Here is a 72,089-nt window from a genome sequence, read left to right on the forward strand (position 1 = left end):
CTTTTTAATTAAATTTATTTTGCTTGATTTGTTTCCTATGTGTGATCCCTATGGAAGTAAGTATGGAAGTAAATATGTGGCATCAGAATTTGAATAAAAAATGCATCTAAAACTTCAATGTTGTATATTTGTGCTTAGTTTTTCAATTTCAAAATTAATTCAGAATATAATTTTGGTCTAAAAAAAATTCAGTGTCATTATTTGTACATGTTTACAGTTTTCATTTGTTAAAAAATTCACATTCCAACTTCAAAGTGATGAAATTTTCAATATATATATATATATATATAGAACTTGCTCAAATTCGCTGTCTCAAACTCAGCGTGTAAAAATTCGCTGTACAAAAATGGCAAGGTTACTTCAGGTCACAGACATTAGCAATTGTTGTCAGATTTCAACACCCAGCCAATCACATGACCCAAGTGTTTTGATTGGCTATTTCTTCAGCATGATGCTGAAGAAATACCAGCATCATGCCAGCGACCATGGAGGCGAACGCAAACCCAACCCCAACAGTGAGTCTATGCTTTCATATTTCTATAGTATATTTTATTTTGCGCATTAAGTTTGATACATTATCTTAAAGCTTGATTTAAAACATGGGTTTGGGCCGTTGTTAATCTTACACCGTGTAATGCTGGCATATTAGTTTTCGCTACCTCTTATACCCCCAGCCCCCTCTCCCCCTTCTCTTGGCTGTTCCACACCCAATTTTCCCGTGTTTTATTTCAAAAAGGAATACCACTTGCGCCAAGTCTAGAATCTTTAAAGAGAACTGATGGATGGCAACTTTCCGGGTTGTTTGTATGTTGTCTTAGGTGAGACTGAGACAGGCAGTCTTAGTAAAGTCGTAATTTTCCGGGAGATGCTACCGCTAATGTAGTAAGCTAATATGGCTGCCTTGTATGCTTCAAGGAGGGGGCTGTGAACTCTTCCGACATTAATTATAACCACAACCCCATTCTGCTCAGCTACTGTATTGTTCATGTGACTTCATTTATGAATAAATTAATAAATTTATGGTCATTATAGCGTCATCCAAACCACTGCTTCTCTTATCTGACAAGTGTTGATATACATTACATTCTTTTTACTTTGTTGTACAAAACGTCGTTCTGTTACCTAGCAACATTAGAAACGCCCTCCTTTTTTCATTTGATTTTAACTAAATTTGAAGAACATATATGCTTCATCATTTTTTCACTGACAGAACATAGCTCTCTCAAACAAATACGTTCTTTTCACATCTACAAGTGTCTAATTAATGGACTCCAATAAAATAGTTAGGCTACAAGAAGTCTTACATCCACAACCCAACATAATCTGCCCCTGAAAACCATCTATATTTCCTTCAGATGTATCTATATATTTTTTAGCATGACCTGTGTCAGCATACTCCTTTTTTTCCAAGCGTTTTTGGTAAAATTGTATGAAATTTAGATGTTAAACAGTATTAATGCAGATTTTGGGTCACATAAGAAGAATTTAATTCCAGCTTCATGCAAATGTTTGAAGGTTAGAAATTTGAAGGTTTGAAGTTTTGAAATTTGAAGGTTAAAGAAATTTGAAGGTTAAAGGAGCTTTGAGTCATCAAGACAACTATGCAGAGTAATGTATTTACCATTTAACTGTATCTATATCATCTACAAATGAAGTACTAAGGTTACTTCATGTATTAAATCAGAGGTTCCCAAACTGTGGGGCGCGGCCCCTAGGGGGGGCACCGTGTCATTGCAGGGGGGGCGCGGGAAGCCGTCTGGATGAAAAAACAAAAAACAAAACATGAACACTGTATGCGCTGGGTTTTTACCTTAGAATGGCCAACTCTCTGTTATTCCTATGGCAATTTGATACAGTAGAGGCTTCCACACTTCCCATATTTGCGTCCTCTGTCACTTTTATCAGCAGTTAAAACTATTTAATCCGTTGTTAACATGTTGTAACCTGTTTTTCCGAGCCGCCTTTAAATGCAACATGAGCGCTACGACGCTCGCGCTGGGTTTACACCTGTGAAGGAGACCTGCTGCTGCTGTGTAGAGCTACGTAGGCTTGTGTTAGAATCACGGCAGCAAACCAGCAAAACGCAAAGAACTTTTCACAGTTTTTCCCTCCAAATTAACCAACTGAGTTGAGTACAGCTGTTGGATGCAGGTAATGTTAGCTAAAATAGCTACCGATGTTGGTGTCTATTTTCAGCCACATACATTCATTTTGCCCCCCCCCCTCACATGCATCCATTTGTAATCCATAGGGGGGGAGGGGGGGGGGGCGCAGAAAATGTTTGGAAACCACTGGGGGGGCGCAGAAGAAAAAGTTTGGGAACCACTGTATTAAATCCAGTCGGTGGCACTGTAAACTGAAGAGCAACACAAAAACATGGAAGAAGCATCATGTTCGTGTTACGATGGGAAAGACATTATTATTTGAAAAAATACGCGACTCCCATGTATATTAGTGAGAGATGAAAAAGCATATTGACATTTTTTCACTCAGAGCCATTTTCAAAAGTGATTACTTCTGGTCTTACAAGACGCATAGTCTATGTGAACACACAGCCGAAGCAATGAAAAACCTTTGCAAATACACCTAAATTTGACACAAATGGCCAATGTTTTTTGTCATTGGCCATTTGAGCATAAATTATTGATTTTTTAAAAAATCACTAGAATCATAAGAGGGTTAAGTAAAATCTCAAATGTTCAGGAAAAACACCTGTGAAGAACTGTGAAGCTAAAACATGGGAGATTAAAAGTGAAAAGTATAGAATGCAGAGTTAATCATCTGTACAAAAACCTTTGGCTGAATGAAATGTTAGAAAGCTCCAGCTGTGCTAAGAGCTAGCTGTGTGGATAAAATAACCACATCTAAAAATATATCTGCATGGTTCAGCTTTAGAGGACAACACCAACTTGGCTCCTGTCGGCGTAGTTAGACCACCTTGGTACAAACACACAAATATCCCCTCCAGCGTTAATAGGTTTAAGTGCTGGAGCGTACGGTTTAATTAGAGGCTGCTCTGTTAGTTTTGTTTTTTGTGTTGGGGACATGATGAATTTCTCACTAAACACACCAAGCTGACACTGGGAGTGGGAACTTGTACCAGTGGAGGAGCACTTATACTGATTAAAATTATACAGAGACAAAATAGAGTGAATGACATGATGTGAAATAAACAGCAGGTGTTTGCTGACTTGGTCACATTTCAGCTAATAACACACTAATATTTACTCATTTACTCACATCATTTACTTTGTTTTCTGTGGCAATGGTACAGACAGTAATTTTAGTTTTTGTATAGTTTTGATCCAGAAAGTTCTTTGATCTGAAATGAAGAGAAAACATCATACAGCTTTATAGGGGGGCTTTAACGATCTACGTTTTACTAGTTTGAAAAACATATTTCAGATTTTGAACCAAAGAGCTTCCATAGCATATCTTAAGCTTAGATCAGCTATAGAAAGAGTGAGGGGAAATCCCACCACAGCAGTGGTCCACAAAGTCGGTCCTTGAGGGCCGACATCCTGCATGTTTTAGGTCTCTCCCTGGTTTAGCGCACCTGGATCAAATGATGGCTCATTAGAAGGCCTGAGAGGAACATTGACATGCTGAAAAGGTTGTAACTACTACCAGGGAGAGAAACATGCAGGATGCCGGCCCTTATGGATCAACTTTGGGGACCACTGCACCACAGCATCATATATCTACCTTAAGTTTTAATGCTAAAGATAAGTAGCTCTAAGTAAACAAAGTAGCATCATCTTTCTACTTAATTCTACTCTGAAATGCCAAAGTTAACCTGTCGCAACTACAGAAACACTAGATACGAGCAAAAATTATAGCAGTGACCCGATAACAGAATTACATAATCTCATTCTACTCTGTGTTAGTGGCGCTTTACTCACATCGGCATACCAAATTGTTGATGAGATTCAAAATTATTTGATATATTCCGCTTCCAATATGTCAGGAATGTATTCAATGGAGATCACATTTCTCACATTTTATGTTCTTATTCAACCTTATTCCAAATTGTATTACATGAATCTCTTTCCTCAAAATTTGGTAAATTTATCAAAGATACAAATATAAGAAATCAGATCTATGCAAATATTCTCAGCCTTTACTTAATGCTTTGTTGAGCTACATTTGCCAGCAATTCCAGCCTCAAATGTTTGTCAATATGGTAACATATTGATAGCCCATTTTGGCCCATTCTTCTTAACAAAGTTGTAACTAAGAGCAGAGTGTAAACAGTGTCGGTGAAATCATGAGCAATTATGGTTTCGGGTGAATCTTCAGCCTGGAACTCCTTGAGTCACACTTAGGATCCTGAATGTTTTGTTTTTGTTCATTATGGTCACAGAGAATAGATGTTACAGCTAGGCCAATACTGATCCAATACCGAAAAACAGTGCTGGATTGATTTTACAGAATGTCTTCCTTGTTTTTTTTAAACACAGACAAATGTGCTGAATTACAAATTTATCTGATAACTCTGAACCAATACAGGACACTTAAATACACCAGCAGCTTCAAAAGTTGGTCAAACATGTAAAAACAACTTTAATTTGTTCAGTCAGAGCAATTAGGAAAAGAACAGCCAATGCAAAATAAATAAGAAAGAAATTCAAACTCTGTGATGAACTGGTGACCTGTCCAGGTGACCGTGACTCTCGCCTGTTCACCGCTGGAGATAGACACTAGGGCCCCTCATGACTCCACTAGGGACGAGTGTGTTAAGAATAGATGGATGGATGGATGGATGGATGGATGGATGGATGGATGGATGGATGAAACTGACAAAAACAATTGGTTGACTAACTTGGTCAGACATGGATGGATGGATGAAACTGACAAAAACAATTGGTTGACTAACTTGGTCAGACATGTAAAAATAAACTGCGACAAATCTGTTACTGATATCTGATGTAGAATTTCTCTCAATATCAGGACAGATACAGATGCTAATATCGGTTTGGTGAATCTATAATCACAACACTTCTGACTGAAATTCCGCGAAGTGGGTAGAATATAAATATATATTTATAAAAAAACATATAGGTGCAGCAGAATAGCTGCACCTATATGGTTTTCCTGGTTTTCTTTTTTGTTCTACAGGAAATCCTAAAGTGTTTTGTCGATTTGTAGCCGACAGATGAATCTGAGTAAATTCATTTCCAGGCTTCCTCGTTGTCTTCTCAAACAGATTTTATAAATATTGTACTTTTGCAAATGCAAACTCGTAACAACTTGAAAGAAAGTTAATGATGAAGCAAACCCACGATGGAATGAGAGCTCTCTCTGGCGTCTTTCCCAAACTAATCAAGGTAAGTAAGAAAGACGAGGGCAGAACAGCAAAGGCTGCAAGAGTTGAGAGGATGATGAAGCAAATGCAGTCATCTAAGCATATTGTAAAACCCTGCTGAGCTGTGTGTCAAGCATGGGCCACCGTCTGTTGCTAAGAGGGGCAGAGGTTCTGACCTGAAAGACGGGGAGACCCGGGTGTCCTGCTCCAGTTTGTTTAGGCTTTAAATATGAAGTGTTGCTGAAGCCCAGGCAGCAGCTTTCGCTGACTTCATCTAAAGCTGAAATTGGTTCCTTGGCAGTGCTGAGCAGCACCACTCCGGCAGATCATTCTATCAGAAATTACTGGATGTTTTCCAGAAGAAAGGAAGGCGAGGGGTCCACTAGAGAGTGAAGGTATCATTCAAAGTGCCAGCCAAGGTCTGGAAGTCTTTTTCCTGCTTTCAAATTTCCAAAGGGAAGCTACAGATGAACTGGTTTTATTCATTATTTGCCAGACTGACATTGGATGCCTCATAAAAGTTAACATTACTTTGTATCTGAAGAAATATCTGGGTAAAATTAATTAGTCTACTTTATCTAAATCTGCCATGATTATGAATCATTGTTGGGCTGAACTGTAAAATAATTCTCAGCAACTAAGTAAGATGACAAAATCCAAAGTGACGGAGAATTTGCTGATGGGAAAATAGTAAATGATTTGCTGCTTCGTTTTTTTCCCCCGATGACTTTACATTATTTTTATTAGCTCACTATAAATACAAACGATATGAAGTCAAGTAAAAAGCGATTTTTTTGTCCTTCAGTCCCCGTTTCTATCAATGAACCTTTCTGCGGCAGAAAAAGTTCTGCTTGGTTCCTTCTTAGAAAACAGTCTTAACTGAAAGTTTCTACTCATAAAATAAACTTTAAGATAAGGTCACCTCACACTGCCCTTTTAATCAAGTTTATATAATCTGTTTGGACTGACACAGCTATAAAAAACAAAGAAAAGAGGAAAATCCATAGACGTTTCAGGGGAAAACAAGGTGAGCCTGACCTTTTTATTTCCTCACCTCATTGTACCTTCTTTCCTCCTGATTTTTTTCTTTTAAATCCACATATTTTGTGTTATCTTAGTACAACAGGTGTACAAATCCTTTCCTTGTGCTTCCATGTTAATTTCAAGTCTTTCACGAGACAAGTAATTGGCAATGAGATGTGGAAACTAAAATGGAAGTCTATCTTCTTTCGTTACTTTTGTCTTCACTGGATTCTCTATAGCTACAGATTTGGTAAGTTACAAATTCCAGGAAAACAAAAAAACTATTGGGGAATAAAAAATTACATCTATATTAACGTTTTGTTTTTTTTTTTTGGTTCTTGTTTTATGCTAGTAAAATATTAACAGAAAACCAAATTATTAATAGATTGATATTTATAGTAAATCAGTAGACGTTTCCAGTTTTAGACTTGGTCACCTACCCGTCCATCCATCCATTTTCTGTACAGCCTTGTCCCTAATGGGGTCTGGAGGGATGCTGGTGCCTATCTCCAGAGAGACATTTCGGGTGAAAGGTCACCCGTAGAGCAACACAGAGACAGACAGGACAAACAACCATACACACACTCACAGAGAATTTAGAAAGACCAATTAACCTGACAGTCGTGTTTTTGGACTGTGGGAGGAAGTCAGGGTACCCAGAGAGTACCCACCATGCACAGGAAGAGCCCTGTGACACCGGGCTGGAAATCAAACCCAGGACCTTCTTGCTACAAGGCAACAGTGCTACTTACTGTGCCACTGTGCAGCCCCCTTGCTCAACTAAATTACTTTTATTTGTTAAGAGCATTGATAATGAAATAAAAGATTTGTATATCCTTCTACAAGCTCTTTGTGATTGAAATCAGGGCTTAATTCATATTACTGAAAAATATGGATTTCTTTTTTGTAATCAGTCACTTTGTAAATAATTTAGCTTAACCTGAGGATACACTGTGAGATTTTGGCTCATTTTCAGCTGATTTGTGATACATCGAGTCCCTGCCTGATAGTCATGTATTGACCTCATATCCATCTCCCAACCAGCAATCATGTGGTTGCTGGAATATCTAAACTGTTTGAAATTCTGGTTCCCACAGAAACTGTTTTTTCTGTTTACATCAATTTTTGGACGTTGCTTCCACCCGACTGCCTATTAACTCAAACTGAGACCGTTCTATTATCTGGACTCAATTATGTTTTTAAAATAAGACTATTTGTTAAATGGCTTTCTGTTGCATGCCAGCTTCATGTTTTGCCTGATTATATATTGTAATATTCTTGTGTTATATTGAGTAGCTCTGCCATTTTAAATACGCCACATGTTAGAGATTGTGTTGGTTCAGAACAATTGAATTCAGTGCTGCAAGCATTCATTGGCTCTCTCTTGGCCGATCTCTTCTCCTTTCCTTTCCTCCTTAATGTTTTCCTCTTTTGCCACTTCCCACACCAACCACCCAGGGTGAAGTTGGGGCATCTAGTGCTGAGGTGCGAAAAATGGAGTTGGAGTTTGAGTTGCATCGTTTGGAGATCCGAGAGAAAGAGCTGCAGCATTACGTTGAGATGCGTAAAGTGGAATTGGAGGCAGCTGCAAAACGCGACTCGGCACACATTTCTGCTGATAAAGAAAACGGTTCTGCGGGGGCAGAGTTTGACATAAATTTTCTAAGAGCATTTCGTCGTTATAAAAAAGCCGACAATCAGAGATGCACTGAATTTGGGCGTGTTAAAACTGCCTTATTTGATCAGTGGTGTGCTGCACAAAATGTTGAGAACTTTGATCAGCTCCGCAATCTAATTTTGTTGGAGGAATTTTCTTACCGGAAAATATTGCTACCTACGAGCAGAAAGCTAAGAGCGTGTCTGAAACTGCAAGTGTTGGCAGACGATTATGTGCTGACTCATAAGTATTATTCAGATCATGTTGGTTTCAAACAATTTTTTGGGCGAAATGTGAACTGCATTGATAGGGTTGGTGATGTCTCTTAGCCAAATGAGGCGAGACAGTTTAAAATTGCGGTTGTTCGGGATGATCGAGTTTGTCATTACTGTCACAGACATAGACACATTAAAGCAGACTGTAATCAGCTCAAGATTGAGGTGAAAATGTTTCAGACTGCTCCTAAAGGAGTTGGCTTGGCTACTCCAGTGCGGAGTCCTTTAAAGGACATGAAGGACGCTCGGTCTTTTGAAGCAGGTGTCTCATATTCGCCTTTCATTCAGAGAAAAAACAGGCGCAAATCGTGACACCGCACCTATCGTGGCACTTCCGGTGGCAGGTGTCACGACTGCCACTGTTTTCTGGGCTAGCCGTCAGTGTTGCCACTGACTTCGGCACCTCATACTGGCACTTCCGCTGACACATGCCATTAGGTGTCACAAGTGCCACTGTTTTCGGGGCTAGTTGTCAGTGTTGCCACTGACTTCGGCTGAAGTCGGCACCTTCCAAGGGCTGCCGCAACCTCATACTGGCACCTCTCATGCCTCATGGACCGCTCTCGCCTTTTGTCGCTGACGAGATATAGGGTGGCCATCTTAGAGCGGTTGACCGCTCCACTCAGTGTTATACATTTGGCAGGCACAATGACATATTTGCGCATTTAATCTTTTATAACACGGTGCTGTGGTGGCGCAGGGGCAAAGCACAACCCACATGTTGAGGCCTTTGGTCCTCGTGGCGGTGGTTGCAGGTTTGATTCCCAGCCTAGTGACATTTGCTGCGTGTCTTTCCCCCTCTCTCATTGCCCTCCTTCCTGTTGAACTACTTTCAAAAAAAAGGCCACTAGAGCCAACAAAACCTTAAACAAATTCATAAAAAATATTTTATAACACGCTGTTTTCCTACTGGAAACCTTATACAAACAGCTACATTTATAAAAAAAATTTATTTTTAAAGTATTTTTAATTGTATTATACATAGTTCAGCATATTTAAATATGGTTAGTGGGGAAAACAATAGAATAGGAATAGAATATTATTTGGTGACAGCTTCTGTTTCAGATTTAATATGAATGAATTTATAATTCAAGAAAATACATGTGGATCTGGCACAAAGTATTGCATTTCCTCTTAAGGGTCGTGTTTTCTCAAACAAGCAAATACGCCCTGCCCTATTTTGGATACAGTCTCAAATTTCAGTTTAAAATTTCTAATAAAGAACCTCAGTGAAAACATGTTGACAGCTGCCGTAAGGCCACCGGGTAAGGTGGCACAAGTGGCACCTTACCACCGGGTAAGGTGGCACAAGTGGCCATGGGTGCCACGGGCTGCTGTGACCTCATTCTATCTGTTTTAGATATAATGTAGCATATGAATAACTTTAGTTCAAAACAAATAGAAATAAAATATATCTCAATTAAAACATAATTCTCATACATATTTAAATATACAGCTGGTGTTCCGACTTAGCAGATAAAGACAACAACTGCACTGAATGCATGTCAGATGGGACCTCTTCTGCGGCAGCTGATAATAGTTACCACTAGGTGCCACTACAACTGACACTAGGTGGCCATGGTATGTCAGTGCTGACAAGCTCCTGTCAGTTCTGGATTATAATTATCATACAGTTACCTTAATATTATGCTATTGATTATTAAACAACCGGATAAGATCACTAATATTGACTTATTAGTTAATATTAGTAACAGTGGCAACACAAGATATTGACAATTCCAGAGTGACATTATGTTCAGCATGGTTCCATGACAGTGCACAGGATGTCATAAGTTCCCAAGAAAGTAATAGACCAGGCAGCCACTATAACTTTCAGAGTTATTTTTTAAGATAATGCAAAGTTTTTGGAAAACATGTTATCACAATTTTCCGAAAATGCCTGTTAACCAGTTTTAAAGAGTTATTACTTGTTATTATTTAATAAATTTAATATCTGCTATTTTTCATTAATTGTGAAGTTTATTCCAGATTTGTGCTGCATAAATGAAGTTTGCTTCTCCGTGTTTGTTTTTGGTTCTGGACACTGTCTTTAAAATTTTCTTATTAAAACATAAGAGGCCCTTTAGCTAATTGTATGCATTTACATACAATTAGTCATTGTATGTAAAGATGAGACAATGAATAAAATCTGAACTACAGAATGCATCTCAATAACATTTTCAAGGCAGCAGGAGTACTTTCGCTTTCAAGTTAAACCACCTTCAAATTTTTTACACTGAAGTAAGTCAAAACAGAAAGTATGTACACCTCAAAAACTTTGACAATGTGTGAATCCTAAGCAGCATTAAGAACAAGGGTGTTACATATTTTTGGAATTAAAAATTACTGTGGGTTATACTTAAGATGTAAATGCTTTTTTAAATGAAAATTGTGCTGTTCACATATTTTCTTTGGCATATATGTTTCAACATTTTTTAAAGTTTCTGTCACAAAGTATATTCATAGTAATTGATTTGTCAATATTTATTAGCCATTGTATGTAAATACTTTAAACAGCAATAACATATCATTTAAGTTTTCAATAGCCAAGAACTAAAATCTTTGTGTATTATAAAATCCCTCTCTGAAATAATTTGAAGTCTTCTGTAAAATCTGTGTTTAGTCAACGTGTGAATTTACTACATCAGGGTCAAATAATATATTATTCCTCCATGAGAAATTATAATATTTCATTACGTTTAAATTTTTTTCAAACTTTATTAATTTCTACAATATACGTTTTACACAACTACTACGTAATTTTATGTCTTTTGAGTATCTTGGAATCGAGGTAAAAGGCCACAAGCGAACTTTGACACTAACTTTATACAAATCCCCAACATATGTGGAAGGTTTCTTTACGGACTTGAATGAACTTCTATCTCTCATATGTATTGATTACGATTGTTTGATAATTGTTGGTGATTTCAACATTCATGTTGACAACCTCCAAGACCGAGGGGCAAAAAAGCTCTGTAATTAGAGTTTTGGTTTAACACTACATGTCAAACAAGCAACACACACTCATGGACACACACTGGACCTGGTTATCAGTAAGGGTGTGAATATTTCCAACGTCTCTGTAACTGATGTAGCCCTGTTGGATCACTTTGCTGTTATCTTTGAATGTTCTTTATCCGTTAACCCACATGTACAAAAAGCTACGTACTTTCACAGAAAACACAGCAGAAACATTTAATCAAATGTACTCTTCTTCCTCGTCCTTAAGCTATAATGACGTAGATAAGTTGGTAGATGATTTTCAGTGCAAACTTTCAGATATCATTGAATACATTGCCCCAGTTAAAGTGAAAGTTGTGACTGGTAGAAAGAAATCTCCATGGAGAAATGCACAAACAGTTCAATCTGCAAGACAGCTCTGCTGTAGGGCTGAACGGAAATGGCGTAAAGCTCAACTGCACGTTTATTATGACATCTACAAAGAAAGACTATGTAACTATCACACAACACAAAAAAATTCAAGAGAGGCTTTCTTTGCAGATGTCATAAACAAAAACCTTAACAATGCTCGAGCTCTATTTGCTACTGTTGACAGGCTCACAAATCCTCCTACGATGTTGCCACCTGACCTTCAATCTAATGCCACTTGCAATAAGTTTTCCAGTTTCTTTTCAGAGAAAATTCAAAAGATCAGAGGATTAAACTGCACATCCACTCCAAAGCCAGTACTAATTCTGTGCCCAAACAAAACAAATGCAGGAAAAATTACCAAATTTCAACTACTTCATTATAAAACCCTAGAAGAAATTATAAGTCAATTAAGCTCCAGTTCCTGCTGTCTGGATGTCCTACCCACACATTTCTTTAAGAAAGTCCTGCCTGCTAATGATCTGATCCAAATAGTAAACTCATCGCTCTCTTCAGGTGTTTTCCCCCAGGCTCTGAAAACAGCGGTTATCAAAAACCACTGATAAAAAAGAACAATCTAGACCAGTGGTTCTTAACCTTTTTTGAGGTACCGAACCCACCAGTTTCATATGCACATTCACTGAACCCTTCTGTAGTGACAAATAAAATATGATTTTTTTTCCCCCAAATTCAAGACATTAGTTGGGTCACCCCAAAATCACTAAGTCTTCTTAAAAGGTAGAGTCTCTGAGAACAGTTCTTCAAAATATAGTCAGTGTTTTCAGCAAAGTTGAGCTGTCTGTCCAGGAACGACCAAAGGTATTTAAAATTTGCCACAGTTTCAATAGGTTGGCCATCGAGAGAAACTGGAACCACTTTAAGGTCTTGTTTATGCCATTTAATTAGCTCTACATTCTTAAGAGAATGAAAAATTAATAATAAATAATGAAGACTTTGCGGTATTCTGATTTAGTAATGTAATTATATTAGTTGTGTTACCACCCCCACAGCACTAGAGGCAGTACCAACCCCGAAAAGATGCGACTAAGGAGCAGATTTAGAAGTTCACCGAAAGCTACAGAATTTGGTAAAAACGGTGAGCTTTGCTGAAGTAATTAAAGACACAAGTTCAAATCCATGCTGAGAGTGGAACTCCTTCAATCAGTGCTCCTCCACAGCACTGATTGGCTAAGCAATGTAACGTGATCCTCTGCAGCAAGTGATGGCAAAGCGGGGCGCGTCATCACGACTTTACACAAGTGTGTCTTTACCTCCGCCGAACCCCTGAGACCGACTCATCGAACCCCTGGGGTTCGGTCGAACTCAGGTTAAGAACCACTAATCTAGACAAATCACTACTTCAGAATTACAGGCTGATCTCCAACCTCCCATTCATCAGTAAAGTTATTGAAAAAGCAGTTTTTAAACAATTAAATAACTTCCTAACAATAATGAATCGCTTTGACTCCTTCCAGTCTGGTTTTCGTGCTCACCACAGCACGGAGACGGCCCTTGTAAAAGTGTTCAAAGATATCCCTATAAATACAGACTGTGGGAGAACCACAGTGCTGGTTCTGTTGGACCTCAGTGCAGCTTTCGACACTGTTGACCACGACATTTTACTGAATCGACTGGAGAGTTGGGTCGGACTCTCTGGTCCAGTGCTCAACTGGTTTGAATCTTACATAAAGAACAGGGACTTCTTTGTTTCAATCGGAAACTTCTCATCAGAGAGGTCAAAGGTCATATGTGGGGCACCCCAAGGTTCAATCCTAGGACCCTTTCTTTTCAATATTTATATGCTCCCATTGGCTCAGGTTATAACAGGAAATAAGATTAGCTACCATAACTATGCGGATGATACACAGCTCTACATTATGATGTCACCAGGTGACTCTGAACCCATCCAATCACTGAATAGATGCTTAGAACAGATAAATGAGTGGATGTGCCAAAACTTTCTCCAGTCGAACAGAAACAAAACTGAAGTTATTATCTTTGGACCTAAAGAGGAGCGAACTAGAATCAATGCTCAGCTTCAGTTATTACAACTGAAAACCAGCGATCAGCCCGAAACCTGGGAGTAGTGATGGACTCTGACCTGAACCTTCAGAGCCACATTATGACAGTCACAAAGTCGGCCTTTTACCACCTGAAGAACATCTCCAGGATTAGAGTACTTATGTCTCGTCTCAGCACGATCTAGAGAAACTCATCCTTGCATTTATCTTCAGCCGCATTGATTACTGCAACAGCGTCTTCACAGGTTTGACTAATAAATCAAACAGCTGCAGCTGATCCAGAATGCTGCTGCTCGCGTTCTCACTAAAACCAGGAAGATAGAGCACATAACACCAGTTTTAAAGTCCCTACACTGGCTCTCTATAGTTCAAAGAATAGACTTTAAAATACTGTTGTTAGTTTATAAATCACTAAACGGCTTAGCACCACAATAGAATCACAATACCTTAAAGGTTTATTATTGCTGTACCAACCGTCTAGACCCCTCAGATCTTCTGATTCTGGTCTGCTCTGCATCCCCAGAACCAGAACAAAACAAGGAGAAGCAGCATTCAGTTTCTATGCACCACAAATTTGGAACAAACTTCCAGAAAACTATAAAACAGCTGAAACACTGGGTGCCTTTAAATCTCAACTTAAAACCCACCTGTTCAACTGGTTCCACTCTAATAGTGACACTTAGTGGTAGATTCAATTACTTTGGCCATCTTCCTTCAATTAAATTAAGTCAAAAATATTCAAGGTGTTAAAGGGATAATTAACCAATACAATTACCATTGAAAAAAAAATATGAACAGGCAATACAAGTAACACGTTTTCCAAAAACTGGCATTGCCATGCCCCAAAACATCGGCACCAGTTGTGACAGCTCTGAAACATTCTGGATGCCTAACGGCAGCTCCAGTGGAAGCCAGACTCAGCTGTTGCAAAGGTGTCGAAGCCAATGGCATCCCTGATACCTGTTGTATATTCGACTAATTCAAAGACGTCAGGAGTCGGCTGGATTATTCAGATGAACTCTAGTGAATAAATAGGATGAACGAATCATACATAATGATATACGAAAAAGTGTAGGAACTCAGCTAACGTAGGTCGGTCTGCAAAAAAAAACCCTACAAAATTATTTCTTCTTCGTCTGTCTTCAAATCCTTCTTCTACTAGTTATAAAGCATCATGAGATATGTAGTCCATTTTCCAAAGCCAGTGGCAACACTGACAGCTAGTCCCGAAAACGGTGGCACCTGTGACATCTAATGACACCTAATGACACCTGCCACTGGAAGTGCCACGGTAGTTGCGGTATCACAATTTCAGCTCGGCCCTGCTGTTCATTCGTGATGGGTATGTGTCACTGCCCAACAGCGAGGAAAATGTTCGAGTTAAGATTCTGAGAGACACTGGGGCGTTTGACTCCTTCATTAGAACTGACATGTTGCCGTTCTCGGTTGAGTCTGAGACAGGTGCTTGTGTTCCAATTTGGGGAATGGGATTAAAGGTAATGTTTGTTCTGTTACATAAAGTGTCTCTCGAGTGCGAACTGTTTACTGGTGACGCACTGTTGGCTGTGCGCCCTAATTTGCCAACGGATGGAGTCTCTGTGATTTTGGGTAACTGTTTGGCTGGAGCGCGTTTGTGGGCGGACATTGTGCAAACACAGCTTGTCCGTTACGTACAATAACTGCTAGGTCAGTTGTATGTGCGCTCACTCAGTTCTTTTCGATGTTTGGCATCCCTAAAGTAATACAGTCTGACAAAGGAACGAATTTTTCATCTCATTTGTTCGGTCAGGTTTTGAAACAATTACGGGTGCAACACAGTAAAGCGACAGCATATCATCCAGAGATTCAGGGGGCATTAGAGCGCTTCCACAGGTCCCTGAAGTCTCTCCTGCGCGCTTACTGTACAGAACTGGCGGGCGACTGGAAGGAAGGATTGTCTTGGCTGATGCTGGCAGCCAGGGAGGTAACTCAGGAAAGCACCTGGTTTAGCCCCAATGAACTTGTTTTTGCACACACCGTGAAGGGTTCGTTGGCTGTGGTGGTGGACAGGCTTAAAGAGTCTGTTCCACCGAAAAACTTGGATTATGTAAATGGTTTCAGAAGACGCTTGCATCTGGCGCGGGAACTTGCTAAAGAGAAACTGACTAGCACAGAGGAATATGAAAAGCTTGTTTGATCGGCGTGCTGAGGCGTGCTCATTTCTGCCTGGTGATCAAGTGTTGGCTTTGTGTCCAGTCACGACTTCTCCTTTTCAGGCGAAATTCATTGGCCTATACACAGTTCTGGAGAGGGTTTCCGATCAGAACTACTTAATACCGGTTTTAAAGGGTGAATCTGGAGAAGCATAAGCACTTGGATGCGGAAGTGGATTACATGCTTCATAATGGGATTGCAGAACCGAGTATATCCAGTTGGGCACCTCCATGTATTCTGGTCCCGAGGTCTGATAAGACCCCACGTTTGCAAGCTTAACGCCGTTACAAAACCAGACTGTATTCTGTTGCCTAGAATAGATGATTGCTTTGATCAGGTGGGTTCTGCTAACTTTGTTAGTAAATTTGATCTCTTAAAGCAGAGGTCCCCAACCTTTTTATTACCACGGACCGGTCAAGACTTAGAAAATTTTGCTGCGGCCCAGAGGGTGTGGGGGTGGGATTGTGAACCGTCAGATAAGGCTTCTGCATGTTGGTGTTCCCGCTAAGTCCTGAATATGCCCAATTTGGGTTGTCTTGGCCCTTTTATCGCAGCCTGTGGGGTTTACCCTGACTGGGAACGAGAATACAACCTGTTGAATGTGACAGGTAGCCAGTCAGAAAGCGCGGTGACGTAAGAACAGAGGGGAATCCCAAACAACTGACATATCGTACAACTGTTAGTCCGGTGGATATCAGAGATGATATGTGGAACTTTTTATTATTATATGTAAAGGTCGTTATTGTATATGTTTATGTTTATTCAGTTAAAAATGTTAACTATGAAAAAATATAGTCGCCTCCAAATCATAGTGCAGCAAATAGAGCGGCTGCTCCCGTCGTCTTTTATCCACCGCTTTTTCTTTTTGTTTCTTTTATCTTTTAAAATGACTCCACAAACTATCACTATTGCTTCTACATCGTCATCCGTGTTTGGTCATTCTAAATTCTTGTATGCTATGTTGGGGGTTTTGTGGATTTTCTTCTGGAATCGCAATGTTTGTGACTGGAATCGGTTCGTGTGGTGTGCTGCTCCTGCCTTGGACACACGAACCGATCGAACCTGTTTGTACTTTTATCAGCTCTGTGGTCACAGAGGTTTGGAGAATCGGCCAACAATTCTTAAATCTTGCCGTCTAAACCAGACTTAAGAATCACAAGCTCTACTCATCTCCTCTGACCACTGCACAAACGCTCTCTGACTCTGGTCGCTATGGTAACGTTTACATATCCCTTCAAAATAAGATACAGATGCGCCACAAAAACGAGCATTTTACTTTCGTAAAAATTTTAACTCATGATAATGACTAACGGGAGCCCTGAGCTTGTTTCTCTGCAACGAGACAGTCCCATCTGGGAGTGATGGGAAACAATGACACCCGAAGTGTTGCTTATTTCCACAGCCTCCTGGGTCTCTATGTGGCGAAGCAGTTTGAAGCTTCATTGCCTCATTATCAGCCGGTTGCCGCATGTTACACAGAGCGGCTTGTGATGTGGGAGTCACCTACAGGTCCGGGATAAATCCATTCTCCTGTCTCTTCTCTGGGCCTTTTCCACTTTGCAAAGAAACTTTCCAAAGACACCCGATCTGTTTCTTACTCATTTTGCTGCTTGTGGGCTCAGTATTGGCGCGCAAGTAACTGAGAGAATCCGGTTAAAGAATTTTCAAAATAAAAGATCCTCGAGACTCAAATAATACATAAAACCGAAATATTTAATTATTTCTTGCGCAGCCCGGTACCAATTGGTCCACGGACCGGTACCGGTCCACGGACCGGGAAATGGGGACCACTGTCTTAAAGGATTACTGGCAGGTGCCATTAGCAAAGCGCGCACGTGTTTGTTACTCCTACAGGCTTGTATTCTTACACAGTGATGCCGTTTGGCCTGAGAAATGCACCGGCAACGTTTCAAAGACTAATGAACAGAGTGGTTGGTGACATGGCTGGTTGTGCGGTCTACTTGGATGACGTGGTGGTGTACTCTGATACCTGGGAAGAGCACGTGCGCCATGTGGAGCACGTGCTCCACGTTTGGCGCTTTTCAAACGTTTGGTGGGAGCAAGGTTAACAGTCACCCTGGCCAAATGTGAATTCGGACGAGCAATTGTTACATATTTAGGTCGTGTGGTTGACCAAGGTGAGGTCCGCCCTGTTGCAGCAAAGGTTCAGGCGGTACAGAAATTTCCTGTTCCAGCTACAAAGAAGGAACTAATGCATTTTCTTGGGCTGGGGGGTTACATAGGTTCTCGATTGTGGGAGGCGCTTCTTATCACGTGGCCACCTGCGCCGTTCCACTCTTTTGTCCCCAGGGGGCCGAGCAGGGCCGAGCAGAGACAACTAAAGGGGCAGGTGCTCAAAAAAAAATAAAAATAAAAGGGGCACATCTAACCACATTCTAGGACAGAATATTAACAAAGCCACTCAGCTTTCAGAGTTTAATAAACAATGATAAATTACAAAATTCTGAGATATACAATCAAAGTTAAGGAAAATCTCTACATAGAGCATACAGCTGTGCATATGTAAGATATTTTATTAGTAATTTCTTTCTGCAGGTCTATTTTGTTATAGGAAAGTATTGCAATATTCAAACCCGCAATTTAGCAAAATATGTAAATCAGAGCTAGACCATCAGACATACTTTGTCTTTACAGAATTACACTATTAAAAATATAAACAAGGGCACAATGCAACCTTTTAGTGGACTGTAATCTATAAAAAAAGAGCTGCCTGTTTGTTACACTTGCAGTGGAGATGAAGATGGTCCATTCAGGAAAGCAGAGCTGCATCAAACTTTAACGTGGAACTACAGAAAAAAGAAGAAAAAAACAAAAGCAAAAATTAAATTGTTAATGCATGTCACCATGAGAAAAGCCTACTGAGTTTTGCTCAAAAAAACTTTTTTAAAAATTAAAATCACACATTTTTGTCTCATGAAGTGAAAAAATTATTTGCAAAACACTTATTTGTGCATGTCAGAATCTTTTCTTGCTATTCTAAGTTTTTGTTTGTGACTCAAAGTTTTGCTTGTGATTCTCACCTGACGTTGGGCGCAGGGCCTAAAATCACAAAAAACGATTTCTGATGTGTGCAAATAAAAGTTTATGTTTGGCAAATAACGTTTTAAATTCACGAGACAAAAATTAGTTATTTAATTAAAAAAAAGTTTTTTAAACAAAACGTTTTGGTTTTTTTAAAGGAAATCATCACAATTCCAAACGTTTTGATTACAATTTTATATTACTTAACTGAGATTAGTTTATTTATTTATTTTTTCAATGAATAATTGGGGGGAAAAAATAAACTGCATACTCTGCGAACCAGACCCTAAACTTAAAGTCTGGGTTGAGTTTTTTTCCCCTTCATTAATGACACACTTTTCTTACATACATTATATCTATCATGGTAATTCAGGATGAGTTATTTTTAATTCTAAATTAATATCCTTGTTGGACTTTTATTTAAGTGCTATTCTCCTTCAAGATACATTTACCTAACGCTAGAATAAATGCAATGTACATTATGGAGCAAAGGAAATTAGAAGATTGGACATATATCCATTATGGAGATGATAAGTTTTGGACAGGCGATGTGCCCCTGTTGCTTAAGCGATACTGAAGAATGACTGCTAACATTAACGATACAGGGAAGAAGCTTTTCAGTTATCTTGCTTTGCTAGCAAAGTCGTTAGCTAGCAGCTAGCTAATAGCGCAACAACAACAGCCTGATGTCTGCATGATAAAAATATTGAATCGATAGATAAGAACAGTTTTTCCTCACCTGGCTGTCTCCTCCCACTCAGTAGTTCTTCAGAAAAAGGCAGACCAGAAGCCTGTCAGTGTCTGTTGTATTTCATTACCTCTCTGCTTAAACCGCTACTCTGAGCTGAAGCAGAAACGATACTTCAACGTTTTTCGTCATCTGACAAGTAGCAAGTCTACTCCACTTTATTCACCAAAACATTTTTTTTTTTAATTCACCAAAACTGTTCTGTAATCTGGAACGTTCGCTACGTAGATCTCCGCCGTTAGCCGCCTTATCTCACTGCACGAGAGGCAACTGCGTCATGCGTCACGGGCAAAAGGTCAAAGGTAACGAGGTGACCGGAGGGCTTATTATGTAGTACAAAAAAATTCCTCCAACAAAAACCAAATAATTTTAGTACATGTTATTATGTGTCAGAAGAGGGCTTAGGAAATAACAATACCAAAATAAATAAATAAATAAATAAAAATTGACCAAAAGGGCACTTGGGGGCAAGGAGCAAAAGGGGCAGGTGCACAAGCACCCCCAGTTCCCCCCCTCTGCACATGCCTGGGAGGCAAGAAAGAAGTGCAGACCCAAGATCCAGGCCCAGATGAGATTAGGACCCAGAGGCGGTGCTGGAGCCAGAGCTTGATGCGTTGTGGGAGCCGTTGCTTGTTCTGGACCAGGCTGAGGGAACACGCATGCCCATTATTTCCCCTAGACAAGTTTTTAAATAAATGCCTCTGAAGGGCTAAAAATGTGTCTGGTTGCCGTGTCCTTCCTTTTATTTGTTGCGGCTATCCGAGCCAGGCCGTAACAGCACTCGACATGTGGAGTTTTACGACCCACTGTTGAAAGGTGTTGGGCCAGTATGAGTCTGGATAGTGACCTGACCTCCTCCATTTTATTTTTTTCAAACATGATAGCAGTATAAAACAACACACATGAGCAAGGAATGCAAAAGACATATTTTTTGTATCACAGTAATCTTAACATGTTCAAAATGTACTGTGTTCAACAATACTGTTTTACTACGTTTATGGTTCTGCAAATTTGATTTTTCCCTTGTTTTCTTGCTAAACTAGCAAGTTTTGAAGTTATGTTCCAATATTCCATTTCATTTGGCCATAGTTCATTCAATAAATTGATTTGATTCTTATTTTATCATTATATATATGTTATTCCTTTAGTCTTTTCATCAAGATTGCATGAGAGTAGTTAAAGAAAGGTTATTCATGGAATAATTCAGCTGTAAAGTTAAGCCATTTTGTTGGTAATTTCTTAGACTTAATTAGGAATTAGCATGTCAATGATCATTGATAAGTGATTTTTTTTTCCTGGTTATGTGAAAAGTTTCTTGTGCAGTTTTTCTGAATTCATTCCTTAATGACATTCTCAGTTTGGTTTATTATCCACAGTTGCTGGAGTTTGAGTGCTGATTAAACTAAAGAAGTTTAATTTTATTTTTTTTTAAATCTATCAATAATAAATTGAGCAATAATTTGATAAATAATAAATGAATCAAATTATCAATAATTACATAATCCAAACGTTGGCATGAGTTCTGATTCCTGATCATTTTGATGCCACCATTTGAACATTTTTCATTTCCAGAATTCTGATTCCCAACAAATATTAATATTGTAATATTAATATTGTATTGCCTAAAGGTGAAAACACAAATACAGTGTGAGCAACTAGGTAGCCTCTGAGCATCGGGTTTGAGAGTGTCAGCTATGAATTATGGAGCTCTGGTTTATTGCAAGGACCCAGTTGAAGTCTGGTCAGACTTTAACATAGCCGTCCAGAAACAAACGGTTATAAATTAAAACAAACTCAAACCATCTGGTAAGACAAGAATCTGATTTTCATTGTTTGGTTTATATTTCTGGTTGTACTGGGAATCGGATGATTTTTAGTTAACTTTACAGCTGAAAAAGAGAGTACTTTATTTCTAACCTACATAGACTACAAGAACTAGTGGTTAAAATCATTGCAATAATTTCCAACAACAGGAAGTAAAACAGAACTTCTGTATCAGGTTTATCTCTCAAACTTTTTTTCTTATCTTTGTTCACATCCAAAGATGCCTAGAGCACAGAGCCAGTGCACAGCAAAATGTTTGATATGGTGATTGTGCTGATTTTACACCTATAATACAAACCTTAGCGTGTAAAGAGGTATGTATAAAAGCACCAATATGAAGAGTTCCTCTGGTTTCTTTAGTTTTATCTCATCTAAAACTGTCTTTGAATCCAAATAGATTCCTTCCTCTTCAGTCTGCGATCTAATCAACTTAACTTTGGTTTCTTGTATTCTGAGGGTAATAAAAGAGGAAAATAATGATCATTGGACAGATACGCACCCTCATTGTCATTCTGTTTTAAAACTGTATTTTTATTTAATTTCCTTAGACTGTGAAGCAGAACACAGAGTTTCAGGTACAAGTACAGTACAGTTGTAACCCTCTCACTCATATGCAGCCAAAGACTTAAATATTGCTATTTAATGAACATAAGTTCATACCCAATAACAGATTGACATACGCACCAAACTTCAGTTTTCTTCTATTTGAAATCTCAAGGTACAACATCCTGAGACACTGAAACTCCACAATATTTCTGGAAAAGATGAGTATGTATCGCTAAGCAATACCAGGTTGATGTTAGCATGTTAGTTCATCTGGTCATGTGGAAATGACCAGATGACCCTGGAAATTATGGTCAGTTCTTTTGCCCAGACAACCTATGATACCTACAACTGAGGCTCTTATTTTGAAGCTAAAAGGAAGCAGATCTTGACTTGCACTGATGTTAAGATCAAACCATTCCAAAACCATTGAGGAAGACACCGGCATTTACCAAGTCCTCAATGGTGAGCAAGGAGGCAGTGTTAGCATTAACCAGAAGAGTAGCCAAGAAGCTTCTGGAGGCTCTGGAGGAGCTGCAGAGAGGTAGGAGAGTCTGTTGATACAGACTCTGCCGTGGACAGTACCTGTTCTGTTTGGAAGGGTGGCACAAAAATAGAGATTGTTGAAAGAAAACTGAGTCTGCGGTTTGGCTTGAGGCAGAAGGCGATCTGCATTGATGAACCATCAACTGGATGGTTTTAAACTTAGTATGATATACAGTGTGGGCATTTTTCTTCAACAAGGACAGGGAACCAATGCCCCTTTTCCACCGGCTCTACTTCAACAACCCGGCTCGGCTCTGTTTCGGAGTGACCGCGTTTCCACCGGCCCACTTGGCCCTGTTTGCAGGGTACCGCCTCCTGGTGGCGGGGGGATGGGGGGGGGGTGTAGCGCCCCGCCTCCAGGAGCTACGTGCTGTGCTTCGTTACATGCGACCTAATGCGAGTTGTTGTTTTTCTGATACAAAAGAAGAAGAGAGAGCTGAGCTATTTTTTTATAGCCTGACTGCGATTTTTCTGAGACTAAAAGAAAATGTGACAGTGGGAGGAAAGCTGCAATGTGGTGAGGAGGAGCTGATCTCCGCCTTGCAGCGGCAGGAAAGCAGGTGGCTCAGACGGTTCAGGTAAGCTAACGATGATTTTTGTATTAAACTACGATAAAACTTGTAATAGTGCCGAATATACATGAGCTAATGTCAGTCAGGGTGTTGCAAATAACTTACAAATATCAGAATTAATTCATAATATATTTCAATGTGTTTTCATGTTGGTAAACTGCCGCCGCAGACCATCGTGGTTCTTCGTGCAGCCTTTGGGTTGTAGGATCTCATCAGTGTCTTCATGACTGCTGGTCGGTGTTTACCTTCAGGATGTCCAGAGACCTTCACCTTTCTGGAGCAGGAATCACATGAGCTCAATATGCTGATGAAACATTTCTGATAAAAAAAATGTGTCTGTTGTTTTTAACTTCTCAATACGTTTATTTATGATTCACCTGATGTCCAAAGTATACTGAGAACAAATAAAACCATATTCCTTCCAATCTGACTGGTTCTAGTTCCATGTTTTCACATTTTGGACACTAAGAATTTAAAGTTTATCACTTATCACTAATTAAGGTTACAGGTTTTGGACACATTTTCTCCCTTTCTTACATTGAAGATTCTGCAGGAAGACAGATAAACAGTGAATGAATAGAATGATGATGTATAAACTAGAAACTAACATGATTTGTATTTAGGGTTCTTGTTAATAGAAACTCTGATAATGTCAAAATGTTTGGTTTGCTGAATAACGTATTCCGTTTCGGATGGCTTCATTGGTAATCTACAATGTTAAGTTCAATGAAATATTTATGTAATATAATGTTATTTTCACTCTGGCTAAAGCTCCTCACATTTTGGGAGGATTGTATTAGGAGTTTGATGCCATATAAACTACAGTATATACAATAATGTCTGGAGTGAGCAGAAATAAAGACTTTGTTCACTGAGACACAACAACTTTTATTTTTCTGTTTGTCTCAACTCTCCATGGAGCTCTGCCATATCTGCTGGTAGCTGCTTCCTCCTGAAGGAGATCCTGTTCTGATGGTTCTCCTCATCGTTCTCCATCATGTCAGCCATGTTGCTCTTCTTCTGCTCCCTGGGAAAAGTAATTAGATGTTATAGCTTATAGCACATAAATGTAGATAAATAACAGTTACTAATGTGGAAGTTACATACACATAAGGAATTATTTAAAACAGACATGTTACTTTATACATGCAAACACTTTTTTTTTACCATCCAACCATACAGAATTATAAATAACTGGAACAGTGTAAATTAAAGACAAAATGTAATTACTTGTAAGTTTTAGACCTATGCAGGCATACAGCCATGGATAAAATACCACTCGTTTTCTTCAGGTTTATTGCTCATTCTACAATTACTAATTCATAATTTGATTAGAGAACTGATATCTAGCCATTTTACAATAATAGGATGTCAAATAATATGTTTTATTATCTCGCAACGGGGGAAACTCAGATGCAACAGCAAAATGAGAAACAATCGAAGCACGTAGATTCACGCAAAGATAAGAAACAAGCGAAGGTAAAATGCTGTACAATATTGAGTTATTTATAACTGTAATGTGCAACCGAGTGTCTTCAGAAAATGCGCATATTGTGTTTGAGCAATAAAAATACAGCAGACTTTGTGTTTTAAATGTCTTCCATGACTGTATGTATGCAACCTTAAATGTAGTACAAACCAGACAGATATATCTACAAACTGCTCACCTGGCTGGAGAGCAGCAGCGGCGTCAGCTGCGTCTGAGTCGGTGTTCACCGTGGGGCTCCGTCGCTCCGAAGAGGCTAACGAGGCTGTACATTCGCTCCACTACTGACAAAAACGACTCATTCCTCACGGCTCCATCGAGATGCCGCTGAATATTGAAATCCGAAGCAAAGAAAAAAGCCGGCATCTTTTTTTTAGTTAACGGCGTGTTTGTATCTTCCATCACTTCCGTGTTGCACCTTAATTTTTCTTCTCTCTCCGCTGCTCCGTCTTGTCCACGCTCTCAGCCAATCAGTGAACAGCAGCGAAGCTTGCGTCACCTACCAAACCAGGGCCGGCCCGGCTGGCCCTGCTCTGAAGCAGGACCCTAAAAAGCAGGGCCAGCCCCGTTGAAAAGGGCTGGTGGAAACGCATTTAAAGCGAGCCGGCCGAGTAGAGCCGGTGGAAAAGGGGCACAAGTCTGAGTTGATGATTAGGATGGAACTAAAAACATGGCGATCTAGGAGGGGAATTTGATAGTCTGGTAAACTCGGTTACATTTTGGGGTTCACTTTCACACAGCATTGTTTGGTGAAATAAACTAATTTTAATACGGCTGAAAAACCAACTCATCCTGGAGAAAGAACTTTGTTTTTTTATTGACATATTTCCATTTGTCAATAAAAAAAATGTTTTTGTAATTCCAATTTGTGCAAATTTATGGTCAATGGAAATGCAGCTGGTATTTGTGGTGGCCATGGAATTTTGTCACTTGAACACCAGATGCTCCTTGTCAGAAAAAAAAAAATCTTGTTTTTTATTTGACCTGAGGTTAGGTTAAAGTGGAACCGTTCCACATTTTAATCTGAACAGATCAGAGATGCCACCTGATGGGGAAATTAAGTAGAAGGATAGAAACTAAAACAAATGAAAGCTCAGGTCAAAGGTCAGAATTCCTCCTTTACCCCGTTTGTCCTCCGTTTGTGAGTTTCAGGTCAGACCTGGCTCCAATCCGGACCCGATTCTGTGTCAAACACATCTCATACCCATCTGCACACAGCCTTGTTGTGAGACCCCTGAGGTATGAAGAGCCCCCCCACCCCCTCTTCCACCTCCCCGCTGTGCCCTCCTTAGCTGATTAGGCCGCTCATGCATGTCCATCCCGCTGGGCAGAAAATTGTGGTGTCCAATCCTCTCTGCATCCAAACCCTTTTTTCCCCATTTTCACATCTGTGTCTGCATGTTGTCACTGTTCTCCACAGGGGGTCTGCTGGATTGAGGGGGAGTGGTGCAGATCAGGGAGCCAGACAGACAGTGTTGGTGAAATGAGTGGAACAGATTTTCTTATTGATATGATAGTCACTGTTTTAGCACCAGAACTAGAATTTTTTTTGCCTAATTTTAAAACTAAACTCAGTGTGATATAATGACAGAGTCCCCTCTAAAAGCTTGTAACTGCAGACTCATTACATGTTGATAAAACCAATGGTAGTCATCCTGTGTGTGATATTACATTGCAATGTGTCTATACTTTAAAGATTTACTAAGCTTGATTATTTTTTTCTCCCCTTTATCAATCATGACCTTCTGGTCTAATTTGGACATGGTGTTTTTGTGTCCAAATTAGACAATTGTCTTTGTCTTAGAGATATTTTTTCATATGGTTAGATTTTTTATGACGACTATTTTAGTCGTCTCCCTCTCCCTACCTCTTTGCGTCAATTACTTTCTGCCGTCACCTCCAGCAGGTCACATAGTGGTTTCCACACCCACCAATATTAATTGCATTGGACAGACTTGTGCGCTTCTGGATGAGCACATAATGGGTTTTTATATGTCCAAGTGAGATGGGCGATTCATTGAATTTCCATTTTAATCAGCACGTCAGTAAGCAAGCAATCCTATTATGGAACAGGAGAACACAAGGGCCACTTCACAACCTCCCCCTCCATCCCTTCATCTTTCTTTCTTAGACGGCAAATTAATCATCTCTCTAATGCCGCGAGAGGCTAAACTTTTTTTTTTTGTGACTGTTCCTAATTTAGGAGAAGATATGTTTCATTCACCTAGTCACTCTATGCCCAGTGTCTGGCTGAAGGACTAATCTGATTCTGTCTTAACAGAGGCGGTTTTCACACAGATATTTTAGAAGCTGACATACAATCCCATTAGTTGTGTACAAATGTGCTCACATGTACACTGAGAATCAAATCGAAGCTCCAGCAGCCATCATCATTCCTGAAAATGTCTCTTCTTCCTCCAAATTCAGTATTGATGGACTGTAGGAGGAGGAGGGGTGGAAATATCAATCAGGAAGGAAAGAGAAGAGAAGAGCGGAGAAACACAATCATTATTAACGGGGCAGGGAAGAAGAGTGTTTGCTGAGAAAATGGCCAAATGAGAAAGAATATGGCTGCCAAACCTCTGAACCTCTGCCAGAGAGCTGGAGCTGTCTCTCACAAACACAAAGGTCTGCTTTTTATTTCCACGTCCTCCATGGAGCTAATGTGAGTACAGCAAAGTTTTACACCTGGATAAATCTGCTTTGTTTTTGTGGGTATTTTTTGTACAAAAATATAATGAAGTTTAAGAACCATGGAAGCCCATTCTGGCCATGAAAGAGAAAATAAACACCCAACAGGAAGTCACAATTACAAACTTTTATGTTACAATTATGAGTTTTGAAGTCAAAATTTTGAGTCTTAAGGTCAATTAGAAGTCAAAGTCATAACTGCTTAAAACTTTTAAAACTTATTACAACTTTCATCCTCATTATTATGACTTTTCTTGGAATTTACTTTAAAACTACAAAATATGACTTTTATTCTAGGAATTATAACTTTATAGATCAAAAGTCCAATTTTTCTTCTTGTAATTGACTTTTAAACTCTAACTTAGGATATTTATTCCTATAATTATGACTTTTATTCTTGGAATTATGACTTTAAAACTAGAAGTTGCAACTTTTCTTTTCATAATTACAACATTCAAACTCAAAATTATGACTATTTTCCTATAGGAATTGATGGGTTTCTGTAGTTGTGTAAGTTTTGCCAGTCTGGAGCATTCAGGTGTCTGTGTACACGACGTCAGGGCGATGAGACATCAGCATTTAACTGTACATTTTAAGCAGATGAGAACTAAGTGGAGGGATCTGGCCAGAAGACACAGCAGCATATTTACAAAAAATACTAAGAAACACATGAGCACAAACATCTCATAGGAAGAATGGTAGCAGAAGAATCAGGAAATCTAGAACAAACAAAACAATCTGTGTTTGGATGTAAAACACTGACAACAACACTGTGAAGGCTCTCTGTACTTTAAATATCCAATCATGTTTCCTAACATGATTACCAACCAGTTTACATCCTGGTTCTGTTTTCACTCCACAAGTTTTACTGAGATCTCAGAAACTGGAGCTACTGCTGGCAGAGTCACACCCACACTATAATAACAAAAAAAAAACTTGCATTCACTGGGTGAGTTCAGGACTTAATGGCCATTGCTGCTTAGTCAGCTGAACCTGAAACTGACACTAAGCTACATGATGGAGTGAGACAGAGGGGAAAGCGATAAGGCAGACAGAAAGGAAGATTGATTAATAAGAAGAGGGATAAAACATCCATCCATTTTCTGTACACCCTTGTCCCAAGTGAGGTCAGGAGGGTTGCTGGTGCCAATCTCCAGCTAATGTTCCGGGTGAGAGGCGGGGTCACCCTGGACAGGTCACCAGTCTGTCGCAGGCAACACAAAGACAGACAGGACACACACACACAACCATGCACCCACACACTCACAAATAGGGAGAATTTGGAGAGGCTAATTAACTTGACAGTCATATTTTTGGACTGTGGGAGGAAGCCGGAGTACCCAGAGAGAACCGACGCATGCACAGGGAGAACATGCAAACTCCATGCAGAAAGACCCCGGGCTGGGAATCGAACCCAGCAACAGCTCTACCAACTGCGCCACTGTGCAGCCCGGAGAAAACGTTAAAAGAAAAAGAATGCTGCTGAAAAGAAAGGAGGAACAAATGAACAAACAGCTTCAGTGGCCAAGAGATTACTTCCTGACATTTTAGATTAAAATACTCAGAAGCATTTGTTTTGAACATCTCTCTCTTTCTCTAAGAAATAGCTAAAACATGTAGTAAAAAGAAAAACAAAAAAAACAACAGATGTTCATTTAGAGGAAGGGATTACAAAAATAATCTACTCAAGCACTGTACCTTTATGGAAATTCAAAGTTACTTTTGCAATAGCAGAACAAGCCACATGGGTTTGTTTTGTCTATATACAAAACAGTTTTGCAGTTTTGTGCAAAGGACAAAACTGTATAGAAAATTAAAGGTTATATCAAAGAAAAACTTTTTTAAAAACCAGGATAAACTATAGAATAAAATAAGTTCTGACAAAATATTGAAAACCTTTGGGGAGGATAAATAATTGTTTTGGAGATGAATAAAACATTGTGAAATATTTATTTTTTTAAAAAGTTCAACAAAACATTTTTATGGAAACTGGTTAATTTTTATGGCTTCATTACCTTGTTTAGGCTGCAGTGATATGGCGAAACACAGTTGTGGCAGCATGATTCTGAGGGAATTAAATGACTTTTCCTCAACTGCCTTAAAAGTGCAACTCGATTACAAGAACATGGAACCTAATATTACACCTGCAAAAATTATAATTAAAGGTTCAACTTAAAATTACATCTAATGCAGTTGGAATAAATTAAGTCACTGACTGTGTTTTATACCTGCTAAATGTTAGAACACAGAAATAAAAATTAGAGTGCACTGATTGCAGTTTACCAGCCGATCACTGGTTTTAAAGGGGAAGTATCATGTATTTTTCAGCCACTTAGTGCCATTTTAGAGCACAGTCAAGTAACTATGTTAACATCCCAGATAGCACACCATGTTAAATCAACGTTGAAAAATAGTTAGAATTGTTGATTTTTGGTTGGAATCGACAAATGACGGTGGATCAACCATCAAACAACCATCCAATCAAACCGTTGAAACTGTATCATTGAATCAACGTTGTTTGGTGGTTGAAATCTGATGACTGAAATGCCGAAGTCTGATTAATGGTTGATTTTTGGTTGAAGTCGACAAATGACGGAGGACCAACCATCAAACAACCATCCAGCTCTAGCCAATTAACTAACGTTGAAACTGTGTCATTGAATCTATGTTGTCTTGTGGTTGAAATCTAATGACTGAAATGCCGATGTCTGATCAACATCTGATCAATGTTGAATCAATGTCAGCTGTTTTGCCGCACCTCTTACCCTCCTCTCCTCCTCATCAGAGCTCTGGGTCAGAGCATTTTATTACATTTTAAATTAACCACTGTAGAAGATAGTGGGTGGTGATTCCTTTCTGTACATTTTCTTACTTGTTCATAACAATTCTCACTGACTCTTTGCGTGGGATATATTGACACAGAAACATCTACAACATACTAAAAGGAGTGGAGCGGCCCACCCCAATGAGTGGGATGTCCCAAACACACAGCTGCTTCACTGTTGGCTTGTTGGCAAAAGATGTTAATTCAATGTTGAATTATTATCACAAAGGTTGCATGTTTGGTTGAGGTCGACAACTGACGGTGGATCAACCATCCAACAATCATCCAACTTTAGCCAATTAACTAATGTTGAAACTGTGTCATTGAATCAATGTTGTTTTGTGGTTGACATCAAATAAATGAAACGTCAATGTCGAATCCAGTGTGTTTCAGCACTGGTCCTCCAGGCCCTACAAGTTTTAGGCATTTCCCTAATTTAGCACACATGATATTAATTGACGTCTGATTAACGGGGTTTTGCTGAACTGAAAACACGCAGGTCAGTTTGATTGAGGACAAGGTTTGGGGAAGAACTACCCAGATAGCACACGATGTTAATTCAATGTTGAATTATTATTACAAAGGTTGCATGTATGGTTGAAGTCAAAAACTGACAGTAGATAAACCATAAAACAATCATCCTATTCTAACCGTTGAAACTGTGTCAATGAATCAGTGTTGTTTTGTGGTTGAAATCTAATGAATGAAATGCCAAGGTCTTATCAACGTCTGATCAATGTTGAATCAATGTCAGCAGTTTTGCCACACACCTTGTTCCCCTCCTCTCCTCCTCATCAGAGCTCTGGGTGAGAGCATTTATTACTGAGCGGGGGTTATCAGGTCTTAAATTAACCACTGTAGAGGATAGTGAGAGGTGATTCCTTTCTGTACATTTTTTTAACTTGTTAATACAAATTCTTACTGACTGTTTGTGTGTGATATATTGACACGAAAACATCTACAACTACAAGGAGTGAAGCAGTCCACCCCCACCATTTACATGAGTGGGATGTCCCAAACACACAGCCACTTCGCTGTTGGCTTGTTTGCAAAAAGATGTTAATTCAACAGCCATTCAATTCGAGCCAATTAACATCCATTGATTGAAATGCCAACATCGAATCCAGTGTTTTTCAGCACCGGTCCACCAGGCACACTGCCCTGCAAGTTTTAGGCATTTCCCTAATTCACACACATGATTTTAATTGATATCTGATTAACAGGGTTTTGCTGAACTGAAAACACGCAGGTCAGTTTGCCTTGAGGATAAGGTTTGGAGAAGAACTAGTAATCTAAATGTTCAATCAATGTAAGCTGTTTTTTGCACCCCTCCACCACCTGCCATTCAAACGCCCAACCCCCTTCCCCCACCCACCAAAGACACACACACACCCCTTTCCCCCACCACCCACCACCCACCCCTTACCTGGCCCCATCTACCCCTCAATCGGGTGAAACAACTTTAATATTAAGTGAGGGTTTTTCATTTTAAACATTTTAAAATAGTCAATAGTTAATTGACAGGAAGGTGGGTAATGAGAGAAGGGGGAAGACATGCAGCAAAGGTTGCCAAGGTCGGGAATTGAACCTGTGACAGCTACGTTGAGCACTGAGGCCTCCATTGTGGGTTGTGCTTAACCCCTTCGCCACCATAGCACAACCCCCTTTAGGTGAGGGTGAATCACATTTTAACTTAAGCACTATGTGTTGACAACACTGAGTTGTGATTCCGTTCTGTACCCAGATTGCACATGATGGCAATTCAACATTGAATTAACATCTTTTGTCAAAAAGCCAACAGCAAAGTGGCTGTGTGTTTGGGACATCCCACTCATGTAAATAGCAGGGGTGGACCGCTCCACTCCTTGTAGTAAGTTGTAGATGTTTTTGTGTCAATATATCACACACAAATGACTTTTTATGAAAAAGTAAGAAAATGTACAGAAATGAATCATCACCCACTATCCTTTACAGTGGTTAATTTAAAATGTAATAACCCCCACTCACTAATAAAATGCTCTGACCCAGAGTTCTGATGAAGAGGAGAGGAGGTTGAAGGGGTGCGGCAAAACAGCTGACATTGATTCAACATTGATCAGATGTTGATCAGACATCAGCATTTCATTCATTAGATTTCAACCACAAAACAAAATTGATTCAATGACACAGTTTCAACATTGGTTACTTGGCTAGAGCTGGATGGTTGTTTGATGGTTGATCAACTGTCAGTTGTTGACCTCAACCAAAAATCAACCATTCTGACTGTAATTCAACGTTTATTTACCATTGTGTGCAATCTGGGAAGTTTGTTGCATCCCTCATCACCTCCTCATCTCTCCCTACTCCCTCCCATGTTGAGAACAGTGGGTTGTGATTCCTTTCTGTACATTTTCTTACTTGTCTGTAAATATTATTACTGACTGCATAATGTGTTGACACAAAAACATCTACAAGTCTCTACTAGGAGTTGTACAGTCCACCTCCCCGTTTTTACACTAGTGGTTTGTCACAACCAAACAGCCACTTTGCTGCTGGCTTGTTTGCAACTGGCTTCTGAATTGAATTCTCCTCTGAGCACTTTTATGGTAAGTTTTTCAATATTACTTTGATCTTAAATGTGTTTATTGAAAATTAAGGGCATTGTTTTGTGCCCATAGTAATCCTGGTTATTTTGGGGCAAAACAGATATTTTTAATAATTGAGGTCATGTCTCCTTTTGTATTATTTTCATCCTACCCACCACTCCAAGCCTAAGTATGAAATCCTGCGAGATTTTGTGGGATTTGAATTTTTAAAATAGGGCGGGGCCTTTTGTTTGGTCTGGGAGAACATGTGGTGGACCAGGAAGTGTAAGGCTGGCTGCTCCAGGTGGGCTTTAAATTGTTGTGATAGTAATCACTTGTTTTTAACTTTTTATTATGATGTGCTTAGGGGTGTGCTTAGATTTTCCTCTGTTCCAGAACAGCTGAGTTAGATGACTGAATTACAGTCTACAGCCATCAAGAAGTGCAGAAGGTTGTTAATCATCCACAGATTCAATCCAGGTGAGGCAGAAGGAAAACACTTAAAGTGTAAGGCAGGTGAAACACTGAACTAAACCTGCTAATGACTGATTCAGTCTGTTGATTCTTGGATTGGTAACTGGTTAAACTGAACTGGACTATTGTTACTTATGTGGGATCTTTATCAGCATATAGACACTTTTTAAGGAATTTAATCAACTTATTTGGAAATATTTGGAGTTGATTGAAGATTAAATCAGCTATTTGATGGAAGTTTATTCTGTATAAATTATAGATAATTTTTCCAACTACAGTATAAATCACCTTTTGTTCTATTTATTTGTCTCTGGTGTGTTAAATCTACCCTGAGTTTTATTTTTAGGTTTTCTGATAAACAACCCTTTATTTTAAATATTGATTTAATATCAATATCATAAATCCTACACTATACTGCAGCTTGATGGGTAAATGTAGTTGTATACGTAAAGATTAAGATAAATATTAATTTAACAGTGAGTGTACATGGGGAACTATATTGGGGTTTGTATTTGTTCTCAGACCTCTAACCAGTACACTTTTTAATCTTTCAATGTCTTTCAGAACTTTTCAAATGTTTATCATCTTTCTAACCGGCACCTTCCTCACTTTTATTTTTGTGTTTTTCAGCTGTTACTCTGCAGTTTGATCGAAAGCTGACTCTTGAGGACTGCAGCAAAACTGTCGAGAAGTGGCTTCATTATGCGCCAGAACGAGAGGAAGACATCGAAAGGAATCAAAGTGACGCCAACCAGAGTCAAACTGGGGTTACCACAACTTGTACTGTTTCCCTAGTTCATACAGTACAAAGTTTAACCTCATGGACTCTGTTCTTCTGGAGACAACAGACTGTTGTTTTGACAGTCAAAAAGGAGTCAAATATGTTTAAAGATCTGTCCCTCTTTTCTTAAAAATAAAATGTTATATCAAACCCATGTATTCATTTTTAACCTTTTGTACACAGTTTACCCATCATCTGCCAATAATATAGTGTGTTTAACACCAGTGAAGAAACTTTTAGTGGCATGTTATGATGTAGACCTATCAGACCTAAAAATGTACATAAATCCTTGGCCTTCATTCAATATAAAATCAACCCAAATCTGCATGTAGATCCACATTCAGAAGATGGTTGAATCAATGTTGATTCCTAACCTATTCAATGTAGAATCAACACAAATATGCATGCAGATCCACAGTCAAATGAGTGTTGAATCAACATTGATTCAATGTAAAATCAACACAAATATGTATGCAGATCCACGTTCAGATGAAGGTTGAATCAAAATTGATTCCTAACCTATTCAGTGTAGAATCAACATATATCTGCATGCAGATCCACGTTCAGATGATGGTTGAATCAACGTTGATTCCTAACTGATTCAATGCAATATCCACACAAATATGCATGTAAGTTGACATACAGATGATGGTTGAATCAACATTGATATAATGTCAGTTATGGTTGAAACCCTAACGCTGATTCAACATACCAGTAACCGACCACTTTCAATGTTGTTTCAATGTCAGCGTTCAACGTTGATTCAATGTTTCTGGCTGACATTGACTCAATGTTGTTTCAATCATTCTGTGCTATCTGGGATCAGTTATTAAAATGCTACATATATCAAATATTAAATTCAACTTCACAATTTAACACCTCGGGGCTCTCTGTTTCTTTAAAAGCTCCTGTTCTTTCTGAAACATCAGGAAGTCATCCCAACATGGCTCCTCAATTAACCGACGTTCTTACCAGTGTTACAATGAGAAGTAGCTCCTGTAACCAGCTCAGCTAAGGTCCACCTGGTGTTTGCCAATTGCTGTTTGCTGAAGGAGCAAACAGCAATTTGCTCACATTTGTTCAGTGAAGTGAAAGCTCAGAGACTGAATATTCACCTGCTCGATTTTTTTCTCCAACACTTATACTCCGCAAATGTTCAGTGGGTTAAGCTAAATATGCTAACACGGAGCAATGTGGCGAATGTGACGTCTATCATACAGGTCAGTCTCAACTCAAAATAATAGTTAAATAAACCATTTCAGACAAAAAATACTTACTAAGCACGGTGAACAACTCCAACATCTGGAAAGCAAATTGTTCTGAAATGACTTGGCTTCTGTTGCTTTGCTTTGGTGGGAACCTGTGATTCTGGGGACGGAGTCAGTGAATTAACTCTATTAGCTGTAAGAGTTCAGAGTTAAGAAGTCAAGAGTTACTGTTTCTATTTTAACACCTCTAGATTTGATACGGAAACACTTTGTTTTAACACTTGATTTTAATTACGAATAATACACACCTCAGAGTAACATAATCAGAATGTGACTATTAGAGTAAAATTCTAAAACAAAAATCTAAATTCTGCTTTTGCACATAGTCTACTAACACCAAAACATTTAACACTTTTGAATTTGCAAAAAATAAAACATAAAAAAACATAATAATCAAAAGTAAAAAACAGAGTTCAAAAAGGATTGAGAACCCAAAGTTTATTAAATCCTATGCATATTTACACATCTATTTTTTACCCCATATCACAGTTTCAACTCTTTCCAAATTGTATTCATAAAATTAATGTTCAAGCAGTTTTCAAAAACTAAATATAAGACTAAAATGAGCTGTTAGATATGAGTGACCAAGGACAAAAGTACTCTGTGAAACTAAAGCAAAGACACAATAATAAATCTATATTTCCTATATTTTCTTGTTTTTCTGCCTTGCGTTTTCTCCCCTCCTGCTGCTTCAAGGTAATTCCTTCACTCCAGGGGAGCAGGAGGAAGAACAGAAAACAACAGGTTCACAGGTTGCCAGACTTTGGTTTCTTTTCATTAAGAGAGGTGAAGCAACAAATGTGGCCTTTTGCTGGCTGTCAGGTGACCTGGAAAGGCCCTGAGATTTATCCCACTATAATCCCAGCCAGCACGCTCAGAGAAATAGCTGCTTGTAAATGTCAACACAAGCTTGTTCTAATAGCAGCAGCAGAAGACAAAGACACCAAGGTAAAATGCAGCAGCTAAATGTACCTTCTGTATCCATGTATATATAGCTGAATGTTTCTACAAACTATCTGAGTGAGATTACATTGTAACGGCTTCTTTGATGTCTTAAAGGACTAAAGACGAGGATTAGTGCCATCTGGTGGCACAAACCAATAAATGTCATTGAACTGTAACAATTCAGTAGCCTCGTTACATTTTGGGATTCAAGGTTTTTTCACGGAATTTACCAAGCTTACGCCTGGTAAAAATAGAACAAAACTATGGAGGATGTTAAAAAAAATCTAAATAAAGTGTTTTAAATTTAATCCTAAAATGTATCAGCAGCTAGTGGAGAAAAGCTAAAATAGTTTTTTTACCCTCTAAAGCTGATTTATGGAAAAAAAAAAAAAGACACTAACCTATACATAAAAGGCACATGGTAATAAGGGGATAAATAAAATTAAAGTGCTTCTGAGAAAAAAATGGTTTTATTTTAGTCAATTGCCTCAAATGGTAAAAGCTTGCGTCATGTTGGGTTCCAGTTTCTTTACCCACATACAGAACACCACCAGGAGAACTGATAATCAGATAAATAAAGTTTATTTCAACAATGATGAAACGGTGATAATGTGAGTCTGGTCCTTGGGAGGGGCATTGAAGTGCTGGCAGCCTGCTCCCCATATACTCCAGGATGATTGGGTGATGAATCCCAGGTGTGCAGACAGAGTCAGCAGGCACGCCCTCCAAGGTGTGCAACCTCTAGTTGTCATCTAGTGGATGAAGGGGGAAGCAGCAGGCAAACAGAAAAATATCCCACAAAGAAACCAAAAACCTCAGTTCCCAACAGCTTGATCCAATGACTGAAACTGAAATATCCACTTTAACCCCAAGATTAGTGATGGTTGTTTTAGTGTAACTGGTCCAGGGAGATTTTAGCTGTGCTACCAAAAAATACGACTTCAGTTTTACTTTCATTTAGTTTTAGGAAGTTGAAAGCCATCCAGCTGTTTAAATCATCTAGACGTGATCCAGCACAGAATACATTTTTCTTGTTAGTGGGACATAAATCTGCGTAATAGTGAAAAGACGTGACATGTTTGTGTAGTATGGAGCAAATAAAGTGAGAAGAGAAGAGGGGAGGGGGGGGGCTAAAATTGAGCCTTTTGGGATGTCAAACTATGTTTGGTATCCCAAGTAAGTTCTGAACCAGTTCACTGCTCTGTCCCTTAAGCCTGGATCACATCTCCAAAGTCTGTGCTAGTGACTTTCTGATGCACTAAGACAGTTTCTGATTGGCTACACAACAAATTCCATAGGCATCATTTGTCCTCAGGGAACACTACACAAGCTGCAATATCAGCCCAAGATAAACCAACAAGTTGAATATCCCCGATTTCAGACTGGAGCAGTCTGGAAATCCTACCAAGCAAACTAGATCAATCTTTGCACGCCACACACAGCAGGACTGTTTTTTAAGATTATCTTTAGAGCCATCTCAATAATCAGGGCATTTTAAAGATTGACAAAGGTGAGAAATTGGGACAAAAATCTGGACAAAAATCTTGCTGTATGAACTAGGCAAAAGGCCCACCAAGTGCTCCAATTGAGAAATTTAAATTCTCTAATCCACTATATAAAATACAGCTGTTATATCAACACTATTGCCAGAGTCAGTAGCAAGAAATATGTAATTAAATCTGGTATAAACAGCTGAAGCAGTGCTGTAGAAACCAGATTGGACAATTTCAACAATATTCTGCTGCTCCAGGTACTGAAAATAAAAAAATCTTCTCAAGGATTCTTGAAGGTGAAGGCCATCTATAAATGTAATGTATTGACATCAGCAAACAACAATAAGATGTGACTCATTTAATTAATGTAAATGCTCAATGTTTCTCTTTACAATTCAAACTGAAGCAATCATTTCCAAAGAGGAAAACAAATCAAATAAAAGGAGAGCATACTGAAGAACTAAATATCCATAGATAAAAATAAACAAAAATGCTTTTAGCAGCTTATTACAGCCATAGCCATGTTTCCAGTTTCAAAGTATATGATGGTTTTAATGGTTACTGATTCAAAGTCACAAAAATAATAACCAACTGCTTTGACTCCTTCCAGTCTGGTTTTCGTGCTCACCACAGCACGGAGAAGGCCCTTGTAAAAGTGTTCAATGATATCCACATATATACGGACTGTGGAAGAACCACAGTGCTGGTTCTGTTGGACCTCAGTGCAGCTTTTGACACTGTCGACCATGACATTCAATTGAATCAACTGGAGAGTTGGGTCGGACTCTCCGGTCCAGTGCTCAACTGGTTTGAATCTTACATAAAGAACAGGGACTTCTTTTGGGATTTCAATTGGAAACTTCTCATCAAAGAGGTCAAAGGTCACATGTGAGGTACCCTAAGGTTCAATCCTAGGACCCCTCTTATTCAATATTTATATGATCCCACTAGCTCAGGTTATGACAGGAAATAAGATCAGCTACCATAATTATGCAGATGATACACAGCTCTACATTACAATGTCACCACATGACTCTGAACCCATCCAATCACTGAACAAATGCTTAGAACAGATAAATGTGTGGATGTGCCAAAATTTCTCCAGCTGAACAGAAACAAAAAAGTCGTTATTTTTGGCCCTAAAGAGGAATGAACTAGAGAGCACAGCTTCAGTTATTACAACTAAAACCAGCGATGAGGCCCGAAACCTGGGAGTAATGATGGACTCTGACCTGAACCTTCAGAGTCACATTAAGACAGTCACAAAGTCGGCCTTCTATCACCTGAAGAACATCTCCAGGATTAGAGTACTTATGTCTCAGCAGGATCTAGAGAAACCCATCCATGCGTTTATCTTCAGCCGCATTGATTACTGCAACAGCGTCTTCACAGGTCTGACTAATAAATCAAACAGCTGCAGCTGATCCAGAACGCTGCTGCTCGCGTTCTCACTAAAACCAGGAAGATAGAATATGGAGGCCACGTTAATGTAGAAAGTATCCAGTTACTGTTAAAAATTATTTGTTTAATTAGAAATTTAATAAGTATTTGTTGAGTTTTTAGGTAGAATTATTATATTGCATGTAACTAATTTCATAATGTTTTATTGTGAATAAGTGTTATTAGAAGTATGTTTTATAGCTTAATTGGCCACGTGGCAATTTTATGCAAATGAGGTGGGCTGTGTAAGAACCAGGGAGATAGCAGATACAAGGGAAGGCGCTGCAAAAGGAGCTACCGAGCCACACGGTTTTTCAACCGTAGTTTGTTTGTGGAGGTTAGCGAAGAACCATTGCTCTTGTAAAAGAATTACTCAAAAACTGTGGAATACATTTTTGTTTGATATCTTTACATCGGAGCACTGCAGAAGTTTTTTTTTTTCCCTCTTCAAACACACGAGTAAATCAGCGAACTTAACCTTGTGGCAACACATAGAGCACATAACACCAGTTTTAAAGTCTGGTTCCCTGCAGCTAAGAGAATAGACACTGTTGTGTCTAATCACTTAACGGCTTAGCACCACAATACATTAAAGATATGCTGTTGTTGTATCAACCGTCTACTCTAGACCCCTCAGGTCTTCTTGTTCTGGTTCTGCTCTGCATCCCCAAAACCAGAACCAAACGAGGAGAAGCAGCATTCAGCTTCTATGCACCACAAATTTGGAATAAACTTCCAGAAAACTGCAAAACAGCTGAAATATTGAGTACCTTTAAATCTTGACTAAATACCCACCTGTTTAGAGTTGTATTTGAAAAGTAATCACGGCACTTGACTTAATGTAGTGTTTTGATTGTTGATTCTATGTTGACTTTTGTTTTTGTTATGATGTAAAGCACTTTGAAATGCCTTGCTGCTGAAATGTGCTATACAAATAAAATTTGATTTGATTTTGAAAAAATATGTTACTCTGTTGTAGTAGCTTGAAGGTTTGATCAGACCAGAGATTTCTGTTTCAGTTTGCTTTGTATAATGGCCAAAGTAAGTGAACGAGTCAAACTTCATTTCAGTTATTAAAGAGAAACAACTACTTGTTTACAAAAACGCCACTGTGTCCCAGACTCAATGAATTGGTCCAGACAGGCATTCTAATCATAGCCTAGTAAATAATTTTCCTCCTATGAGATATTCTCAAATTAAATCCAGACTAAAAACACAATTCACATGTTTCTCATGAACTTTAATTTCTCTAGGTCAGGAGTGCTGTAAATATGTTTTGCTGAAAAGAAATCCTTGCTGCTGAGGTTCGTGTAGCACCTCATATACAGAAACTATTATTAACCTTGTCTTCATGTCGTCCTTCCTTTTCCCTCTACCCATTTCCTGTCTGCAAGTAAAGGCCACAAAAACTGGGGGAAAAAAATCAATAGTCTCTAGAAGTTTCTAAACAACACATTAAGTCTTCTCAACAGTCTGTGCCATTGCTGTTCCTCAGAAAAATTTTGAAATTTAAAATTGTCATGAGTCAACAGAAGAAAAAGTTGTGAATGGTGAAGTTGATTTTCTGCTCTGTTTTAGAATTAAAGTCTGTCTGTAGTTTTAACAACAGCAGCAGAGGAAGAGAATAAAGCCATTCAATCAATCAATCATCAATCAAATTTTATTTGTATAGCACATTTCAGCAGCAAGGCATTTCAAAGTGCTTTACATAATTATAATAAAAACAGCATGTGAGGAAGAGTTTAAAAAAAAACATCATTAAAACGCAAACAGTGAGAAAGAGAAATAAAAAGTTGTCTCCAACCCTTTTGACTTTAGTCAAACGCCGTTTGGCATTCAGTTCATGTTGGCCACATTTCCAAACATCCAATTAACATTAACAGCCAACTCATTCAGTTCAGCACTTCTCTATTTGCATTGGAGGATGGTTTTTACAGTGCAGTTCCATAGCGTCAAATCGGTACATGACATATGGCACAGACCAACACTAGCGACCGGGTCACCACAGGCCACACCTCCAGGAAGTAACCATTTCTCAACAACAGAGGATCCTGAACATCTGTATGAAGAAAAGTGTGGAACGAGGGTCTGGTTTTTACCAGACTTAGAGTCATAGATGGTGGTACATTTCTGATACGCTAAACCGTTCCCATATGGAAAAGATAATTCTTATAAGGTTTTAATCTATTTTGTTTGAAACTTACATTTAATGCATAACATACTGTTATCAAGTATAAGATCCTTAGTAATTTTTACAAAATGAAACGCATAATTTAGGTACTTATCAGAATAATATATGACAGTCGTTTCACGTACTATATCCTTAGTAGAAAAATGTAATCAATCATCCATGAAACTAAACTATTGCAAGTTACTTGTAGCATCATAAATGTGAAGTATACATATAAAATACAACCCAATCTGATTATGTTACATGGACATAATAAGTTGATAAAAAGCAGATTTAGTTATAACTGTATATCCTTTTGCAAACCCACAATGTTACAAAATATGTAAAGAAACATCAACTTTTAGAAGGTTTTTTTAATTTACTATTTAATAATTCTTACATTCATTTAGCCTAAATGCTGCTTCATAGCCTCTTATTTTAGATGGCAGAGTCCTGTCATCTAAAATGAACATTTCACTGTGTGATAATATATTATGACTTTCTTACCAGATAATACTATTTTTTATTTAAATCTTCTCTTTTCATTATAATAAAATATGTTAGTATTTAGTCCAGTGAGAGCTACAATTTGTAAAGTAAAACATTACCATATGCCATTCAAAGGCAACGCAGTCACTAGACTGTCATAGAGACACACAGTCTCTATGACAGTATATCAATGTGAGATCTGCATGGTAGACAAGCAGCAGGGCTAATCATTAATACCGTCTAGTAAAGCATGGCTTTAAAGCATGGTGGGCTAGTAAAGCATGTTTGCTCTAGCATTTATCCTTGTGTTTTTTATGTACTGATTTAAGTCAAGAAACTTAAAAAAATAGTAGACAAATAGAGTGATATAGAAATACTGTAAATATCTTCCTTTTGTTGATTTTTATTTGGTTCTTTTAGATCAACAATTGCATGGATATTCCTTTTCCATGTTTGGTGTTCATGCATAGATGCAACTCTTGAGAGGTGGCCTGGGATACAGACCTCCAGCATTAGCAGCACAATCAACGCTAAGATGATTGTGCAAAGTCATTTTTACTTTTGGCTTTGCGCCAAAAGTAAAAATGTCTCTCTTACACCATCCTCTTAAATTGAATATACATATTCTTTAGTAAATTGGTCAGGGACATTTGTTGCCAGGTTATACCTGCTTAAAAAGGAAAACATTTTATCTCTGCATTTTTGCCTGTTTTGATCACTGTAGAATCAATTCTCTGCGAATAAAGTCCATTCAATTAAGAATGATCCTTGTGAGCATTTTTTCTGTATTTCATTTATAGACTGCAGTTAAAGTTATTGGAATGGTAACAAATAGAGTTTTAGTATTAAGAGATCAAATTAAGTTTTGTCACTTTCAACTGTGATTCATGTCTTTATTATGTACACTTGTAGGAAACTGCATGAAATCATAAAACAATATATTTTAATTTCATATAAATTTTTTTAATAGCCGTTTTAAAAAATATGTGAAACGTATAAAGACAATGTAATTTTCCTTCCTAAAATATGCACTCTGCATACAAAAAACTTTCATGTAAAGGTATTTCTTCATATATGAAAATAAATGTTTTAAAAAAACATAGTAAAAAAATGAAAAAAAAGTATGAAAGATATATGGAGTGTCATGATTTGGTTTGAGGGTGGTGAGGTAGAACGCAGGCAGAAACCAGGATGAAAGTGAAAATGATGGTTTTTAATGACAATCCACGGACACAGAACGACGGCAGAACAGACACAACGGAACAGGGAAACAGGCTGGTTACACACAATGAGTATCCGACAACAGACAAAGACAACAGGTGGGACTAAATACACTGGGAGGGTAATCAAAGAAACGAGACACAGCTGGGAACAATCAACAGGGAAGGCACAGAGAGGGGGAACAGACTAATAAACAAAATAACCTAAAAATAAATACACAGAAAACAGATTACAACATGGAGAGCATATGATTTCCATATCTAACAAACACACAGTTTCCTATGATTCTTGAGAAATTCATTCTATTGTAACTGTATGAAATAAATGCAAAAGTGGTCATTTCAAGAGTAAATCATATATGACTTATACAATATACAAAACATATACTTTAGATAATATAAGGCTTAATTGGGGCCTGCCCATAGCAATGCATAGGGAGAGCAGTGACTGACCTGCGAAGCAGGTCAGTCACTGCCTCCATGCATTGCATGGCAGGCACCTATTGTTCTACACCTAATAGAATCTCTCTTTAATATTTATTATTCTTCCGTCACCATTAATGCGGCTCGTACCGCTGAAAGAAACCCCACAAAAAAGGTATCAAAACGTCCGGCTTGATCCCGGCATCCGGGCTATTATTTTTATTGGGGTTCTGTGTAAAAATGGCGAAATAAAAAGTTAAAAACGAGCGAAATTTCCAACTGCCGAAACGTAGAGTGTAACTGACACCAACTGCCGCTTTTTTAGAGTGAGAAAAAGAGTGGATTTTTGACCCCAAAATAATTTTGAAATCGCTCTCATGGGTGCAAAAATTGGTCTATCGGTATGAAAGTCGGGCATGACATTGATACGCATGCCTGCTCCGGTAAAATGTTTTCGAAATTTCTCTAGGACTGACGGTTTTCTGTCAAGGTGCTTCAGAGCAAAATCAAGTGACAGGGCACCTTCAGGCACTCCACCATTCATTTTCAGACTTTTCTGAAAAATTTCTGAGCTCAGCACACACCATATTTCTCTCATCACTGCAATTACTGTGAATGAGCTACAGATATGAATTGCGGTACTAAATGAGACGACAAATAGCCCTCTCCTATGCTTCAAACGGTTTTTGGATCGGCCTTACGGATCCTGAACGGGAAGCAGTTGTTCGGACTGCTTTTTTCATTAAAACTGACTGGGTGTCTCATAAAGTTAGATAGTCTCTGACACACACAGCAGTTACAGAGGTTTAATCGCTATAGCAACAGAATACAGAGGAAGGCACAGCTGCTGGTTTGGACTACAAAGACTCTGTAGTTCTAAACATGGCGGAACACTTTAATACAGAGGGCAGAGCAGAAGGTCAGAACTACAACATGGCGGAACACTCAATGGGCTCTTTGCACCTACGGCGTTGACGTCACATCTCCAGGAGCTAATGCGGCTCACTTTTTTCTGCTTTGAGTTACCATGACTGGTAGAAAAGACTAAGTCGTATTTCAGATGCAAAAAAACAATACTATTAACATTGTTGTCTTCCTAATATAATGGGCTTTTAAGTTTTCGTTAATTTCCAAGCGATCCTGAATTAAGAAGTTGGCTTGTAAATATCTGTCGCTACCAGCTAACGCCGCACAGCAAAGTTTGCAGCCTTCACTTCACTCCGGATCAGCCTAAAACTACCGGGGATACGGATGGTAAATAAAGGAGCCTCCCTGAGTTATTTCCATGGAATCACTTCTATATTCAGCCTGAAAGAGTTTATGGGAACGAGAGAGCAGACCAGAGCCAGACAGCCGAGCAACTGATCCGCCTGTACATACTGCTGTAAACACCGTCCTATCTGAGCTCTTCACAAGAAACATGCAAAGGTAATAAAACGAAATAACACAGAGACATGAAGCAACACGGTCATATTTTTCTAAAAGCAGCAACTTTGAACCTGAACAGCTGAACCAGATCTCTGACACCAGAGCTGCGCTCCTGTTAAGCTATGAGGCTTGTTGAGCTTCGTCAGGCTTCTTAGTAAAAAGCCCTAACCGTAACCTCCCCCGTTAGTCTGTGACACTAACGACAATAAACACACATAATATACTTGAAAATAAGATAAATACATTGTCCGTTAGAATGTTTAGATACTTAAATAGCACATTTTACAAGAACAATGTCCGAGAAAATTGCCTACTAGCATAAGCTAACGTTAATGTTAGCCACAAAGTTTAAGTAAAACTCACCTTCGTGTCAGTGAATGTATAACGAGGCGAACATCTTAAAACCTTTCTCCAGCTTACTTTTTGGGGCTTCTGATCGATGTACAAACCTTGGCCAAGCACTCCAAGCACCTAATGTAAATGATATTTGTATTGGATCGGAAACAATTGAGCCGCTTTACCCCGAACACAGAAGCTGAGGTGCAAAGAGCCCATTATTACAGAGGAGGCCTCAGCTGGCAGTTAGAACTACTTCCTGTTTTGGGCTTTATACAGCTGGATTAACCAAACCACTGTTACACATTGGATTAGTGTGGTTATGAAAATTAAGTTTACTGAAAGTTTCAAAATAAAACTCTGCAATTTTCACTCACGACAGTGCACCGCTGTAGGTGGTGCAATAATATCAATCTTTTTTTATGTTTTTTTTCTCAGGATAGTGAACTGCCTTGCACAGCAAGGCAGTTCATTAACATTAGCATTTCATGGGTGTCTCAAAGATAGAAATCCTTCCCCAGCTTTCTGTCTCTCACACACACAGAAGTCGGCAGAGGATTCATCGCTATAGCAACAGAATCCAGAGAAAGGCAGAGCTGCTGGTTTGGACTACAAACCAGCAGCCATAACTGTAGTTCTATCTATGGCCAAGACTCAGTTAAAACAGAGGCCTGAGCAGCATGTCAGAACTACAACATGGCGGAACTGTCTGTTACTATAGAGGAGGAGTTGGCTGGTATTATAAACTACTTGTGCTGTGAGCATTATATAACTGATTTAACCCAATCACTATTACACATGAAATTAGTGTGGCAATTTCAAATGAAGCTTATTGAAAATTTTCAAAATAAAAGCCTTGACAATTTTTACCTCATGTAATTGCTCTTTTTTGTGTTAGATAACTGGTTTAACCAAACCACGGTTACACATGGGATTAGTGTTATTAGTGTTGCCATTTCAAATGAAGCTTACTGAAAGTTTCAAAATAAAAGCCTACATACTCCCCTCACATCAGTGCACCACCGCAGGCGGTGCAAAAATATTATTCTTCTTTTATGTTTTTTTTCTCAGGATAGTGAACTGCCTTGCTCAGCAAGGCAGTTCATTAACATCAGCACAAACATTAGCATTTCACTGCCACCCACTAGTGCACTTCCTTGCACGCATTAGCATTTTACCTAAAATAAGCTTTTAACCAATTTATTTACTTATTAGCCATGTTTAGAATACTGATTGGACTGAGTCAATAGGTGACAACATGGTAGTGATACCCCACATTCTACTGATACCATTCATGCTATTATTAGCATTTTGGCTAATTTTACCGTATGTAACATACTGAATGGTACAAGTACAGCTTAGTCCACATGCTTCTTACTCTCCACAGGTTATTGACTACATTGAAGCTTTCTTTAGCATTAAGGCTAATTTTTAGCATCGGAACGCTGGGTCCAAACCGATGGGCACACTTTGGCAGGCCCCTTAAAATTTCTGCAGGAATTTTCTAGTTTTTTTATATGCTTCCTCTACTTCTACTAGATTTTACACTTTTCAAACTGTGGCATCTTGATGGAGAAATTAATTTATCTCTCTTCTGCACTGTATCAAAAATCATGCTTGGTTTAAAAAAAATGATCATTTTCACTTTTAGTTTTATTTTCTTCTTCTTTCAAAGCCCAAGTATTTGGTGGTCTATCTTTATGCTGTAGCTTAGACGAGTCTCTCAGAGTTTAAGTTTTCACTTCAGCTTGTAGGGGGCGATAAAGAGCTGGAAGGACTCCTGACCACTAGGGGGAGTTGCTCACCTAATAAATGGGACCCTAAGATGGGATGTGATGATGTAACGGGATGTCCAGAAGAAGATTGGACAAAGAAAGAATTACACAGTATTTTACAATATTATAGAAAAGCAGAATGTTTACATTGCTAATATTACCTGCTCCAGACTCCCTCTAGTGGTCTGGAGCTTGCAGGCCACCTGCTTTTTTGACTATTTGTTACATTTCTGTCTTTGTTTTGGAGTTTTGGGTTCATTTATGTGTGTTGTGCGTTTTGTCAGCCACACTTATGTGTTTATTAATGAAATAATCTAAAATTACCTTTGCTATTAAATTAACACATGAAATTGTTCCCGTTTTACTGGGCTGCTGTCTCTTTAAAATAAAGAAGTGGCACATTTTGAAGACACACTCTGCAACAAGTCAAGAGTTCCTGAAGGGGAGCACAGCGGGAATCTGAGGGGAAAACTGGTTATTGAGCTATTTTATCTGAGCTCGGTCAGCAAAGTTCAACCATGATTTTCCATCAATATAACTTCTCTCTTTTTTCTGTGAGCGCTCGCCATCTTTGTCTTCAGTCCATGTTCATAGAGAACTGCAGAAATGATGACATTGTTGAGGGTAAAGAGAAAATTGTTTGTGTAGCGTTTGTGTTTGCTCCCCTCAATCTTGCTCCAATAGAAAGAGAAAAAAAACACTTTACAAAGAAATACAGGCAGCTGATTTGGAGAGAAAAAGAGAAACTGAAGAGTGTGGGGTAACTGAAAGAAGTCCATCTTAGACAGAAACTGAAATGAAATATAGTTCTAGATTTGATCTGATCATTAATTTTTTTAAATGCAGAACATAAAAAGGAACGTTTTTTCTGTTGACAGAGGTGTGAATTATTGAGTTAATAAGGTGAAGGTTTATGCTCACATGTTTGAGCATAAACCTCACTTTTCCACCTATTTTCTGTTTGGACCTTTTTTGTGGCATTTGATAAGCCATGTGATGGTTTCTACATGCATTCAAAATTCAGCTACGTGTTTGATGCAAAACCTACATTACTCCCAAGCAACCATAAATACTTTTTATCTGCTCCTTCCCCCCTGGTTTCCCTACCCTCCGCCCATTCTTGTCCGCCCACCGACCCTTCATCCTCAGGCATATTAAATCCCCTTGCAATTGAAGAATAAAACACTAGATATGAAATTGATTCATTCTTTGCTTTAAATAGTATTATGAAAACAGGAGAGTGTTGTTAATCAGCTGCAAGGTGGAAAGTAGTTTTTGGAAGTCGGGGGCGTGCAGATGCTGGTTGCTGCGGGCTGATGAGCTTTACGACGTAATGCTGCTTCTTTATGAAGGCAGTGGAAAACATCAATTTATGCTGATGACTGCCTCAGTTCCAAAACACTACCAAGACATGCTGGGAAGGTCTGATCAGGGCTGGGGTTGGAGAAGATGGCCTCAAGCTGCTGAAAGGGGCCCCACACCAGGCTATGTGGAACTAATATTTTAATAGCTGACATTTAATATAAAACAGTTAGATCAAGTCAAGTTTGTTTGTATTTCAGCAACAAAGCAAAATTGTAACATCTGTTACATTTTTACCAGACTTTGTGTTTTTTGGGCCACATCAGACTTCGATTATGCATTCACACCTCCACAAGTGAACCAGACTTTCTACACAGACAAACCAAAGTTCAGTTACAGTGGACTAACTAGAACGGACTAAATAGGACTGTGTGAACCTTCAGACTTCCCTTCTGCTGTAAAATGTCTTAATCTGGGCATGATGAGTTGGTTTTTGAGTTCTTGTGTTCTACAGACTGGACTTGGTTTCCTGAACCATTTAACTGTAATTTTTTCTTTTTAATTATTATTTTTATTAATTTTAGATTCGTTACAACACAAAGAACAAAAGAGAAACCCGTGCCGCCTCACACATACACACACAAAAGAAACAAAAGAAAAACAAAACAACTACAACAAAATACCCCACATGAACAATAAACAAGGTGTCAGTCTCCTCCTCCAGTCCACGTCACCTCACGGCCATCAAGAGAAAAGAAAAGAAAAAAACAGGCAAGAATAAACAGAGCTGTAAAACAAAATAATAAAATACTAAAATCCTAGAGACCAAGCAGAAAAGACTCAAGAGGACCCCAAAGTGTCAAAAATGTGTACGATTTGTGGTTAAGATCATGAGTCAGTTTTTCCAAAGAAAGGATGACAGATATCTGTGCAAGCCACATATTTACTGTGCGGACATATGGTGGAGTCCATTGTAACAAAATACACTCCTTAGCAAGAAATCGAAGAATTGTAAACAAAGATTTAGAATGTGCATCCAAATGGTAAGGGGATACATTTAGAAGGTAAAACATAGGGGACAAGGAAAAGCGAACACCCAAAATCTTTTCAGTCACAGAATGAAAGTCTTTCCAAAAGGTCTGTAAGAAATCACACGACCAGAATAGATGGAAAAACTTAACTCTATCCCTCAAACATTTGTAGCACAGATTGGAACAGTTGGGGAACATCCTCTAGAGACAAACAGGGGTTTAGTAGGATCTATAGAAAAGTTTGAAATTTTGTTCATGTATAGAAATAGAAGTGCATTGAGGAAAGGTTCCATTACAAATCTTGAGCCAATCTAAAGGACTGAATTTCACCTCCAGATCACGTTCCTACAGCCGCTTGACAGAGTCAAAGCTTGATGGTTCAGAGCTGAGTAAAAAGGCATAAAACTTGGAAATCAGACCTTTGGGAAATTTGGTTGAAACCAGAGTATTTTCTAAATCCATCAGTTCCCTACGGAATGCATTGGACCTGAACAATGATTCCATAAAATGCCGAATTTGAAGGTATTTACAAAAGTCTTTTTGAGGGATGTTGCTATTGTCCCTGATTTGATTAAATGATTCAATAGAACCAGAAATCAACAGATCAGAGAAATCAGTCAGACCAGAAGAAGACCAGTTCAATAGGCCAATACTTCTAATAGACGTTGGTAAGTCCGGATTTAAAGTCAGGGGATATCAAATTGAGATAACGGGAGGAATATTCAAGCATTTCCTTATGTCTTGCCACGCTAACAAAGTACTGTAAACTACCATGTTTTCCTTCAATGAATCCAATTGATCTAAATTATTGATAAAAGGGAGAGAGATTAACCTTCTAGGACAGCATGATAAAGATTCAAGGCCCAACCATAAATAGTTGTCTACTAGAAAACCAGTCTGACATAATTTTAAGCTGGGCAGACCAGTAATAGAGCTGCATGTTGGGTACAGACAAACCTCCCAACTGCTTGGGTTTAGTAAGAGTGGAGAACCTAATTCGTTGGTGCTTATTGTTCCAAATAAAACGGGAAATATGAGAATTAAGGAATTTAAAGAATGTAAGGGACAAGTAGCAAGGGATATTTTGAAACAGGTAGTTTAAGCAAGGGAGAACATTCATTTTTATTGTATTAACCTTACCAAGAAGTGATATAGATAAAGTGGACCATTTCAACAGATCATTCTTAATGTTCTGAACTAGGGGGGAGTAGTTTGATGAGAATAAGTCTTTCAGATCAGGGGTGATAAAGATGCCCAAGTACTTTAAATCTCTTTTAGATGTATGAAAAATAGGCTGTAGCACCATATCTTGAGGGATATTGAGAGGAGAAGCGACAGACTTGCCTAAATTAATCTTATAAACTGAAAGAGCAAAAGATTTATCTATGCAACTAAGTACAGCCAGGGCTGATTTATTTGGGTTTTTCAGGTATAAAAGGACATCATCTGCAAAAAGATAGATCACATCCTAATTCCAGATATGTCTGGGTTAGATCAAATAGTCTCAGCTAAAGTTTCAGTTAACAACGTAAACAACAAAGGTGACAAGGGGCACCCCTGTCTACATCCCCTCTGAACAGAAAAACCGTCTGACAGCAAACCGTTAGTATTTACCATGGCTACTGGATTGGAATAGAAAGATTTAATAAAATTGGGGCCCATGCCCAATTTCTGTAGAACTAAGAATAAGAAGGGCCATTCTACCCGATTGAAGACCTTTTCTGCATCGAGAGAAATGATCAGAGCAGGGTCTTTATGATGATTAAGATAATAATGACATTCAGTGTGCACGATGCACATTGTCTGTTCCATATCTAGATTTCACAAAACCTGTCTGGTCGGGGTTTATTATCTTCGGAAGAATTTTTTCTAGTCTCCGCGCCAGCACCTTCGCAACAATTTTGTAGTCAACATTAAGGAGACTGATAGGTCTATAGGATGTGCAATCTAAGGAATTTTTATCTTTCTTCAACAGTAAACTGATGGAGGCAAAATTCCAGGAAGGAGGAACACCTCCTGCTAAGATATCGTTTATAGCAGGTAGAAAGATGGGATGGATCTCGGGCCAGAACTTCTTAAAAAGTTCCAGTGGAAATCCATCTGGACCAGGGCGCTTTCCATTCGGCATCGATTGGATTGCCACCCAGACCTCCTCAGGTGTAAAAGCAGCATCAAGTGCAGAGCAAGCTTCTTCTGAAATTGAGGGCAAAAGAACACCATCTAAATAGGAACCAATATCTGATTCGATTTTACCAGCCGTGTAAAGGGATTTATAAAAGTCTTTGAAAGTGTTATTAATAGCAGACGGATCATAGGTAACATCGCCGTTGCATGTTCTTATCATATTGATACTGCGATCATTGATTTGGTTCTTTAATTGATAGGCAAGCAGACGGCTTGACTTGTTACCAAACTCGTAATGTTTCTGCTTAGTATAGAGTAACAGCTTCTGGGCATGGAGAGTATAGTCCATATCTAGCTTGGTCCTAGCAGCAACTAATGCCTTGAGATCCCCTGACGTAGGAAAGTGTTTATGTACATGCTCCAACCTAAACACCTCATTCTCTAGTTTTTTTCTGTTTTCCTCCAAAACTCTTTTCTGAAAAGAGCTATAGGAAATGAGCTGCCCTCGTAAGGTGACCTTGGCCACATCCCCAATCATGGCAGAAGAAATTGGAGAAGATTCATTGTCAGACCAGTACTGTAAAATATTATTCCTAACAAAGGTACAAAAAGAGTTGCTATTCAAGAATAAGGTATTAAATCTCCAGATGGGAGTCCTCATAGTATTAAATGTAGATTCAAATTGTAAATAAATAGGGGCATGATCTGAAAGGGCAGTTGAACCCATAGAGCAAGACAGAACAGAATGTAGATAGGTTTTTGGGATAAAAAATAATCAAGTCTAGAATACGAGTTATGAGGATGTGAATAAAAAGAGTAGTCTTTTACTTTGGGGTTCAGCTGATGCCACATATCGACCAACCCAATATCTGAACATAATTCTATAAGAGCAGAAGAGACTTTGGGGTTGGATACATGTGCCGAGGAGGATTTGTCCAAACCAGCATCCATTATGCAATTGAAATCGCCAGCCAGCAAGTCAAGACCATCACAATACTGACTAAACAATAAAATTACTTGCGAAATGAAGTTAGGTGAATCATTATTAGGGACATAAACATTGAGTATGGTTATAGATTGGCCAGCAATTGAACCTTTAACCAGAATAAATCCCTTTCCCCACATATGAGGGTAAAGGGGAGTTTCTTATTAATAAAAATGGCTGTGCCCTTTTTGTTCTGCGAATGAGAAGAAAAATAAACATTGCCCACTCAGTCTCTTTTTAGTTTTAGATGTTCCACATAGGATAACCTAGTCTCCTGAAGAAGTGCAATATCAGTTTCTTGCTTCTTCAAAAAAGTCAATATTTTCTTCCTTTTGAAACCTAGGCCTAAGGTAGCTGAATTTTGAATGCATGTAGAAACCAGAAAAACTACAACAAAAAAACAACCCAACCAAGGTGGGCGGAATGCAAGAGTCCACAGGGAAAAAACACAGGATAACTCAGTCCAACACACAAAAGAAAAGCACAAACAGGGCGGGGCCTGCCGTGGATGATCCTGGGGCTGACCACGGCACAGCAGGCGAACCCCTAGAGGCAGGTCCAGTGGGCGGCGACGTCGGAGACGGAGCTGAAGCCTTGGGAGGCGTCACCAGGACCCTTTGGCGCTGGCTGAAGGCGGAGACTCTGGAGGGCCGAGTGACAGGGGCTCGGGAGGAGCACAGGGAGACTTGGGGGCGGGGCCACTGGAGCGGGCACAGGAAATTCTGGAGCAGGCACAAGATGCTGCCTTGGCACAGGGACCGGCGACGGCAGAAACAGAAGCCCCCTCGGCGTAGGGACCGGAGGCAGCTGCAGGCGGGGCCCAGAGACCGGGATCTCCGGCGGCTCAGGGCAGCAGTGATGGCAGGGTCCTACTCTGGGCGGGCAGATCACCAGCCACGATTCCCTCAACTGCCTCGGACTGGGAGAAGCTCCTACAAAAAACTCCTCTGCTTCGGACCTCCGCTGCGGCCTCCATCAAAAACCTGGGCTTCCTCTTTTTGCAATCTTCACCTCAGTTAGGTCGGATCCTTCTGTCATGATTTGAGGTGTGGCGGTGAGGAAATACGCAGATGAGCTCAGGTTGATGTGATAAAATGAAGGTTTAATGGTGAAAAAACTGACAAAGATCCATCAACAGATGACGCACTGGGGAACAACGAGGAGACCGGATGAACGACAAAGACGTCTGATGTATGACAAGACAAGGACCCGACAAGGAACTTGTCTTAAATACACAGGGAGGGTAATCAGGGAATGAGACACACCTGGGAAGCAATCAAGGGGAAGCAGACAGGACACCACAAGGACTCACAGGGGAACAGAAGTAAATAAACACAGAAAAACCTAGAAATAAATACACAAAAAACACAGATCCCAACAAGTCCAGGATTAGCATGCATTACCTTGCTTACATTCGTTTCCATTCTCTCTCATAGAATAGAGAATGAGTATTTGGATATGATAATACAGCTCAAGACACCGTAAAGTATACGAAATGAAATTGTTCTTTGTGTCGTCACACTTTCATAGTCCAGAACTTGGCGTGAAAGGGACGAAACGGTCAGAGAGGACTCGGTGAACAGTCTGACTCTCTACAGCGCCATCAAAAACAAAAACAACAATGGAGAGCGAAAGATTTACCTCACTTAATAGAGTCCAAAACACAGCAGCTGACTTCAGAGTGTCAAAAAGGTGAACCCGACCCTCATGCAAACACCGGAGGCGAGCTGGGTAAGCAAATCCATGATACTTGTGAAGGCGAGCCAGTGCTCTCCCCATGGCGTGAAACTCTTGTTGCTTACGCAGGACCTCAGAGGACAAATCAGGGTAGAAGCGCAGCTGGGAGCCGTCATGTCAAATATCACGTTTCTTCAAAGCAGCTCTGAGCACAGCCTCCCGCTGAGAAAATCTTAAGAACCGAACCAGTACGCTCCTCGGAGGTTTGCCCGGGTCAGGAACAGGGGCCAAGTCTCGGTGAGCCCGCTCGATCTCCAGCGAAGGGAAATCGGAAGGAAGACCAACCAGAGCTGGAAGAGCTGACTGGAGAAAATCCACCAAGGGGGTAGTGGCCTCTGTCCCCTCTGGGAGATTGATGATTTTCAGATTTTTGCGGCGACTGCGCTTCTCCAAATCATCAACTTTCAGCAGCAGATGCTCCACTGCTTTTTCCATGGCGGCTAAGCGAGAGCTGTGCTCCTCCGAACAGTCCTCCGGAGCGTAAATCCTTTCTTTGGCCTCCTCCATGCGCTTCTCCAGCTGTGACGCTCGGTTGGACAGAGACAAGAGGGAATCCTCCACAGAGGTAATGGATATCTTTATATTTAACAGTATTTTTTTCCTATTTGTCAAGTGTAATGAAATCATGAGATACTGTACTGCTAAAACCAACAGAGCTTTTACAGAAGCAGCATTTCCTCCAAAGTTTTTTTTTCTTTTTTAGCCAATACCATATTTGGAAGTTTTATTTGAAATTCATATCAGCAGCTCAGTGGCTTTAGCGTGGCTTAATGGCTAACACCACATGGTAAATCACTTTTTCATGGCCTTTCTCAAGTCTAAATACAGAAAGCCATTCATTTGTTGCAAAATGTTTAATAGAGTGAAATATTCTAGAACTATCTTATGGCTTTGTTTGAATCATTCCTTTGAAACCGAATAGAATATATCAAGCATTTTAGATACAGTGGAGCCAATCTGAGACACTTCACTTCAGGAAAAAGTGAATTTTCTTCATCGATTTTTTTTTCTCTCTCCATTTGGTTTAAAGAATGTAATTTTGTTAGCCTTTAAATGCCTGTATCATCTGGAACTGTATCATTAGACATGATTAGCAGAGCCCAGACATCACAGCATATGAATATTTTTAAAATGATAGAAGCCTCTGGTTCCAAGAGTCACTTTAATTGCACATCTTCAGGGGACAGAAAGGATGTCTGAGAGAAAAACACCTAGTGGAAAATTGAAGTTCACCCTTGATGTGTCCTGGGAAGTTTAAGTGCACCTTACACCTGCATGAGTTTACATAAAGCTTTAAGAGACCAGAGAAAAGTTTTTGTCTCCGTAGAGAGGGAACATAAAGCCGGTGTAGCTCTATACGCAAATTCTCCACATTAAAGAAGGAAATATGAAAACGCTGTATCTAACTCCTGCTTTTTTGTGCAACAACATGCGTAAGTTGTATCAACCATCAGACAGTTAATCCACAGACATGCTGTTTCTAAATATATATTAATAATGATTTGATCCCAACAAAATCTGAAATGAAAGAATACTACTACCAGGAGACAAAGTGCTTGGATTAAATCAAACTAAAAAAAAGTTTTTCACCTACTTACAAAATGCATCTAAGTCTAAAGAAATGTCTAAAGAAACAACAGCCACCATTACCCTCAGAGGATGAGAGAGAGAGAGAGAGAGAGAGAGACCACCCGCAGAGGGTAAGAAGGGAATTTATATATATATATATATATATATATATATATATAAATTCTTACCTTCCGATGGTACCTCCGAGGTACCATCCTCCCATGATGGTATCTCCAGCACCTCATCCTCTGTTCCCCATTGTCTGAGACATTCGCTGAGCACATCGTCTGTTGAGGCTTTGTCCTTGATGTATTTATGGATCTTGGATGTTTCATCCTGGACAGTGGCTCTCACACTCGCTAGTCCTCTGCCTCCTTCCTTGCGGCTCATGTACAGTCTCAGGGTGCTGGATTTGGGGTAGAACCCTCCATGCATGGTTAGTAGCTTCCGAGTCTTAACATCCGTGGTCTTTATCTCCTCCTTTGGCCAGCTAATTATTCCTGCAGGGTATCTGATTACTGGTAAGGCATAGCTGCTTATTGTACGGATCTTGTTCTTGCCATTGAGCTGGCTTCTCAGGACTTGCCTTATTCGTTGGAGGTATTTGGCTGTGGCTCCTTTCCTTGTGACTTCATTTAGGTGGCAATTTGCTTGTGGTATTCCCACAACTGTCCTCAATGTCTGCTATTGTTCCTACTGGGAGTGAGACCCCTTTTGTGTGGATGACCTTCCCTCTCTTTGTAACCATCCGACCACACTTCTATATATATATATATATATATAAAGACATATAGGTCAGATTTGTGCTTGAAACTATGTTTAAAACGGAGTTCGTATCTCTCTTTGTTCAGTGCTAGCAGTAGCAATGCCGTCATGCCAGCTACACCAGGGAATCAAAACTGTGACATTTACGCAGCTTGTTTGTGGCTCTTGTCAGCAGCTTTAGTTTTATCACACTGAACATGGCTCTCTACGGTCTTAATCCCCGAAATGCCAACATTTATTTTTGCACCAAATGAACAAAGGATCATACAGCAACAGAAGTGAACTAGCTAGCCAGCTAGCAAGGATATATTAGCAGCTAGTTAACTGTACCCGCCACAGACTAGAGTCACATAACGCAATGTCTGTGCTCAACTCAGTCTGAGAATACTTTGAGGGTTGAACGTGTATATAAGCCTGATGTCATTTCATTTTATTTAACACCACCGACTAACGTATTTAAGGCCAACTTACTTTTAAAAAAAATATATATAATTTTTTAAAGAATTTTTTTCCCCCAGCAGGCTCAAGAAAACTGGTCAAGAGTTGATGGAAGGATGAACAGAGCTAAAAGAAAACCTGATAGGCTGAGTTCTACAGATTAGGTGTGAGGTTCACATATCAAAGTGAAATCAACACTGGACAGCTGGTTCTACAAAGTATCAAGTCAGTGGACTGAATATTGCGTCCACTGAGTATGCCACTGTGATGGAGACCAGGGGTTCCATCCCATATTGATTATTGATATTATGTTATTTATTTACAGTCCAAATGTGTTTTGTATTAGTTCTTTATTTCAGTTACACTGTGACATTTAGTGACATTCTTTTTGGGTAGGGAGACTGGCCATCTTTCCTGTTCAGAGAATGTGGGGGAAGATGTCAGTTTGTTTCTGATTTAGATTGGTTCAATTTGAGTTAATTGTTTGAGTACTTGCCTTTCTGGGAGTGTCTCAGCAAGATGGAGCAGAAAAGGAGACGAATGCTCCTGGATCATACCATTTTCCATTAAGAGGGGTAATACTCTGAGGATTTATATTTAGTTATATTTACTTTTGATTGACCTTAGATTAGTTTAGTTTTAATAATTTGCATGCAGGCAAATATTTGTTGGATCATTTAGTGTTTGCTAGGTTTGTGTAAGTAGTGTTTGTTTCTTGTTTGTCTTTTCTTTTTGATCACCCCTTTACCTGGTTAAGTGTTGGAACTTGCCTCAGGTATGAATGTCAGCTTCTTTGCTTCACTGTGAGAAGGGTGTCGGTGTAATGATGACCTGGAGCTCCCAAATAAATCCACCTCAAAGATATTTTGTTGCCTCACTTCCTTCTTTAATGCAGAGCCTCCGCCGGTCAAAGTGACAGCCACATTTCCCCCTTTTTTGTATATTTGAAAAAATATTTTTTCTTTTGCTTAACAGTTATTCACTACTTTGTATTGGATGACCACATGACATCAATGTCAAATACAATCACGGTAGTGTCGTCAAGTGAGAAAAAAAGTTTATGAAGTATGAAAACTGTCACATGGCACTGTGAAGGTTAACCATCATGTTTTAGCTGTGACATTTTCCTTTCAGGAATTAGATCTAAAGTATAACAAATAAAGTCTCATGCTTCATTAAATATAGATAGTTAATGAACTCCTGGTTGTAATATAATCTGCAGTAATGAATCACCAAATTCTAATAATGAGACTCTCGTCTCTGCCTCCCTGCTCTGGAGGGATGAGGATGTGCCTAGCTTGATCCAGGGGCAATATGTTCAAAATTAAATCATTTCTATCTGATTTACTTTGTTTGGATTTCAAACCAGATTACTGCTTATGCTTCACTGAATGAATGATGACCATTCCAACAGTTTTGCTAACACCAGACTGACTTAAAAAGTCAAACATTCAGGCAAACAAAGTTAAAAATAAAAGATAAACATCAGCTAAAAAACTGAATTCAACATCTCTTGGTAGCTTTCATTGCAGGGCTCCTGCTCAGCGTAACATGGCATGAAATGAAGTGATGATGACTCCATTTGTTTAACGAAACACTGCAGCTGCGTAAACAGGACAACACAAAAATACGAGGGCAGGATGGAAATGTTCTCTTTTGCTCATTAATTACACAATTATGCCAAGCTACGTGCTTGCCTATGAACCAGATGTTGTGTAATTAACCTCAGTGTGAATGGAGCTGGCCCATTGTCTCTCACCTTCCAGACTGAAATAGAAATCAGACTGAAGTAGAGATAAGGGAAGTTACTCCAGAAGGAACCAGACTCAACTGGGCCGAGACAAACTTGAACAAAATGACGGAATATTAAACAAAAAAAATATGGACATGGCAATCATTTCTATTATTTTTATGTTGTGCAAACATCCTAGAATCCAAAAGTAGAAGATACTTCAGGTCTTTTGCCTAGAAAGTCGGTTCATTTGGGGAGACCAGAAAAGTGCACACTGGTTTGCCTAAAAACCTTTGTCTTGGTTAAGTTGAAGTGAACTCTGGTCTATCCACATGTAGCTATGTTCCATTGACCCTATAATTATGCAAATTGGAATTACCATAATAAATTTGCATAATGGAAACACGGCAATTGTTTTTTGATAAATCGTTTTTGTGCTAGGCCAGTGGTTCCCAAACTTTTTCTCCTGCACCCCCCCAGTGATTTCCTGCACCCCCCCAGTGATTTCCAAACACCCCCCCTATGGATTACAAATGGTTGTCTGGTTGAACGACGTGTGTGTGCGTGTGTGTGTGTGTGTGTGTGTGTGGGGGGGGGGGGGGGCAAAGCAAAATTAATGTACATACCTGAACATAGACAACAACATAGGTACCCTACAGGCTATTTGTTAAGCTTAAGGTGATGTATTGATATTAGCTAGCTAGTCATCCTTTAGCTAACTTGCATCAAACAGCTTTATTCAACAGTCTGTTAATTTGGGGGAAAACTGTGAAAAGTTCTTTGTGTTTTGCTGGTTTGCTGCCATGATTCTAACACACCTGCGTAGCTCTGCACAGCAGCAGCAGGTCTCCTTCACTGCCGCACAGGTGTAAACCCAGCGTGAGCGTCATAGCCAGGGTCGCAACTACATATTATTCAGGTGGATGCGAACACATAAATCGGCGCCCCCCCCTCGCCCCCGAAGGAAGGTACGGTGATGGTGAAGGAGCACACGCGCTACATTTCTCAGGTGGATGCGTACACTACATATGCTCGCTCTACCCAACCCCCCAACCCCACACGAAGGTACATGAAAGGTAAAACTCGCTACATTTACCCCGTTATGGGCGCGAGGTGAAGGAGCGTAAGGGCGCTCAAGTGGATGCGAACACATCATCAGCGCCGCCCCCTCCAGACGGGGTTTTGACGCCCCCTTTGGTGCAGCGCCCCTATGCATTGCATGTGCTGCATGCCAACTTTTTGCGCCACTGGTCGTAGCGCTCATGTTGCGTTTAAAGGCGGCTCGGAAAAACAGGTTACCACATGTTAACAACTGATTAAACAGTTTTAACTGCTGATAAAAGTGACAGAGGACACAGATATGGGAAGTGTGGAAGCCCCTACTGTATCAAATTGACATAGGAATAACAGAGAGTTGGCCATTCTTAGGTAAAAACCCAGCGCATACAGCATTCGTCTTTTGTTTTTTTCTTCATCCAGATGGCGCCCCACCTGCAATGGCACGGTTCCTACAGTAACCTCTGTGCTAGGCAGAGGTGTTCTTTTTTTTTTTTTTTTTTTTTTCTGGCTCCATCAAAATTAGTGTATTTCACAAAACTAAAATGGAAAAAAAAAAAACTTTTTCCATATCACAAGAGTCAGGTGATGACCAATCGGATGTTTCTACTGGCAGAAAAGACAAAGAAGACGACAGGAAGTGGTAGGCGTGGCATGTTTTTTAATGACATTGCATGAACAAACTTATTAACGTGTTATTTTAATTGCTATTCTTATTTAATGTCAACATCATTATTGCAAAATTGTGTTTTTTTTAACACTGAAGACTTGAGACTTGACTTGAACATCACTTCAAAGGATGGACACTTGATTCAGACTTTTCTCTCCAAATATTGACTTGGACCCTCAAAGACTTGAAATTCATGTTGAACTAAAGAACTTGTGAACACCTCATGTTGAAAAGTTGGACTCATTCTTCAACAGTTGTCACTATGTTTCACTTTGGCTGAGGCATTGTTTTCAGGTCCTGGAAGCTATAATGGATTATAGGAGGTGATCCGTTCACCTCCTGTAATCCGTTACAGCTTCCAAGATAATTAATTGAAATAAATGTCATGCAGGCAAGGTTATTCAAATGAGTTTGGTTGGTTTTGCTGCTGAGCACATGTTGTTAAATGAGGTAATTTATTGGCGAACACCTGGCAACTAAACAGTAACATGTTACAGAACATTAGTTTGACACAAGGTACTTCACTTAAATGTAAACTGCAAGTGTAGAAAGCTCAGGTTTTACTTGGGGTCAGCTTTGCAAAATTCAGTTGTCTCTTGATAATAAAAGCTAAAAATCACTCATCCCAATTTAAGAACAGCAACACCAACCCTATGAACCAAATAACAGCTTTACATTCAAGACAAAGGCACAGAGCATTTACAGGTTTTACTACTATGTGTTCTATAACCTAACTAGTACCAGAGGATGATTCAAACCATTTGACCAGGTGCCTCTTTGTGATGACCGACAGTCAAATGGCTAATCTTGTAGCTCTAGCTTTGTCCGGATATTAGTGCTGTTGTCCAAATATTCTGTTAGTAGCTGTCTTTCCATTCACCATAAAATTGAGCAAATTCCATCCATCCATCCATTTTCTAACACCCTTGTCCCTCAGTGGGGTCGGGAGGGTTGCTGGTGCCTATCTCCAGCTAACGTTCCGGGCGAGAGGCGGGGTACACCCTGGACAGGTCGCCAGTCTGTCTCAGGGCAACACAGAGACAAACAACCATGCAGACACACACTCACACCTAGGGGCAATTTGGAGAGGCCAATTAACCTGACAGTCATGTTTTTGGACTGTGAGAGGAAACCGGAGTACCCGGAGAAAACCCACGCAATTGAGCAAATTGAAATTCTGAAAACAAACTGGCTTAATTGAAACAGGCCAATTTTGAAAGCTTTTTCGATAAGTTGTTGTGCTGAGGTGGTTTTTCAACCATATCAAATTATTTATTTCTCAAAACTGTAAAAGAAAAACTTTTTTCACATCACACCCATCACGTGATCAGGAATCTGATGTTACTACTGGTGGAAACAATGAAAAAAACAACAGGAAGTGGTGGGAGGATGATGGTCTGTTTTTCAGACAATGTGCTGCTAGCTTCACCAGAGCTCCCACAGCATCACACTTCAAAACAAAAAAAAATTCTGTCATTCCAATGTGTCAAAGCCATAAAAATGAATACATTTTACTAATTAAACAAAATATATCAACAAAAAATGTGTTTTCCAGAGGAAAAAAGTTAAGACACAATGCCCCCTAGTGGCCAGGTTGGGGATCCTTTTCCTTATTTCTGAACCAGTCTTTGGTAACACAATGAAATTTTAGAGTTTTTGGAGTTTTAATATCATGAGGTTTTCCTTCAGGGTAAAATCACTTGGCCGATCCTCGGCTTGATATTTTGAATGTCCTCTACTTGTAGACTGTTATAGTGGAATGATGATGTTTTCAAATTCTTGTCAGGCCTTTCTGTAAGTTATTGATCAGATACATAAGTTGCAACAACGTTCTATCTGAAAGTTATAAACAAATGTTTTGACATTACTGTGGTCTTAACGTTCATTTTATCAGTTAGAAATAATCCAAACTCCATCACAAAGCCAGTAATGTTCTATTTATCAGCAACTAATGAAACAAACCTGTGTGTAATTTTATCTCCTTGCATATATTCAGGGTGTTCTAATTTAATTTTCACAGAAATTGTAATTTTCTTTTATCATTATTTACAATTGTAAGTAATTTTAAATGAATTAAACGTATAATAATTCATTTTCCATCATTTATTTTTTAATATTCAATACATCAGTTTGTAACAGTATCATAAAATAAGTTTGAAAATGCTGCGCTTCTAGAAAGATATTTTTCACCCTACCTTTCTCAACAAAACTTCTCATTTGTATTATTATGGGATTTTCAATGAAAGAAAACTTACATGAAATTTGCAACTGAATGTATTCCGTGTGCTCTGTTTGTTTGTGTTTACTTGTGCAAGTGTGCCACTGTTTGCAGCCTCGCTCTGACCTGTTGCAGCTCCTCTTGGTCGCCGCCCACCTCCAGCACCATGGCAACCGAAGCGAAGGGACGGCTGGCCATCTGCTGCCGTTCTCTCATCAGCTGCTGCACAGAAAAACAGAGAAAACAGGAAAGAATTTCAATGGAATATATTTCGCTTTTGAATCCACATGACATGTTTATTATTTTTTGGTGTAATTTTAAAATTGCTTCTAAAAATGTTTGTAATAAAATTTTGTATGCATTAGTGATGTGCCGATCGATCTTCCACTGATCATTATCATTAAAAGTGTATGATTGGTAATTGCCGATCACTGTCTCTTCGCAGCCTGCCTGTGCAGCTGATGTCCTCTTTCCTTCTCACTGTGCAAGCGCGCGGCAACAAATCGTGTCGTGTGGAACTCTCAGAGTGAATGGAGTGAATGGAGAAGTTTGCGTGTTGCAGTTTGCGTGTTGCAGTGGAAAATTACCTTGGGGGTTAAGCACGTCAAAATGTATCAAAACAACAAATCTAATATGGCATTTAAAAAAACAAACACTTAACAGAGTTTGGCTACATCCAGGCTCAACGCAGGAAAAAAAGACATCCGGAGCGGCCAGACAGCAGGTAAACGGGACACAACTACGAAAACTCACCCGGATGAGTATGATGGCCAGAAAGCTAAACAAATAATCCGAAAAATAATTTAAGTCTTTGAGTTGGCAGTGTAAGACGCTGGTTCTGCTCCTGCTCTTGGACCGCCGCTACACGCTACTGGTAGTAATATTTCACAGATGTAGAGCAGCTCATCCTCCACCAGACAGTGAACTCTCACATCGAACGTCTGCTTAAAGCTGCAGCATGTAACTTAAAAAATATATATGGATTTTAGATATGTATTAAATTATGACTACTACATCTAAATTAGGTGAATTTATTGCTAGATAATTTTCCACTTTGCCAGATCAAAGCAAAAAAATTAACAGCCATTCCAGGCGATCAGCAGTGATCGGCAGAGATCGGCCTGCGGATATCTGCATGAAGCCAGAATTTAAACTGAAGTTGTGTCATGGAAAACCAAAATATCTAGTCTACTCCTCACCAGCCCAGACACTCTGCTGGTTTTTACTGCCATCATAATGACTATGTGCAAATAGACCATTTGAAAAATAGTTGTCTGGACTCTCCACATTTAAAATAACATATTACCACCTGAGCACTATTTCTATTGATTCATGAAAGAATCCATTTCAGGTGATTGACAAGAGAATACTCCTATGGCTAAAACTCCACTCCAGGTTTTCCTAGTTATCAACAACTCATGTAAGCCATGCTCCAAACATAAACAGAGTGAATAGCTTGGTCGGGCTGCTGAAAACTGTACAAAGAAAGGTCAGTCCCATTCACGTCTCACAATGTCTATCCTGTCTCATGAGGTGACAGAACTCTTTGGTTTAACTATGCTAATGCTAGTGGTCCAACTCAAGTTACTGTAGTAGAGGTGGTGATTGAACTGATGATGCATTTAAAGTGTCTGCTGGAAAAAAGCTAAATGGAAGTGGAAGTTGATATTTTTAGATGGAAAGGTTATTCAAAAATATAATACTCCACAAACGGCAATTAAAAGGTCGTAAGAGGGACAGGAGAGAGAAAAGGGCCGTCCTTTAGCCACTCTTGCGCTAGCTAATGTGTCCTCCCCACATTAGAATTGATCCGGATGCCTATGTGGGAAGAAAACTTAAAAACATGCACAGGAGGGACACAAGGAAAGTGTTTCTGCAGGTTTCACCAACTCAGATTTAAGACTTTTAAGAATGAATTTTACGAGATATGTCACAACAGAATTGTACAAAAGAAAATTGCATATTTTATGTACAAGAGCCAAGCTTTTTTGCCCAGAAAGTACATAGCATTGTGAGCCAATGGCAAAGACAAACATTGTCCAGCCAACTGGTGATAATTTACACTCACCTGCGATAGACACATAAAGCTAACTACATACCTAGCAAGGATTTATCAGTAGCTAGTTGGCGGTAGCCTCAACTCCTCGAGTGTGTGTGATTCAAACTTGAAAAGTCCCACAAGAAAAATAAACTACATATATATGAGTAAGTACGTCTGCCACGACAAAACTCAAAACCTGTGATTAATATATTTAAGGTCAACTTATTTTTTTAAATGAATTCAATACATTTTAAGGTCTTAATTTTGGATACATAAATTTAAGACTTTTTAAGGATGTGTGGACACCCTGAAGGATGTGCAGCAAACAAATCCAGTCAGAATAAAACAGGAGGGAAAACTTCACTGAAAGCAAACTGCTGGGTGAAGCAAAAGCAGACTGTGAGGCCTTTATCAACATGGGTCCAAACCCCAAAATACAAACAACAAATGTACAAAGCAGACTCTCAAAAAAAAAAAAAAAAAAGAAAAGAAAAGGAGAAAGCAATTACATCTGTTCAAATGTCCCGATTCCCATGTGGCAAAAAGATTCTCATTACACTCTTCATCATGAGTCCTATATCCCAGCTTTATCCACGTTAATGGGCTTTTGTTTCTACAGTTAGCTAGGGGCATAGCCACCTGTTTCATACATACACACGTACAAAAGCCTTGGTCAATTTTACAGAATGCAGTAATCATCATTGCACTGTTTGAATCTATATTACACACACATTTCCATCTCACAAAAACTCCTCAGGGAAGGCAGCACAGACAGGACAGCATGTTTGTTTAAGGCTTGAAGTGCTTTATTTAACAAATGGCATCAAATATATTTTTTAAGAAAGGACAGGCAGAGAGGGATGATGACCTATGCTAGATGTCTTCCCTGCTCAAAGATATAAAGCAGATCACACAGACGAGCTTCAGTAATAACAGTCTTTTACAGCGTTCCTCAAACACCTGACTGCGGTTCAGACATGGACCAACTCCAGGCCCATTCCACACCGGCTTGATTTTAGGGAAAATGCAGACAGAATCTCAGAATTGGAAAAAGAATGGGAAAATATTAAAATGATTTATGTTTTAATACTGAGACCCTCGTGCATTGAAACTCTTCAACTCCTCACTAGAGGTTGAAAGGAGGGCTAACAGGAGTACAATATAAACAGAGGGAGTATGTTAAAAAAATATAAATACAATAAATAAATACACTAATAAATATTTTAAGTATTGATGTATTGTTTGATGTGTTGGTGCTGTGTGGGAGACGGGAACTACAATTTCCCTGAGGGTGAATCCCAAAGGGATTAATAAAGTTTTTTTTATCTATCTATCTATTTATCTAAAGTTACTTTGATTTATGATAAAAAAAAGCATAAAAATGACAAAAAGCAAGACAACTAGAGAGTAAGACAATGATAAAAATGGAGAAAAAGAAAATATCAAGGAAACAAAGTTGAAGGGTCGTAAAAAGAGAAAGGAAATAAGCCATTTCTAAATGTCAAGAGCTTCCACACTGTGTTAGCCCTCCCTAAACAAAAGCACCTCTCGTACCTCTGTGTCCTCTCTTGTTTCTGAAAAAGGGCTCCGCGCTGACATTAACTAGCTGTCAGGTGTTGTGGGAGCGAGCCGCCAGCTGCTAGCATACCGGTGTCAGGCTCTTTAAGCATGAATGAATACTACAGCTGTAGTTACAGCAGCACAGAGGCAGCAGCTCGCTCTGTTAGCATGCTGCCGTGCTGGCTAATGTGATGTCTTCTCTTGTTAGTTGTCAGCACTTTGCTAGCTCTGCTCAGGTGACAGTTTGTGCTCGGTAGTGTTGCTGTTAGCTCCCTGCTGATGTCAACTTGTATCAGTGAGAAGTGAGAAGGTGTGGGTGGGATGTACTGTGAGCTTCAGTGTTGGGGAATACATCCTCTCTAAACTGTTGTAGATAAGTGGTAAACATTATTGTTAGCAGCATTTTTAGAATATATGTTTAAATGACAGAAGAGGAAATAATGATTGATGAGGTGCAATATTTCAGATTATTTTCACTTTACTGGAAGCCAAAATGTTGGTGGGATGCCTTCTGTTCCGGTTCATTTCATCGAACTGGAACCAAACCAGAAGAGTTCAGAGTTTTAGTCCAATACATGTGAATATGGATAGCAAAGCATAGAAAACATTGTTGTCTGGGCACTTTTCCACTTATACAAACACAACTATGATATTCTAACCAATCACACAATAGTTTTGCTTGCATAGGGGGCTAATAAGTTCACCAAGGTGGACTTGACAAGAAGTGATGAATGACAGGAGCTTGAGAACAAAACAACATGATGTTTGTTGGTACATCGGCCTCACCATTCTGGGTTATCTGCTTTTCACTATCTTTGCCCAGGTTGCCATTTGTCATTTGTCTCCTGCACTGAGGTATATTATTTGCTCTTATCCTCCTAATATCAATACTCCTCTCTTAGTTTATGGGAAAAAGCTTGTCCTTTTCTTGGTTATGAAGACATTTGCATGTGCTTGTGCTCTTGAATCGGTTGTAAAATGCCTTTTGACGAGTCCTTGAGTGGGAACAAGGACAAGACAGTAACCATCTTCTGTGTCTGGCAGTCAGGCTGTAAACCAGCCATAAAATGCCTAATTAACTCTGCAGTGCTGTAAACAAGCACCAACGCACTGGCCTCTATGAGCTGGATAAAAAAAAAGAGAAGAAGACTGGCAGGAGTGTGTATTTGCACATTACGTTTCCTGTAAGGATTCAAGGCAGGTACCTGGAATTCAGACTAAATCACAAAAAAAGACACAAAGTTACCATTTAGAGTGAGAATTTCTTCATGCCTGCACTTCAATGCACTTGTTTATCTGGCCTCAAGGGGAGGCATGACATCCAAATGCACATTCAGCCGTCCTTCCATCTTCCTGACCGTGTCAGCCGGACAGACTGACGCGTAAACAGCCTGGAGCTGCAACAATGAAGCCAATCACATGGCGAATTACATTTCACAGAGCACCGCTTGACCAAAAGCAGCACCTGTGAGCTCAAATTGCCGGTCCTGTTAGATGGATTGGAAATGGCGGTGTAATGTGCTGTTTGCTGATTTCAGAAGCAGGCTTGTGCAAATGACAAGCTTAAAAACACCCCAAGTGGCTCGCTGCTATTACAGCTGCAACTAAACACCACCTCAGCTCTGCTAGGTCACAACGGCGGAAAACAAACACACATTTATGTAGGTAGATGAGGCAATAATGAAGCTGCATGCATTCTGTATCCCACAGCAACAAATTGCTGTAAACTCACACATAAAACCAGTTGGCACTATTGATTGTATTTGGGTTTGCATTATCTAAAAATGATTTAAGTCACAAAGTGACAAAATTTATGGATGCTCTTGGACCTCCCAGAAGTATTTTACATGTAACTACATATTTTATATGTCGTTTGTCTTCTCGTTTTCTTTTGTCAACATTGTGGATGATTATAGCTTATAAAACTTTGTTTTAAAATATTTACCAATAAGTTTACCTATCATGAAGGGCACTAAGAGTAATACAAGTACTGAAAGTCTGATTCAAAATATATCATGAATGATTAGTTTGTTTTGCATTCACATCAGTTTTTTCAAGCTAAGTTGCGCTTTTTTTCCCTCAACTTTTCAGCTTTATATTGAAAACACTGAAATTCAGCACATTAAAAAACTTGATTTATTAAACTCAATGGGAAATTAAATGTTGCAGCAGAGGTCGCGCTACACTTTTTGTTCTTCGTCATTTTAACCGACAGGATTTTAAAAAATCGGTCATGTTCTATTTTTACCCATCAAATTATAATCACATTAACATCGGCTATTTAGCCGCATTTTTGTGTGGTTTAGTTAATATTCACCCCGTTGAACCGTGATTCCAGATCCCATCATACACAAAGTAGATAAATGCATCTAACTTTTCCTCCATAGTGACAAAAACCACTGACTCCATCCATCCATCCATCCATCCATTTTCTTCCGCTTATCCGGGGTTGGGTCGCGGGGGCAGCAGCTTCAGAAGGGAGGCCCAGACTTCCCTCTCCTCAGTCACTTCTTCCAGCTCCTCCGGGTGAACCCCAAGGCGTTCCCAGGCCAGCCGAGAGACATAGTCCCTCCAGCGTGTCCTGGGTCTTCCCCGAGGCCTCCTCCCGGTGGGATGTGCCCAGAACACCTCACAGGGAGGCGTCCAGGAGGCATCCTTACAAGATGCCCGAGCCACCTCAACTGGCTCCTCTCGACGTGGAGGAGCAATGACTCTACTCTGAGTCCCTCCCGGATGACCGAGCTTCTCAACCTATCTCTAAGGGAGAGCCCAGCCACCCTGTGGAGGAAACCCATTTCGGCCGCTTGTATCCGTGATCTCGTTCTTTCGATCATGACCCAAAGCTCAAGACCATAGATGAGGGTGGGAACGTAGATCGACCGGTAAATCGAGAGCTTCGCTTTTTGACTCAGTTCTCTCTTCACTACGACAGATCAGTACAGCGCCCGTTTCATATCAGATGCTGCGCCAATCTGCCTGTTGATCTCCCCTTCTTCCCTCATTCGTGAACAAGATCCCCAGATACTAACCACTGACTATGGCCCCAATAACTTATAATAAATTAAATTAAACGACTCCACTTAAATTACCAGCACTTCACTTGCTGGGGTCTGAACGCACAGCTTCACAAAATCCTCCTGGTCGCATCTGCAGAGAAATCTGCGCTGGTTCATCGTACAGTTGGATCTGCCTGAACCAAACCGATCCATTGAACTTTTTTTTTTACCCTGTGCGTGCGCTTTTATGAGGATTTTTCTTTTCTTTTTTTTTTTTTTGCGTGATTTCACTTCCACGAAACAGACAGATGCAACATCTGCAGTGCTTCTGAGCGCCGCTCTCCTTCTGGGTGCGGGAGGGTAACGTCTTCAGCACCATTTGTTAAAACCGCAGGATGTAAAGTTTAATTCTTTGCAGCAGCGGAGCCGCGTCCGCATTGGTTGTGCAGCCGCAGCGAACTGCGCTTGTTACGACCTAATTAACTTGTGCGCCTTTATTAATTTCCTCAAGATAAACTGCCGGCTCCTCTGTTTAGACTATAAATGGATTCAACGTTGCATTCTCTTTAGTTTTCTCTGTTCTGTATGTAATGGAGACTGAAATTAAACGCGCCATTTCTACCAAAGTTTTTGAATGGGCTTCCTAACGTTCCAAAGCATCCGGTCCATAACTCTTCAACGCGCTGTCAGCTCCCGGTCAGAGTCCATGAGATGCTATTCAGAAAGGATTCTTTTATTTATTGATTTTAGTTGCCTCTGCGATGAAATCTTTGCATAAAGCCAATAATATCTGCACATGTGTGCCAGTCAAGGGTGTTAATTATAACCTGTCAAATGACCAACGGGCTTTAAATCTGCCTGTCGTTTAAAAAAATAACCGGTCAAATACGGAAAATATTCAGTTAATGCGACCTCTGTGCTCTGTACTCATATTATCCAAGTCATTGTGGAAGCTGTGGCAAGGGCCTGGATAACACCATCAGTTGTTATGGTGCCACAAATGCTGTTTGGCTGTTGCCAGACAAACAGCATTTGTCTGGAAACAAATGCTGCTTCCAGACATCATTTGCTTTTGTCGCTCCTCTTTAAATCTCTGCCTGGACATAATTAGAAAGCTGGGAGAGAGATGTTGGAGTAGGGGATCCTTGCGCTTTATGATTAATGTACTGAGCAGTATCAACTCTGTTGTCACTGGCCAAACTTGAACCCCACTGCACAATTCCAGCTTTGATGAAAAAAGAAGGAATTACACAAAACATCCTTTTCTGCTAAAACAGAACAGTTTTTTTTTTAGTTTACGACATTAACAGAGAAAATCAACTGAAAATGCATAAGAAACAAACTTTGAAAACAATCTGTGAAACTAGTGATGTATTGACTGATACATCACTGCTCAAACACATTTAACTCAATGATTCCCTTTCTAGGTGCAATGCAAAAAGCTCAGCCCGTGTTTCAACAGTCCGTCTGTAACCTGACAAGATGGTTTAATCAATTCCAGGGAGGGCAACTTGTTTGGTCTGATTGATGTTTTAATCAGAGGCACAAGAGAAACCATCCCTTCTAGACAAGACACTATAACTCTTGCCAACCAGGTTTTATTAGTTCTAAACTATTCTTCACAGGAACAGTTAAAGTTAACAAAAAATACTTTGATGAGCACCAGTACAAGGTATGATCTAGTTACCGTATTGTCCGCATTATAAGGCGCATAGAATAGACGCTACAGTAGAGGCTGGAGTTATGTTATGTGGAGCTGCACTAAAGGATGAATGTCTAAAGCCACTTTGTTGACATAAAGAATGTCAACAAAACAGTCCGACTCCGGTCAGCGAGGAGAGCCTTCCGCGATTGGGCCAGGACGTGGCCGGACGATGGTCACCCTTCTCCGTTCGCACACAGCATGTTCGAGGAGAATGTGGTGCGAAAGGACCTGCAGATGACCTGATTCTAGACGGTCGGTAGGTAGATGGGTCAGTCAAACTTTATTAACAAACCAGCGCTCTGACAACTATCCCAGCATGCACCGCGCGCTTCTTCTTCTACAGGCGAAAATGAAGTCGGCGGCTGCTTACCGTAGTTGCTAGAGCTGTTGTGGCTCAATATTGGTCCATATATAAGGCGCACTGGATTTTAATGCACACTGTTGGCTTTTGGGGAAATTGAAGGTTTTTAGGTGCGCCTTATAGTGTGGAAAATAAGGTACTAGGTTCTACATAAATAGTTTTTGCTGTTCTATGGAACAACTATGTTAAAATCTTCAGAGTGAATATTTCTATCTTCTCAGATTGGTTTTGAGAGAAAAGGTTAAAGTTTGGTTCCTCAGCAAAGAGTGAAAACTTAGAGAAAAGGATGAGAAGAGTGGCAGTACATTTTACAGTTATGATTTATTGCATTATGTGACACTATATTCATGAGCGTGGCTTTAACCAGCTCTGCCCAGTCTACCCAGACCAGATCCTTCTCCATTTGCAGAAGTTGTTGTTGATTACTCCTTTATTGTAACAATGCTTGTAAAGTCTCTATTTCCCCTTGAATGGGCCCATATTTACAAAGAAAATGTATTTCAGGAGAGTACATTGGGTTACACCCAGATAGAACAAACAAACTTCTGAACCTTTTAATGTTACAGAAGTTCAAATTCTAATTAATCAAGAAGAAAAAAGGATTTAGCAATCAATTATTGTTCTTCAAGAGAAATTGGACCTTTAAGGCGGTGATTGGAAAATTGGCAACAAAATCTCTGACAGCTATACCTGAAAGGTGAAATCTTCATTCTGTTTTCTCTGATCAGCAGGAGCTCTGACTTCGTCTCGCTTCAGAACAGGAATAAAGGTTCAGTCAAATCACACAGTAGTTCACAATAAACATTTAGAAACCATCAGCTCTGAAAACTGAAGATTTTGCCAGAACTGACTGAAGGCAGTGTTGTGGTACTCG

General features: G+C 39.4%; 1 long non-coding RNA gene across 1 annotated transcript; it reads right to left on the reverse strand.

The window, feature by feature from the left end:
- Positions 1-23,981: 23,981 nt before the first annotated feature.
- LOC106911477 (uncharacterized) lies at positions 23,982-25,222 on the reverse strand. The gene is made up of 2 exons (XR_015765453.1): positions 24,786-25,222; positions 23,982-24,145 (listed from the first exon to the last, which is right to left on the reverse strand). It is a non-coding gene; the product is annotated as an uncharacterized LOC106911477 (long non-coding RNA).
- Between the last annotated feature and the right edge of the window lie 46,867 nt (positions 25,223-72,089).

The sequence above is a fragment of the Poecilia mexicana genome, unplaced genomic scaffold (assembly GCF_051168715.1).
Source record: "Poecilia mexicana isolate PSO_F unplaced genomic scaffold, ASM5116871v1 scaffold_15, whole genome shotgun sequence".
Taxonomy (NCBI): domain Eukaryota; kingdom Metazoa; phylum Chordata; class Actinopteri; order Cyprinodontiformes; family Poeciliidae; genus Poecilia; species Poecilia mexicana.